Below are 67,769 nucleotides of genomic sequence, written 5' to 3'. Positions count from 1 at the left end.
CACAACCTTCGCGGGCGGCGTAGGGATGAGACGGAGCTCCGGGAGTGGGGTGGGGAGCGGCGGGCAGCGTCCAGGGGGAGCAAGCGGCCGCCGGCGTCGGTGGAGCGGGAGGGCGTCCTGGGGCTCCGGGGCCGGCGCGATGGTGACACCCTGTAACAGCTGCCATTAGAGGCATTACAATGACTTTGAGCAATTAGAGGCAATTCCAAAAGAAAAAGAAAAGAAATTGGCAAAAAGATCAAATTCGGTCAAATTTGACCGAAATTTGAATTTCAAATTCGAAATTCAGAAAAATTTGACAAACATGTGGAATACAAGTGTAAGATTATTTGGAACTGAGGGATCAAAAATTCGGAGTTGAAACAGTGCCAAAAATCTCAGAAGAAATTGAAAAGGGAAATGAAAATCTGCCTTTACTGTTCACCGTCCGAAAATAGGATTCAGAGAAAACAGCTTCAAAGTTCAATTTGGAAATTGATTTCTGGAAAAATTTTCAAATAAGTGCACCAAGACAACTACACTATACTGATGTATGAACTTTGAACTACAATATTCATATGTTGTTGGCCAGGAACAGTGAAGGGAAGGGAGTCAAACTCAAGCCCAAAGTCAGCACAAAATCATAGTTAACTGAAACTCTGAAAATGACTAAGTCTGGAACCGACAGTATGAGGTCGATTTTGAATTCAAATTCAGAGCAATGTGGATCAAGAAAGGTAGGCGTTTATGAGCAAAATGGAACATTGGGACATTGTAGAACACATTTAGGAAGAAGTTGGACTGGAAAAACAAGGTTTAGGTCACTGAATTGGGTTACCAAGTGAGATCGACACCACTGTCGATAACTGACGAACTGAATGTCAGTTTCAGTGAATTTCAGAGGAAACCGAGAAACAAATCCAAATTCAATTCTATTTGATGTTTATCTCGAACCAGAACCAAAACAAAAGATGACGAGTTTGAGATTATCTACAACTTCGTTTAAGGCGCTGGAGGCCGTCGGATTGAAGATCGACCACGACTCGGTTCTGAAGGTCACGGGCGGTGACAGAGCACCCAGACGTGTCGCCGCCGCCGTCGTCGGTCGACCGCCAGAGCGACTAGCTAGGCCACCTCCTCACCACGCAAGCCTACGGATAGGCCACGGTGTCGTCCATGCGAGGGGTGAAACGCTTGAATAATTACTGCTCCCGCCGCCGTTTCACCGTCTCCCTTTTTACCGCCGCCCGCTCTCCTCTGGCAAAGCACCGCCGCCGAGCAAATTCCACCGCCACATCTCGCCTCCCGTCAATTCCTCTCACCCACTCCTCCACAGACACCCTAGCTACACCCCAGACCAGTCGTTGTCCCACATCCCTGCCAGAGTAACTGTGTTCGCCGTTGTTTCTGTCCGCCGCCGTCGCGCCGCCCGCTCACAGTGAGAACCACCTTGCGCTGTTTCTCTTCTATCTTGAGTAGTCGTAGTCGAGTCTCTAGGGTCCTAGGATGGAGTAGAGGTAGTTGTTTGAGTCGTTTGTGTCGATGTCGTGAGAAGCCACGGCCGGCCGAGGAAGTCGCCGCCCGTCGCCGTGGAGGGGATGGCTCCGGCCATCTCCCGGGGAGCTGTTGCCGCGCGCGGGGCCGTATAGGTGTGGAGGTGGTGTTGCGACCTAGTCCCGCAGCCGGGAGGGCGCCGGCCGGCGAGCCGCGCCGCCCCCTGTCACGGGCGCGTTTTGGCGGGAGGTAGGAGAAGGCGCTGGGCGCTCGGGCCCACGCGTCAGAGAGAAGAGGGGGGAGAAGGAGAAGGCCGAAGCGGTGCGGCCGGTTGCTGGGCCGCGGTCGTGAGGCCCAGTAATACGCGCGCAGTTCGGCCGAAAAAGAAAAAGGAGGCCGGAGCAGTTCACGGGCCAGCGTCGCGGAGACCCAGGGAGTCACGCGCGAGTCGGCCGGGAAAAGAAGAAGAGGCCGGAGGCCCAGAGCAGTAGCAGGCCGGCCCGCGGGAAAAGAAGAAAAAGAGAAAGTGGGCCAGTGGGCCGCTACTGGGTTGCGAAGTGAAGAAGAAAGGGGAAATCGGCCCGCGAGGCCCGTCGGGGAGAGGAGATAAGGCCGGCGGGTAGAAGGAATAAGAGGAGTGGGGTCCGCGCCGTGGGGCCCAGTGTTCGTGAGAGAGGGTAGAGAGTGGGTGAGTAAGAAAAGTATTCCGGGTGATTTTCGGGAAAAATTAGATTTCCTTTAGCGAAATAATTCGTTTAAATTCGTTTTACACCATTTTAATCACATAAATTTGTAGGAGTGTCCAAAATTAGTGAAACCAATTTTGTTAGGCTTGTTTTATTTTCCTTTATGCATTAAAATTTTTACACCCTAGGAAAATAATAAAAATTCGGGTATTTATTTAATGCCTTCCTTTTAAGGTAATTAAATAAATACTTAATATTTATAAAATGTATAAAATGTGAATAACACTTTATTAATCACAAATAATTCTTAACCCATAGGAAATTAGATTTTCAAGTTAGGAAATAATTACCACTTTTTCAAAAATTAAAAGAAAAAGCTATAAGGAGGGTTAAATAAGAAAAATAAAAGTATAGGTTAATCTTTTTAGATTTTTGTGTGTTGGCTTGCAACTTTATCATGATAAGTCGTATAATCCTTGTTGGCTTACAACTTTATCATGAAGGAAAGTTGTATAGTCTGTTATTCAAAAATTTTGCATTCTAACCCCCTGCATGTATTATGCCGTAGATCCCGAAGCACCGGAAGAAGATTATTGGGAATTCTCAGAAGGACCTTCGGAATCCGAAGAAGTGTTTGAGTTTGTTCCCTGTGAAGCCAATCCGTCAGCTTCTACTAATCTTTTTAGCGAACAAGGCAAGCCCCGGTGCATTTATACCTATCTATTTTGGAGTCGTTATTTCATGTGACTAGTTATAGGTTATTTGCTTATTGCATGCACTAAGTCTAGGAGTTGATTGAAACCTATTCTTGTGTATGATCATGCCTTGATTTAAGGACATCTTTGCCACTTGTTCAAACCTTAGAAACTACCCAAGTCTAAAAATGCTTACTTGCTTACATGCTTGGGTTACCAACCTTAAGGAAAACTCTTAAGTCATACATGTTGCTTATAAAGGATAACTTGGGAAGTGAAAACGGACAGAAGCTAGAGATGTAGTTATATCTGCTAGATTAATCTGGTTAAGGCCCGATTCGTTGTCTTAACTTTTGATCAAGTGATAAACATCTGATCACTTACTGGGTATGGGACCAGTAAAGCCCAGTAGGTTAGTAAACTCTGTGATCAGGAATACTTCGTACCCGCGCTTGACGTGCTGGAGATTGGTAGGGGTGTAGCCTGAAACTCACATGGAGATCGGGCCAGACGTGGGGTCCCATGTGGGGGTGCATCCCTGGGTCCGGGTAGTCGTATTCCTAATCATTGACTTTGCTAATCGAGAGGTTGTTAGATACGACCTGGACAGTCGTATAACGCTGGTGATCAGGGTACTCTCCTGCAGGATGTAATTAGATCCGGATCGCCGCAATTCTCGGTTATGAATGCGCTTGATCACTGTTGAGCATCGTAGTATTAATTCATACAATATGTAATCTCCTGTTATCAATAAATGTATGATTTAACAGATATGATTGCTTTTACTTCCGTTATCATTTAGAATGGTTAGGTAATGACTTAACTCAATTAAAAGATAAAACTAAGGCCTTACTCGTAGTAAGCTTTTCGGCAAAATTTGTGTCAACCAAGCACACCCAAAAGCTGGCACGCATTCCAAAGAAAACTATTATATTGGTTAGTCGGGTAAGACTTGCTGAGTACCCCGTACTCAGGGTTTTCCCCTTGTGGCTGTCTTTCAGAAGCTCCACAGGAGGCTACCGAGGAGGAGACCCCGAAGCCCTAGGGTATTGACCTGAGTCTCACAATACCCTAGAGAAAAGTTTATCTACGCATCTTCTCCTGAACTATTAATCTTAGAACTTGACTAACACGGCACCACTAAGTTTGTTTCAACTTATGTCCTGTAATAACTCGTACCTCTTAATTATGTATGTAAAAATGTAATGTTTGTTGATATTATCCCATCGCGGATATTATCCTGATGTATGGTTATGAGACACGCCGTGGATCCTTCGAGAAGTCCTAGGGACACTTGACGGACTACCAGACTTATGCTGTTTTAGGTGCGTTTCGGATAATTGTCGTTCCGACGGCGATTAGGCGCACTTAAACCAGCTTAAGTTGGGCGGTTCCGCCACACACCCTCCTTTCGGAGCACGGGGCGATGGTCCGCGTCGGAGTCGTAGGCAGCCTCGGAGTCGGATCCGGCCGCGGCTGAGTCCTCCACTGGCGGCGGATCGAGCGGCGGCAAGGATAGGGGCGGCGGGATTAGGGTGAACGGGATGAGGGAGAAAGGGTCTGGCGTGGGGGATGAGGGTGCGGGGGCAGTAGCGGTCCAGAACAACTTTTAGTCGATTTTAGGAGGGGGTGGAGCTCCTAAAGGAATTGGAGCCTCCTAAAACTTTTTAGGAGCTTTTAGGAGATGTGTTTGGTTTTTTAGGCAAGTTTTAGTCACTTTTCAGCTCCTAAAATTTTTAGGAGGTGGAACCAAACAGAATCGAAATTGTCTGGTATGCGTGGGAGCGCGAGCCCGCTGCAGCTTTGGTGTATGTCTCCATCTGTGTCCCTCCACACGTGGAGACCACCTATTGGCTTCCCCTCCTGTCCAGGTCCACTAATTTTCCATCGTTATCCCACGCCACCAGGAAACGGAACCGTCATCTAGTCTGTCACCGCTCCGTCCTCCGTTCTATCCTTTCCCCTTCTCTGCTCCAAGCTGGTCCGCCTAGCTGCTACACAAATCGAAGAGCTTGATCTCAACGGGACTTTACATCCAGTAGCAAGAAGCTCGATTGGTGCAACAACAAGGTAAACCACAGTGGCAGGGAGCTGATTTGGTGTGCGGAATCTCGATTATTGTTGATTTCAATTTGGATGGGCAGGATCTCGATTCCGGCTGCAGGATTTCGATTTGGGTGGCCACAACCTCGATTCCTCCTGCAAGATCTTGATTAGGGCAAGTGAGGATTCTATTTTGCGGTTTCCTCATCGCTGCATCCAATCAGAATCACCATGGTGGGACATTGAGCTAGGAGGGTGATGCATGACTTGCTGACAGCAGGTGCTGTGAAGACAATGGTGATGGTGTATCCTTCAAGGTCCTCTTCTCGGAGGAAAGAATCTTCCTCCTGACAAATTTAGTCTGGTTAGTTGTCTTGTGCCTTCCCCCTTTTTTCTTGAGGAATATGCACTTTACCACTTCAGTGTGATACTTGCAATCGACTAATTAGTTCATGAACAGAAACGAAATTGTATTAATTGTTTCGGTACAAAACACATAAAATGTAGTTCCTAGGTAAGATAAATTGTTCGATACAAAGGATTCGATAGATAGTGCGCAGAACACATCCATTCTCCTAAAAGGATGTAGCTTTCAATAGTTCAATTAAAATGGGAAAACATATAATTGTAGGGATTTGTAACAAATGATTGAGTGGTATTTCCTTGCTGTGTATGTTGACCATGATCAAGGATCCCAAAGAAAGAATCAAAGGATGGATGCATAAAAGCATTTCCAACTAGACAGTAGCCTTAATAGTAGCCTGGTGTCTGTATGTGATGTTGATTTTTACTAGTCCCTAAATGGTCCTGTTCAAAAAAAAAGGGATTTGAATATTACTACTAAATATGTGACTAGTCTTAATAATAGTAATAGTAAATAATGTTGAAATCTGTTGGCGCTAGAAATCGGCTGATCGAATTCCCAGCGTCGGACACACGACCCGGGAGAATCTGCTTAGCTCCTGTTCGGGTGATTGTCCTGGTGCAGTTCGCGCGGCGTGCCAGCCAATCTGACTTGTTGATTGGCAAGGAAAGAAACGTGTCAATTCCCAGGGGTTGCGATCGGCTAAAGTTCCGATCTCGAGAAAGCTAATCAGCAAATCGGCCGATTTACTGTAATAAAGAAATCGGCTATGATGCAGCCGATTACCAGGCAACGTTAATAAAAAAACTGCTAGAATAATCTAAACAACGCTACAGTAACAACACTAGGAACAGATCTAATCGGCTATGCATAAAACAAATAGATTAAACAACGAAGTACAAGAAAAGCTGAAATTACCGATTCCTAGCTGGATAACTGGTGATAAAACTAGAACAATAGGTAAAACCTAGAATTCTAGTAAATATCGATAACTAATGAATAAATCTAAACGAAACAACAGCGATGCGCCCGAAGTTAAAGCTTAGAATTTACTCGATAAACGGAACTTACAAGATCGGCCGGAGGTCAAGTTGATGCAGCCCCGCCAACCCGTACGAACTCGTGAAAGAAGAAAAGTGTTGGCGAAATCGCCTGCTTGAAAGTAAGTACGAGGAAATAGTAGCTTGTTGTATTGAGTTGATGATGATTACAGATCTACAAGGGTGGCTATTTATAGCCCCGTACAAACGACTTCTTATCCGACTAGAACTCTATCCCTAAATTTAAACAGAAAATGAATATTTACAAGTACGATTCGTACTAGGTTAATTATCACGCGCTTTATGGGCTGATTCCCTCTTCATCTTCATAATCCTTTTTAAGCCCACACCGGCCCAATTATTACAACCTCCTAATCGGCCGATCACCTCATCGGCAAAGGGTAACCGATCAGGACCCACATGTCGAGGGCTCAGACTTACTCCGACCCTGGAAACTAAGGTCGGGCGAGGCGGAGATCCTCCTTTGGAGGGTCGGACGCGTCCGATCCCAAACCTTAGGGGTCGGGCGAGGCGGAACTCCAAGGGTCAATCGGCCGATCCTCGACTGTAGCATCAATCGGCCGATCCTCGACTGTAGCACCAATCAACCGATCCTTGACTGTAGCACCAACCAACCGATCCTTGACTGTAGCACCAATCGGCCGATTTCCAATCGTCGCCCTTGTATCTCGCCACATCTTCTAATTTCTTACTCTCCTAACGCCGATTTTACTCGTGTCGAAATCTGGCGTCAACAAAATCTTATACCAATATGGCGTGTGGTTGCAAATGTTGTCACAATATCTGATTCCATTGCTAAGCCAGATGCCTTTGAGTCATTGTTGGTCTTTTTCCTCTTTCATATTGCCTTCTCAAAACCAGATGCAGAACCAGATGTCTTTAGATCATTCTTGTTCCTTTTTCCCTTTTGTGTTGCCTTCTCAAATCCACCAATTGGTGTGTCAGATCCATGGATTGCCTTCTCCTTAACCTTGGCACCTTTTGGTTTTATAGCCTGGTCTTGTTGTAGTGTAGTTGCAAAAGTCATTTTTTAAAAAAATTACAAAACAAATAAATTGTGTGGCATATGTGGGGTTAACACAAGTAGTATTCCAGTGCAAACCTTGCGGCTGAGATGAACTACCCATATCTGTATCACCTCTATTTTTCGGGCTTTTCTCCACATCCTCTGCTAATTTCTCTACATTATTCACAGCAATAGAGTATGTTTTATTGGATTCAGCAGCTCGGTTAGCTAACTGAAGGAACATTCTGCACAACTCTTTTCCGCATTTTGATAGCTTTATTTTGGGATATTCATGTATCTCAGGGTTGCTCTTTATATGAATCACTTTTGCATCAATTGTCCATCTGTTTAGTATGTATTCTTCAGGAATTTTTTTATATTATTAATATCAAGTATCTTCAATGCATGGCAACATAAGATTCCAGCAAATTCGAAATTTTTGCAGTTACACTTCACATGACCTTCTAGTGCAGAAAACTTTACGACATGCTCATTTTTCTTGCCATAAACCTTTATTTTTTACACCTTGTCAGCATCAATATCACCATAATAGAATAGATCACAGTTTAGTGTTTGCATCACTTGTTCTTGTACTAGCTTGAATACTGCTGGGGTATAAATTTTTGCTGCGTGCCTTAGTATTCTCAGGTCTGGTTTCAACTTTGGTGTACTTTGTGTTGCCTTGAAATCATATTTTACCTCTTCATATCTTTTATCTCCCACCAACCTATCAAAGTGCTCAAAAAATGTAAGTATGTCATATTTGACACTAATATACCCTTTCAATTCATTATTCATGCTTTCACTTCTTTGAGTGCTAACCATATCAACAGAAAAAGTATTTCGTAAGGCACATTGCTCCCTTTTATCAAATAATCTTTTGAGCCATTTATTTTCTTGTAGCTTATACTTATCTAGCAAATTGTTCCACACATTTATAAAATCCTCCTTGTTCTCTTGATCATAAATATAGTTTTGGAAATCTATATTGAACTTCTTATATTCTTCCACAACTCCAGAAAGGTTCGTGCATGCATTCTGGTTCATATGCCAAACACAAATCCTGTAATGACTCTTTGGTAGTACTATCTTAATTGCTTTTGCCATTGCTGCATCTTTGTCAGTTAAAATGGTCTTTGACTTTTTGCATGACATGACAGCTAAAAAGGTTTTGAAAAGCCACACAAAACTTTCAACAGTTTCATCATACAAAAGTGCAACACCAAAAATAGTAGTTTTATTATGATTGTTCGCTCCAACTAGCAAACCGAATGGACGCCCATCATTTAGCTTTCTGTATGTTGTGTCAAAGCAAACGACATCACCATAAACTTCATAGTCTGAAACCATTTTAGAATCAGCTCAGAAAATATTCGTTATCAAGTCGTCATCGTCAACCTGAAAGGAATGAAAAAACTTCCCATCTTCTGATGGTTTCTTCTCCAAACATTCCAACACTCCTCCCGTATCTCCTTGTTTTACCTTCAGTGATCTCTTTGAATATAATTTATTTTTCATATCTTCACGCATAAATCCAAGATTCTCATTTCCACCAGCTTCTTTTGCCATGAGATAAAAAGTGACTTTATTTGAAATCCCAACCGCTTTAGCAGCTTCGACACTGGCAATCTATGTTGTAGTTATTCTCCTTTCAGATCTTAAGTGCTGGGCTTGGATGGCAGTAGCAAGAATATGGTTATGCTCAGGCTCAAATTCATAGATATAGTACAACCCATCTGTGAGACTTATCTTCATGCGTGCTTGACACATGCACCTACTATATTTGGAATTTTCTTCTCTTTTATGAGGACCTCGAATACCTATTGATAAATAAAAAATGTGATTAAATTGATGTTCTATCCCAAACCATGAAGAAACTAGTATAAAAAAGATTTAATTTGATACCTGCACGAGAACAACAAAAAGTTCTGTTCTTTATTGTTGTGGTATTTTTAACATTGTGTGAACTACTCCTTTGGATGCTGAAACCCTTATCTCTGGTGTAAGCATTGTAAAAGTTATAGGCTTCTTCCTCAGTGCAGAATTTCATACCAACCTTTGGTATCATGTTTTCTAGAGAATTTTCTACTCGAGTAGCAAAATCAATTTTACTCAGAATCCTGTTTGGGTTTGGAGAGCTTATCATACGTACTAAGTTAGAAAGCATGCAGAATATGCAAACATATTTACATAGGAACTCTATTCTTTTCCGTATGATCATCAGAGAAATTTGACGAGGATGTGGCACCTGCAACCGACGGCATGACCATGCTTGGTACTTATGGAAGTAATGGCGGTGCCAGGTCCAAGTAGTTGTCTTCGTTGACAGGCGTAATATGATTTGACTGAGATACCATTGTTGTTGTGTGGGAGATGAGTAAGATGCAAATCTGATAATTATATTTGTGTTTTTAGTGTTGTTAGCCTGGCCGATAAAAACTGCACACGCTATAATTGGTGCCATTTTTTTCAGAATTAGACAGCTTTTCCCTCCATTAATTATTCCTAACCCTCGTAATTACGTTAGTGGAGCCAAAGAAACAAGCGCGCGTTGGGATGATGGACGGACCATGACTCCGTTTCCTGCCTCAGTTTTCTGTTGGCGTGGGCTGAGGAAATATTAAAGGGGCCAAGGAGTGAACGGATGGCCTCCACGTGTGCAGAGACACGGATGGAGACATGCAAAGGAGACAGAGAAGGCGCCGAGGCCGGACGCGGCGGCGGCCTCACGCCTGCCCGTTCTGGGGCCACCCCAGCACGATGTGCCGCATCGACCTCATCCTCCAAGTCGCCGAGGCGGAATGCGCCGCCTGCGGGGACGGCTACGTCACCGGTCACCGGCGCCCACGCGCTCACGGCGGCGGCCGCCGTCTACGCCGCCTGGGCCGACGCGTGCCGGCTCGCCAACGCGGGCGTCGCGGCCGCGGCCGCCCGCTAGCCGCGCCGGGGCTACGACGAACGGCGCGTGATTAGTTTCAGGCGGTTTCGTTTCCACGCGCAGGTTGGCCCTGCATCCGATTCGGTAGCTAGTCTAGACTAGAATTTTGTCTTTCTGCCGGAACACGGCCCCGAATTGAAGGGCAGGAAGCAACAGGAATGTAACTGTTGTCTTATATCAATACGAAGTTTTTGAGATGAATCCTAGTTTTTCTGCTCCGCTGAGATTTCGTACATGTTGTTGATAAGTGCAGTGCAAATTTGGTTTCCTAAGAGATTAGTACAGTGATTAGTTACTACAACGTATTAGTTTATTATCTTTATTTACAAAGATAAAGGCAGCAACAAACTAGGAGACAGACAGAGACTGAGAAACAGAGCAACAGGTTACTACAACTCTGACAGAAATCCGACAACAGAATGGGAAAACCACTAGAAACAGTGAGGTTCAAGTTCAGCCGTTCATGTTGGGGATCTGACGCAGCAGAACAAAGAACTCGCAAACACTGAAACGGATCAAACCTTTATAACAACATAAAGTTTCATTCCTTTGATGTATCAAGAAAAGGAGAGAAGAAGTTCTGTGCAGAAATGGCATGTAACTATGTAACCAATACCCATGACTTGAACTGAAAGCTAAATTCAACAAACATGGACTCCATTTTTCGATTTATCAGAAGCAAGACACATGCAAAACCAGAAACATCCATCCTCATTATCACCAGAGAGAGGTGAATATGGTAACTGCAACCAATGTTTGCAAAATCGTTCACCATTACTTCCACATAATGCTTTCACCAGTTTGTAAGTTCTGAAACTGAAACACCAATTCAGACCCATCCGGTCAGCGGGACGCATCGAACCTAACTAACAGAAACAGTAAAGTTGCCGAGTTTTCTGAAGCCATCTGAACAAAAGAAGAGCGGGACGCATCGAACCTAACTAACAGAAACAGTAAAGTTGCCGAGTTTTCTGAAGCCATCTGAACAAAAGAAGACAAGCTGATTCTCAAGTCACTGCATCCGAAATTCCGAAGTATTCCGACTTCTGATTTCTGAAGGGATGAACTGTGAGGTTGTTGTCAGAAGTTCTGCTCCCGTGTTCCTCTATGGTCCTTGTGCGTCAGCATCTGGGTAAACTAACGCCTCAGCATCTGAAATCGCAAGGGAATAAGTAAAACAATGAGTTGCAGTTACACTTTTGTGAATAACGAAAGAGAGCAAACAATCAGTTGCAAGATCAAAATTATTGGCTAACAAGTGGAACCACTGAACTTTCTGTAGTGAAGATCAAACTATTGGACAATCGAATTTCTTAAACGAGGATCATGGTAAGAAATGAAAACCCGGCAATTTATAGAACCAGACCAAATTTAGGATCTGCCAAAGGACTGCTAAATCCCACAAGGCACTCTCAATACGAGACCTGAGATTGTTTCCATTCAAATGCTTCTGCTTAATCTAAATTCTAAAGAATGTTTCAGATTAGTCCAGACCAAAGAAAGTAAACAATTTCCTCAAGCACGAAATCTGCAACCTTGGCGAAAATAAAAACCCAAGAAACTACATATAGAAACCATTCTTTTAGAAAAAAAAAATGCAGAAGTACTACTCTGAACATATAAGCTACGTTCATGTTGTGCAAGTTAAATTTTCTGTTGTCATCAGCATGGTATTTCATCAGATTAGTTTACTGATTTATTTGCACATCAAATTTAGAACTACAGAACTACTGTGAGGCACATTTCTATTCTCATCAGTACTCATCCATTGAGCATGTCATCACAAGACCACTTTGAAAACTTTCTAACTCTCACCTGCTGAAACCGTAACAAGCAGAAGTGCTACACAGACCACTGGAAAACTGCAAAGTTCTCACCTGGTGCCCCGGCGGTGTAGACGACGATGTTCATGGGCTCCTCGCTGTGATGCAGGTCGGTGACCAGAGGGGTCAGCCGCCCATACAAGCCGGCCTGCACGCACATTCTGGTGCCGAAGACCTCCCCTTCGTTCGCACGGATCCCCACCTGGGTCCTCAGGTTGAGCACGGAGCGGCCGTAGAAGCAGAATGCGGGCAAATTGGCTTGGCCGAAGTTCAGCGGCTGGTCCGAACGCAGGTACCGGATTCTCCGCCGCCGAGACGCCTCGGGCTCCTCCTTGTTGCACCGCCAGAACAGGATACTGCAGCCTCCTAGATTCTGTTGCAACGCAACACTTGTGTTTAGAAAAAACAAATAACTAGACAACACCGGTGACTGGATGAACAAGCATATCTGAATAAACATTGTAATGAGAACGAAATGTTCAGACCAAGCTAACTAGTACTCACTGTGATCTAGCAATATTTTCCAAGACCGACGACGGTGACAAATAGCTAAGATTTTCCAAGTACACATCAAATTATTCTGGTGACTCGCATATGGCATACGAGAACAGCAGGCAGGTCACTAACTAAGAATCCAGTGCTTTCAACACATCTTACTCGATGCAGGTAACGAATGACAGAGTTTCATAAAGCAACCATAATCTACAATAGACACCAACTTCTGGATAAATGATAGGAAATGGGGACGTGAACAGAATTAATGTGAATCAAACAAATCAGAGGAACAAGAACTCAAGAGCGCGGAACTACAGCTAGCGGGATTCAGATCTAGAACTTTTTTATTGACAGAAGTGGTAATCATGGCAAAACAAAAAGTGCCTAGAATTCGATCACCATGAACAACAAATCAGGAAGAATTAAGCAATTAACTGCTTCAGTAAGTGCAGACTTCGGCAGGAACAAACGCAAGAATCAGATTAAGCAGTTCCTGTGGGAATCGACGCAAGGAAGAAATTAAACATCCACGATTGAATGATAGGTTGGCGTTCCCAGCAGACAGCAACCCGTTCACGCAATCGATTAGTTCCACGCACGAATCCCGCTCCGGCCAAATCAAACGCTCGCCAGTGCCGAACAGAACGAAAGGACGGCGAACTCACCGGAGTTGATGGAACCGGAAGTGGTGGCGGGCCCTGTCTCGGCGGGACGACCTCGACCACCCAATGCCTCATGGTGCTCCGGGTGCCGAAGTACTCGTCGATGCTGACGCCGTTGTTCCAGATGCGGAACCTGCCGTTGGCGCGGAGGGTGCCGTTGTAGACGTGGCGCATGAGGACGTAGTCGCCGCGGCCGCCGTCGGTCCTGGCGGGCCTCCACATGACGGCGTCCTGCTCCGGGTCGTCGTAGCCGCGCTGGACGGCGCGCCTGCCGCGGCACCACCTGGGGGCCGGCTCGCCGGGCGAGAGCGCGAGGTAGCGGCCGTAGGCGGCGCCGTGGAGGAGCACGTAGTCGATGCCGTGGCGCTGGACCCGGTGCACCCGCCACACCCCCGCCAGGGGCGGGTCGTAGCCACGCGGGCGCAGGGAGACACCGATGCCGTCGTCGTCGGCGTGGAGGTACGTGCCGTGCACGCGGCTCCGCAGCCGCACGTGGATCCCGTCGGCGAAGAGGTCCATCGCCGTCGCCGCGCGGCGGGGGAGGGCGGGGGTGGGGGGTGGGGTCTTCTCCGGGTTGGTGGTGGCGGCGGTGCGGCGGCGAGCGCGTGGGGCTTCTCCGGGCTGCTTGGAGCGGACGGGGTGGGGTGGGGGAGGGAGGCGAGACGAGAGCCGAGCAGGTGTTTGTTGCGGGGCGGTTACGTTTGGGCGTCTGGGCGGGGGGATTTGAAGGCGATGGTAGGTCGGTGGCGGCGCGGCACCTTCACTGACTGGTGGGGCCGCTCGCCGCCAGGGCAGCCGGCCAGCGTTGCAGCCAGGGACATGTGGGCCCATGTCGAGCGCCAGTTCGGCGCCAGGGTGGCAAAGGTCACCGAGGGGCGAGGGCCTCGGGCTGGACCCCTGCGTCTGCGTGAGGGCGTGAGGCGAGCAATGCCACGCCACCAGCGCCGACCCTGCTGGTGGACCCCGCTGATGCGTACTATTTCCTGCCGTTGCATTATTTGTCATTTTAACTTTTTTAGTGCATAATTATTATTATGCATATATACAATTTAGTGCATAATCTTTTTACAGCCTATGAAGGAAGAACTCGGCTGTTGTATGTACAAAGAAATTCACGGAATAGCCGTTTTCATCCAATGTACGAGAAATTAGCTGGAGGCAAGGAAGCAATGCTCTCAGTCCACTATACAAGAAGTTTTCCCTGTGAATAACCTCTTCCTAATTGACAGATCATGGGACTTGAAATTCGCGTTGTTAATGGTTGGAGATGCAATGAGAAAAGTTGTTAATGGTTGGAGATGCAATGAGAAAAGGTACTTCAATTTCAGGCGGTGTGAAGAAGGGAGAGACTACAGGTTATCTAGAATTATTTGAGGATGATGTCACTAATATAATTTATTATTACGACAGCTACAATTCTATAGGGATTAAACTAAAATACAGTCATCGACTAAGGTCCTGTTTGTTTGCCCCTAGATTATATAAGCTGGATTATGGTTCAAGAGTAATAGGATAAATAACTATCTTAGGACCGCTTGGAACTACAAATAATCTGAAATAAGCTGCTCAAAAATAGCTTATTTGAGATTATTTGTGGTCCTATAGTGGCCCTCAAGTGTTCTTTTACCATAATACCCATGAACCATAATCTAGATTATATAATTTATAAGGATTATAATCTGAAATAAATAGGTCCTAAAACTCTACAAACAATGCTGATGGAGGAGAGGGCATTGCTGGCTTGCTGCTTGTGTGCCGCCCGGGCTCCATCGGAGACCGCTCCATGGAGAGATCGGTCATCATGGAGGCTCGGCAGTGGATCATCATGGAGGCTCGGCAGTGGAGGCTCACGTCATCGACCTCAAGTAATGTACGAAATAGCGAGCTACACTGAGATTATAGCGACGCTATAGCTAGCTGCCGCTACAACAGTGTTTATTAATTAACGGGCTATAGCGATTGAGCACATCTCTACGCTAAATCTTATAACCCGTTATTTTGTACATTGAGGTCCTCAACAACTAACCGGCAACCTCACTTATGTGCATGACATTCTTCTACCGAATACATGCTTACCATCTAAAAAAATTAAAACATGCTTCTAATCTGACGCGTACATAACATGTCCATTTCCTAAAATCTGAACTCATCAAGCAACAAAAACACATAAAACCACAAATCCTGGACGCAGGCAGACCATGCACACGCTCAGATAAACTAGTGCCACACCCAAATTGAATTGTGCCCAGACTAGCACAAACGTGACGACCTCCAACAGCATGTAATAAAATCTTTTAAACTTGTCTCTATTCTATCCCCTCCTACAAGCTTCTAAACTATAATTAAGAAGCTGACAAAAAATACAATGGAACAAGAGCCCACATTTGGTCATCGGCAGCACCTCATCTCACAAATAACCCCCCACCCACCCCACCATCATCTCATCACCCAACATGCTCAGTGGAACAAAAAAAGAAGCTTCTTCCAGCTTAACCTTACACGCTCACCGCTCATGATCCAATACATGTCTGCATCAACATTCCTACAGAAGGAGACATAGGGAGACCTATTGCCTGTGTTGATCAGTGCCACGGTGCCAGAATCATTTAGCTGGTCTCCATTGCTGCTGCGTGGTACTTGTCCAAGTCCGCATCCAGATCTTCAGCAGAAACTTTCTCACTGCCACGCCCTCCTCCCCTCCCTCGCCCACGGCTGGCAGGCCCTCGTCCGCGCCCACCGAATCCACCTCTACCCTGAGGCCATCCTCCACCACCACCTCTTCTGGGACCGCTGCAAAGTCAGTACTGATTTGTTACTCCATATCTTAAAAAGAATAAACTAGGTTGCGATAAAACATAGTTGAAATTGTTCAATCACATCACAATACAATCTTAAAATTAGCAACCGATAGCTAAGACTCAGCTCCACTTTCATTTGTGCTTTGATGTACACTTGCAGCACGGGTGGTGTAGCTATAGATCATTCTTGTTTATTCTTTGGATGCTGTAGTTGAAAAGCTGTAATTTCATTACTGGTTAAGTAATGAAGTAGATAAAAGGAACCGAAGACTAAGACTCGGCTCCACTTTCATCTTGTGTTTGACAGATTTGACACACACTACATAAGTATCATGTTGAGGCAACATTGATGAATTATGAGCTCTACTTTCCAGGTGATTCTAAAATGTCAAGAAAAGCTTGGTATGAGAAACGAGTGTGTCATACATATACTTCTATCACTATTCTGGCTTGAATGCATTTACTCCCCACAGGGCAAAAAATATATATGTTTCCTTTTTTTCGTTCCTGCAAGAGTTTCAATATGAGTACTCAAAAGTCACATAATCCCTGGCGTGCTTGTAGTACAAGCACACTTAATAAACTGTAGAAACCATGCAGAATTGAAATTCTAACAGGCATTAATGGCTACTTCCTATCTGTGGAGATGCTAATGAAACAATACGGTAACGGCTGGCAAGAAGCACAGTAGTTTTAGAAAGCAATGTTCTGCCTTCGTTATTTCATCAAGACAGGCATAATGGCCAAGAATGATGCTACTAACCTTGTGAAAGGCACCTTGAAGTTTCCAGCTGGTGGGTTGAAGGCGAAGGTAGGGGTTGGCGGCGCCTCAATATTTGTCCCAATGATCTCAATTTTCATAGGTTTGCCATCAAGCTGCACATTGTTGTACCTCTTAACAGCAGCTAGAGCATCAGACCTTCTTGAGAAGACAACCTCTGCAGTTCCCTGTCGAAGTTGAGGCACACATTAATGAGCACTTGAACGAAGGAAATAAAAGGAAGGGGCAGACGGGAAGAGTGTGGGCATCAGAAGAACCTTTGATCTCCCGCTCCTGTCATAGTTGATGGAGTAACGCTTGATATCACCAACATCAGAAAATAGTTCCTGAGCAGAGTAGGATCAGCAATTGAGCATAGTGTTTGGGTGGGTACAATGGCGCAGCAGAGCAAAACAAAGAAAAGATGGAACCGTTCGTTTTGTCTCCTAATAAGCAAGAGTAGGTGCTCAATCGATGAATCAGATGTAAGCAGCGAGGCAGGGAAAGGCATGATGTAGCACTAGGTTTAGGGCAGGAGAAAGAGACCTTGATGTCGTCGTTGGAGACGGCATAGTCGAGGTTGGAGATGTAGAGCCTGGTGGGCTCTTCGAGGACGCCCGCCATCGGCGCGGCCTGGAGGCGACCGGCTCCGTATCCAGCATAAGCCATGGGCCGCCGCGCCTGCGCCTGCGATTTAGTTAGGAGGACGAGCACAGCAGGAAATCTCGATTTGGGGAGAACGGGAGGTCCCTCACCTGGAAAGGGGAAGTGGTGCCGCGGTGGTACGGGGCTGCAGCAGCGCGGGCGTTGAAGCGGCGGCGCGGCGCCGTGGGTGCGGGGCCTCCGCCTCCGGAGGTAGGGCCTCGGCCGCTGGGGCGTGGTTGCTTGTTCTTGTTCTTGGAGATGAGGTCGTCGAGGGACATGTCGAGGGCGTCGGCCATCCTCCCTATTCTCCCTCGCGGCGGCGGCAGCAGCAGGGGGGCCCGGACCGGGAGCGGCGGCGGCGGCGGCGGCGGCGAGGGTTCAGGGGAGAAGAGGGAGGAGGAGAGGCAGGCGACGCGACGACGACAAGCAACGAGTTTTCGATGGGCTGAAGTTTCTGGTAGGTATAGTTGTGGGGTGTTGGGCCCCCATGACCTCAATTGGGCTGATATGGATTTCTCCCACTACTATCCCGAACCGGACAGCCCAGCACGGCAACCACCACTTTGCCGTCCGTCTTCCGGACTCTTCTTCCTTCCTCTTCTCCAGTTCTCCTTCCGACCTTCCTTCCTCCTCCCGCAGCTGCGTCGGCCGTTTGGGGGAGGGCAAATTTCGTCGAAGGGAAGGAAGCAATCGACGATTCGATCCGATTTGATTCGCCATGAAACCCTTCAAGCAGGAATTCACCTTCGGTCAGTAGCTCTCAGTACACATCTACCTCTGTATTTCACTCGATCGAATGAATTCCTGATGCATGCTGGGGGTGCAGATGAGAGGGTCCAGGAATCCGCCGCCATGATCGCCAACTACCCCGCCAGGATCCCCGTATGTGAAGCTTCTCTGTTCCTTTTTTTTATTTGATTTGATGAGGAGGAGAGGGGACTTCCCTTTCCTTCTCTGTTCCAGGCTTGCAGCCCAAACCCTAGGAAAGCAGGGCCTGCCCCTTCGTGTCCACAACTGACATCACTAGCCGGCCGATTAGTGGTTGATACTGCTCTATGCCAGTGCCATCAGGTGCTGCTTATTACGTTTTCCACTTCCGCTCTCATTAATCAAGTCATCACGTTTGTGGATGTGGACGGAACCAAACGGCACAGTGGATTTTAGGATTCACTTCAGAATTCCTTTGTTGCTTCACACAATTTCTTGCCTTTCGGAACCCTGAAAGAAATTTCTCATGCTGGGGCCTGGGGTTTCGTTCAGGGTTTAGTCATATTTTGTTTATGCTGTGCCGATTGAATCAGTTCCCTGTCTTCCCAGTTATGCCCACCATGCTCCTGCAAAATGCAAATCAATTTTCTGATGCTCATGGATTCTTACATGCATGCATTAAGGTCTTGACATGTTGCAAATTCTAGCTTAAACCACGCACTCTGAATTTCTACTGAAACTGAACAAACTCTAGCCTCTATTTTGTTCTGCATTCCCCTTTTGCCCCCAATCTCGGACAGTTTGTGGCATCTCTTGCTTGATGAACATGGAACTCCTTGTATTTGGCTATTTGCAGGTCATCGTTGAAAGGTTTTCAAGGAGTAATTTACCACAAATGGAGAAGAGGAAGTTAGTTGCTACTCTCTTTGTGCCCATTACATTGCTAGAGATGGATGGGGTGTTTGATTGTCAATGATCCCATGCCGTGCCATGATTGATGTCTTACAGTAATACCATTGATCATTCATTTCAAAGATTCAAATGCAGTAAGACAACTTTATTTATGGTGCAGGTACCTGGTTCCCTGTGACATGCCCGTTGGGCAGTTCATTTTCATACTACGGTCCAGGTTACACCTATCTCCAGGAACAGCGCTATTTGTGTTTGTAAACAACACATTACCCCAAACAGGTGAGACTGCCATTGGTCATATAATGTATTTGTTACTCCGATCCCTTCTGAAGCCTCAGGCATTTTGTTCCTCAGTTGTGTCACGGCCTGTTGTGCTATGTTAGGACCAAGCAATGTTGTAAAAAATACTAGGTTCTAGGCTCGCTCCAAAGCATCCGAATGTCGAAACTTGGACATTTGGGGAAAGTAGAAAGGGGTGTTGTTTTGCATGAATTGGTAGTCTCTCTCTTTTTTGGGGGGCAATAAAACTTGAACTCATTGTGATGATGCAACTTTCATCCGCAGCTAGCCTGATGGGAAGTGTGTATGACGCGTACAAGGACAAGGACGGCTTCCTCTACATGTGCTACAGCAGCGAGAAGACATTTGGCTGCCTGGCCTGACCTTATAAACGTAGAAGTTTGCTTTGCACAGTCAGATAGCCCGTGCATGTGTAGATGTGTTGCCTTGTGTATAACAACCGTGCTCGTTCTCGATCAACTCTGTACATATAAGATCGTGCTACTCGGTATGTTATTATTATTATTATTATTATTATTATTATTATTATTATTATTATTATTATTATTATTATTATTATTATTATTATTATTATTATTATTATTATTATTATTATTATTATAAAAGAAGTACGCATCTCATTGTCGTGTCGTGTGGTTTTAAGACAGGCAAGACACGTGAAACATGATGTACTATTGGTCTAGCTATAAATAAAGTAAGGTGATATTCTACCTGCTACTTCCAGCACCGTATGTCCGTATGTGGGTGTGATTCGGGTAGAAACACACGCCGCATCTGATGAATATGGGCTCTCAGCCACAGACGGTGCTGGGCCTTGTAGTTGTAGATGTGACTGATGCTGAGATTGACGAATGATTAACTAAACAAAGCAGAGCATCCATGCTTAGCCGAAGACTTAAATCGGTTTTAACTCAAACGTGATCCACCTGTTTAAATTAAACGAAGCCTTCGACGCGAATCAATACCCCACTCTGTACACCACGGCACTCCGATCAATCCCCCACTTAATTACTCGCATAAACGGAAAAAAGGCTGCCGATATGGCGCCCACTTGAACACGCATTAACAGGAACCGGTTGGGCGATGAGGCCCCGCGCATGTTTAACCATCATTTCTCTGCGGAAATTGTATCTGTTTTGCAGATCACTCATCACAAGCGGCACCTCGCAAAAGATGGAAGGAAACAATACTCAAGTGGCAGGGATTATTCTTCAACATCCAAAACGACCCAGATCGGAGTGTTCTTTCCAGTCTGGTGTGTGCATGATGCTTTGGGTGGCATATTGGCCTTCCTGCTGGGCGCTTGATGCGCCTGATCCGACCAGAATTTTATACATGTCAACATGTGTGCCATTTGATCATTGTCACTACCCGTGGCTGGTAGCTCAGGTGCTAGCCTTTTTTAGATGATGAGCTAAAGTGGTAGCTGTAGCAGACACCACAGTCCAATTGTCGCTGGATCGATTATAGACTCATACCTGGTTTTCTTTTTTTCGCGACCGTGCCTTTTTCATTAAGAGGAAAAGAAGTAGCAGGTTACATGGTTGAACAGTATCATTTAGGAACGATGACCTGCTTTAAAAAAAACTTGTTAAGAAAAGTTTACATTACCATCATTTTGCGACCCAACTACCAGGTTAGTGCCCGTATCATGAGTTTGAGGAAATGTAGTGAAAGATGATAGGCAGTGGAAACGAGCTGCTACCCAAGCATACGCGTCTTCGAGGATCCTTTGTACAAGCATCGTCGCCATCTTGTCCATTCTATTGAAGGTTCGTGTGTTACGTTCAAGACAAATGGATCAAGAAATCAGGATCAACAATGAGTCAAAAGATTTACTGTCCATTTTGTCCACTCGTTTCCTTACCACCATCCACCAGTCGACGAGAGAGAGAGAGCGCTCTGAAGCAGATGGTGTGAGGGCCTACCAGTTCGCTCTTGACAGGATCAAGTGCCAAACTTTCCTGGCATAGGAGCAGTTTATCATTAGATGATTGATGGTTTCTGATTCCTGACTGCAAAAGATGCGAGTATCATCATCCTGAAGATTGTGCTTCTTGCATCTTGATGTTGTCCAGCAGCGTCTATGAAGAATAAGCCACATAAAGAATTTGCATTTAGCAGGTGCTCGTGTCTTGCAAAGGATCCTTGCCCCAGATATTTCATGATGTACAATGAAAAAGGCCCTATATGCTGACGTCGTGAAGAAGCTAGGTCCTATGTCCATTTCCATAGCACCCTGTTCGAGGTGGCATCATCCAGCGTGATCATCTCCAATTTGTTCCAGATGTTTAGGTAGTCAAGCAAAACCTGAACCGTTAGAGCACCTGTGATATCCCTGACCCATTTTCTGTCCTGTATGCCTTCATGAATTGTTCTTTTCTTACAAATTCTAGGACCAACTGCCTGAAGTAGGCACGGGGCGATTTCAGCAATGGAGCAACCTTCAATCCACCTGTCTGTCTAGAAAAGTGTATGCTTGCCATCACCCACTTGTACCGAAGTGGAGTAAAAGAACATTTGAGCGACCAGGGGATCCACTGAGTCAAGCAAATTATACCATGCTCGCGAGGTGTCTGTTTTCTTCAACCACAACCAGCTCATCTGAAGTGCATAGCCCATGATACGTAAATTTGTGACCCCAAGACCTCCAAGAATAGATGGTCGGCAGACTTTTGTCCAGGCTAGTAAGCAGTGACCCCCAAAGACCATCTCTGTTCCTTTCCATAAGAAAGCTATTCTACATTTGTCAATTTTTCTGATGGTCCATGGAGAGATGGCGATCGCGACAGCTGTGTGATGGGGACGGGCGACATCTTAACTTTGACCGGAACTGCTCAACCTGTCTTACTCACTAATTTTGCCTTCCATGTTGGTAAGCCATCACTAATCTTATCCATGAGAGGCATTAAGTCATTTCATCGCAGCCTTTTAGTAGATAGTGGAATCCCCAGATACTTGCATGGGAGAGGTTCTAGGCACCCTGGAAAGAATTGTAGCAACCTAACCGTGTGTTACAGGTCACATTGGATTGGTGAAATGAGGCATTCTGAAGCCCAGATGCCAACCCAAAGAGGTCTAGAATGACTCCAGTAGCAACTAGGTCCCTTTGCATTGGTGACAAGAACAGCACTACATCATCTGCATAAACATAAGCACATTCTTGCATGACACTATCACCTAGAGGCATTAGAAGACCTTCTCTGTCTGCCAACCTGATCATGGAGTTCGGAGCTTCTATTGCTAGGACAAATAGCATTGGTGACAAAGATCACCTTGCTTGAGACCCCTAGCATGGCAGATTCTCCTACCTGGGCACCCATTCAAGATTATCTTGGTGCTTGCCGTGGATAGGAGCATACTAATCCAATTGATCCACCTTCTTGTGAAACCTATGTGCAGTAGCAAACGTAGCAGGAAAATCCAGTCGACCGAATCAAAAGCTTTGGAAATGTCTAACTTGAGCAGTGCACATGGTGATTTTCTTCGATGAAGGAACTTTGCTAACAACCAAACCATCATGAAATTATCATGCAGAAGGCGACCTTGTATGAAAGCACTCTGGTTGTGATGAATCAGATTGTGCAATTCCTGGGCTAGTCTATTGGCAAGCACCTTTGTGAAGAGCTTAGAGAAGCTATGAATGAGACTAATTGGGCGGTAGTCTCCAATTCTAGTTGCATCAGGTTTCTTGTGAAGTAGCACCATGTAGGCTTGATTGACTAGGTACAGGCTGCGACTATCAAGGTTCCATAAAGCGTTGAAGGCTCGCATGATGTCATCTTTGATAACCGGCCAAGCAGTCTTGTAGAAAAGGCCCGTGAATCCATCAGGGCCAAGAGCCTTGTCTGGTGGTAACTCTAGTATTGTTTTCCAAACCTCCTCCTTGGAGAAGCAGTAATATGTCGAAGAGAAATTAGCAGATAGATTGCCTCAGCTTTAGCTTCTTCATGCATGACATCTAGTTGATCGACCTTAAGTGAGTGTATATGATTCTTCCTGCTACGATGGCATGCCTGAAGATGAAAGAACTTCGTGTTGGTGTCTCCCTCCGCTAAGAAAGTGATGTGTGATCTCTAACGCATGATGGTCCGGAGTAAGGATGCAAGGCCAAGGCATCTGAGTTTCATCTTATTGCGTAGGCTCTGTTCATGATGAGCTAGCGTTCTACTTTTCTGTGCCTCATCGAATCTAAGCACCAACTCCTTAGCTATTTCCAATTGGAGCTGAACACCATCAACATGCTTGGCACTCCATCTTTTTAACGCGACTGTCGTATTTCGAAGCTTGTAGTCTAAAGTGCGAAATGCATCTGCATGTTGCCATGGATAGGTCCATGCTTGCTCCACGGTCTGCAAACCATCATATTTGGGCCAGATGTTTTTGAACTTGAAGCGCTTGAATGAAGACAAAGCACAGCCGGTTTGTAAAAGCAGTGGAGCATGGTCTGAGCATTGGGATGACAACGCTCATAGTTTATGATCTAGGAAGACCGACATCCACTCCTCAGAGGCAAACACCCTATCAATGCATTCCAAAGTTGGATCTAACCACTCATTGCTCCAAGTGAACAAGCGACCATTCAGATGTAACTCCTGAATCTCTAGATCATCAATAAAGCGTCTGAAATGACCCATCATTCATCGATCTAGCCGCGAATTATTCTTGTCATCTGCCTTATATATGAGATTGAAATCTCTGCATACCATCCATGGACCAGTGCGCCCATTCCTAAAATCTCATAGTTCAGTTAAGAACCGTATTTTTTCAGTCTCTGACTGGGGACCATACACGCATGTTACCCACCAATCCTCATCATTTGTCAGTAGCTTGATCTTAGCAGTCACTGAAAACTCACCAAACACTGGGCTAGATGCTGCCCACGTGTCTGCACCATGCCAAAATAATACCACCACATGTATGCGTCGCAGGCAACGTCAAGTAATCGAAGTCATCACCTAGCAACTCCCTAATTATCAAGTCATTACAGGCATCAAGTTTGGTCTCGTGTAACATCACGAGTGACACACGTTCTTGAGCGACCAAATCATGCACAACATATCGCCTAGCTCTAGCATTAAGCCCTTAAACATTCCACACGAGTATGTTTTCAGCAATCATAGGTATAGAGTTTTGCGACCCAAGGGTGTTAGGACAGGTAGGGAGGAGCTTATGGCTCAATCTCCGCTACCGCTGCACTGAACAACGGCCGACCATCAGGGATGAGCTCGTCGAGGGCTTCACATTGAGAAATGGGCATAGTCGTCGTGAAAACCTCCCAGAAACGCTGGAAGGCCACAATGTCCAGAGGCCCGGCAAACGATGAAATGCCCAGCTTCTTCATAAGCACATTCTGTGCTTGAAGCACCGGCTTTGTCGCTCGATGTCGCGATTTCTTGGCTAGCCTCTCGCTCCTCCTGATCACCGGTGTTGAAGATGGAGGAGTGCGGGCCTTGCACCTAGGTGGTGCTCATTGCAAGACGGCCGGTGACCTCACCCTGCAAATGGAGTTTGCGAAGTCAGCCACAACGTTCTTAATCGGCGTAGAAGTCTCTGGTGGGAAATGGAACGATAATGTTTGTTTGGAGCCCCTGGTAAGGGTCACGAAATTGTTCTGAGCCGTAGTGTCAATGCCAGAAGCTGGAGCATCATCAAAGCATACCACTTCAAGGTTGATTGCCACGTGATCAGAATCAGCATGGGAGCACGTGGATGCTTGTGTGCAAGCGACCAGGGCAGGGACATCCGAGCTAGCCCCCAATGGTGGAGCCTGCAGGACAGCTCCTCCATCCTGGGCGGCCTCAGTTGTGGGTGGCCCCTCTTCCAGCACCAGTGGCTGCACTCCCACTGTACCTGTTACCTTTGGCTGGCCCAGCCTATCAGAACGAATTGCATTGGACAGGATTGATAGCTCTGCTTCCTGCCTCATTGGGTCATGTTCAAACATTGACCTCCCTCGCAGCGACCTAGATGAGGCATTATCTTCCTGATGATGATGCACTAGAGTGTTATCTTCCAAAAGATGTCTCTTTGGGAATCCAAGACCACTTCCGTGATCATTGGGTCAAATGCCTACACATTTGCACTGTCACCCGGCGCATAGCAGTTAATGATGGCGTCTTGGGCGTTTTCCACCTTGCCTCCACTTGAAGGTGTAGCATCCAGGTGCGTTGCCCCTACCGTTGGACCCTCTTTAGGCACTCCATGCGCCCAGCGACCAAACCGTAGAGGCATGGGTAGCGACCAGGTCAGTTGCTGCAAGCCCGCCCTCGCCATCATTGTCGCCTTGGAGAATGGTGGCCCCCATCTAGGACCCAAGGAAGGTCCACCACCCGAGCTCCCTGCCTCATGTGTGAACCGTGTCCTCTTTGACCATGGATGTTTCCTACTCCGTTGTGAGAAGCCAGGATAATCCTCATCTTTCATGCTGTCATAGTTATCTGGCGGAGTGTCATCATTTGATGAATCGCAACCTCGATGATTCTTATGTGTACCCTATACCACAACCCATCATGTTTGGAGTGAATCAGTTCATGAGGTTTCAAGAAAAGGCCGCATTCCACGTATAGTGTCGGCGGCTCGGGGATGAAGATCAACCTCTCATTTAGAACAAGATCCGGGTGAGTGCACCAGCCAGCCAGGTACCAAATTGCGTTGTTATCTCCAGCAAGCTGTGGTGGGGCTTCAACCAGGTCAGAACAAGCTGAAGCTAGAACAATTTGCGCAGTCTCTAAGTTATGGGCGTGTGTCGGGATTCCTCGAAGCTGAACCAACACTCTGAACCGCATTGAGGCCAGGCTAGCCATGGATTGACACCAGCCACCTTCTCCAAATCAGCTGGAATGGCGCTTCTGACGGTAGGTAAGATCCGTTCCACTATTGCCGGTGTACTAAATTGAACCAGGAAATCATCTGGCTCAGACCTCTATACGGCAGACTCCTCTGGAATGAGATTAAGAAATTCCTCAAGGAGTCGTCCAACCTGCAAGACAGAAATCTTTGGACGCGCACCTCCAATTATCGCTACCAGGGCTCAAGATGAAAGATTTGATTCTTGAGTATCCATCTTCTGTGACCTTGGCACCACACACATTTCAGTTTCTAGGCGACAAGCAGAGTGACCATATGGCCTGGGTGTTGCTGGCAGCGAGGAAAGGGACATGTCCTCAGGCCCAGACGATGGCAGCGCACAAACTGCTGGAGGAGAACCAATATGTCCAGTAGAGTGGGAGTGTGCTGACCTTGTGGCGCCGGAGGAAAACGAACGACCACGTGCAGCCGAAGCTTGTGCCGGTGCAACCATCTGGGGCTGATGGGAGGGTGGAGGCGGAGGGCGGCGGATGGGCTGTGTTGGGGAGCGATCTCGCTTGCATTGGCGCGACCGATGGCCCTCCCGTCTGCAGCGGAGATAGCGGGGATAGGTTTCTGCAGGCAGCGGCGATGTGGTCCGTAGCGAAGCAGTTGAAGCAGCGACCTACCAAGTTCACCGGAACCGGGCGGGGTGTGACGCGGACCAGCTTGCTCACCGTGACGCCCACGGTGGCGACACACCTCTACACAACCCTCATCCGACGGCCCCTCATCGCTGACATTGGGAATCCGCAGATGGCGACCTTGAGCGACCGGGGGTACACGCTCCGGCCGTCCCTGGGCCCTGGAACGGTCGGCCTGAGCCCTGGATGTTGGTCCCCTCCTCCGAGCATCCGCCATGAAGCCACCAGGGGATGGGGCAGAAGGATGGGTGGTCGGTGAGATGTCCATTGCCACCGCCTTCCCCTTCCCTTTCCTATGGGTGGTGGACAGTGATCTTGTTTGCGATTCATCCAAGGAAGACGAAGAAGAAGCACTATATCTCAGCCAATCTAGGGTCCCTCCTGGCAGCCCCTCAGCTCGCCACTCGAATGGAGGGGCTAGGGGGTTGAGGGATGGCGACCGAGGCGACCGCATTGCTAGGGACGTCGCTGCCGACGGGTCCACAATGTCTGCTGTTGGGGGGGAAGGGGTGGATCTAGATCTTCCTCATCTCCTCTTCCATCGTCAGATCTGGGACGGAGCTAGGATTTGAGAATAGGGGGGTTGTTTAAGCCGACAACAATAAATCATACATGATGAAATATATATACAACGAGAGTGTAGATAATAACCAAAAATGTTTATTCTACAATACAAAAGAAGGCCAAAAACCAGGGAAAAAAATTTAATTACACCTTGGTGTCTAACCTCCACCGGTCAACCTAATTCTAGGATAAAAAAGAATCACGGTAATAATAAATGAAATGAGAAGACAAAAGGAAGAATAATCCTCAATAAAATAAATGTCGTTAAGATAAATGCGGAGGGAGAATAAACAAGCATAGCACTAACTATATTTATTAACTAACTATATTTATTAACTAGTAAATTATTAGTGATTATCTAGCTAATGGAGGAGGTACTGTGGGGGCACCAGATGTTGGGGGTGTGAGGACCCCCTCAGCCCCTCCCTCCCTCTGCCACTGGATCCGGCGGTGCCCATGCGTGTGCCTGATGCGACTCGCGGGATGAGGATGGACGCCGGGGCTAGGAGCGGCAGCTGGTGGGTTGGTGGATGCTAGGGCCGAAGTGCTCGTCAGCGGGGTGCAGGAGCTAGAGAGAGACCCGGAGGACAATTCGGGTTTCGTCTTCCAAAACTGTTCCCTCACCGCCGACGAAGGTGTCAATCTCACCGGCGTCAAGACCTTATAACTGGTTTTCTTTTTCACACTTCTATATTTTGTGATTGAATTTTATTTCCAATCCATTGCCCATAAATGGAGTCGTGCACCTACAACCAGGAGCGACGTCAAGGGGGCCCTGGCCCCCTATGCAGGTGTACCTATGCAGTATGCACCAGTTTTTGCCATGCTAAGCAATGGTGGTGGTATGGGTGGAGGCATGCAGGGATTGGTAGATGATGCAGAGCATATAAAATAGAGCAAAGTTGGACAAAGGGAGAGAATATGTGTATATTCTTTGCTTCCAAATAGTTGATGATGAGAACAACAATTGTTAAAAAAAACAGAGAAGAGGATAGGCGATCGAGGTACATTTATTTTTCCTTAAATTTCCGTAAACAAATTGGCAAACTCAGGACTTTTTCATATACAACGCTTCGAACTAGAATAGTCGTCACAAGCATTATGATCCAGGCTTCAGAATACGGTCCTACCAGACATCACCGGTAAATGCGCATACCATTCGATTTTCTACTCAAATGAAATTCGTTCCAATTTTCAAATTTTCTCAAAAATTTAAAAATTCCAGCCTATCGGTCGTACTGGTTCTTCGTTCTGAAATTTTGACCGGATCTGGTAGAGTGAACATTGGTATGTGAACTACTGCTTGCCAACCTCTTTTGCAGACTGTTCACACATATAGTGCTACCATGCTGAAGTGGGTGGTTCGAAAGCCATACCGGTCGAGAAATCTGCAGAAGAAGAACGTGTGGAAAATGAAAGGATGAGACATGGCGATGGTGCCTATGAACGGACGTCCAAACGAGACATGCATGTGAAAAATGAAACCTCCACAGTTCAAATCAAAAGCGTTACACCACCAACTTAAATAACTTTATTCCTTCATTTCTTTCAATGAAATCGATCGAGTAACCATATAAAATCATCGTTCATAGTAGTATATATTGCCGCCGGTTATCCAATTGCCAAGCAACAACCAGCAGCTAGCTTCTCTATCTCGTAACTCGTAAGTGACAGTGATCAGTAGGGAGTGCCGCTAGGCCACAAGGACTAGCAATGGCGGCCTCCGATCATCAGGACACCAGCCGGCATGGGACGCCGCTGGTGTTCGACGAGGTCCGGTGGGTGGTCCAGATCCGGGAGTCCCTGGAGGAGGACGCCACCGGCGGCGACGACGACGACACCGGCATCCCGGTGTCCGTCTTCAACGTGCCCAGGGCGCTGCAGGTGCACAAGCCGGAGGCCTACACGCCCCAGTTCATCGCGCTCGGGCCCTACCACCACTGGCGGCCGGAGCTGTACGAGATGGAACGCTACAAGCTCGCGGCGGCGCGGCGCGCGCAGAAGCGGCTCTGCCCGGCCGGGCTCAAGCTCGACGGCCTCGTCGACCAGTTCAAGCGGCTCGAGCGCAGGGTCCGCGCCCACTACCACCGCTACCTCGACTTCAGCGGCGAGACGCTGGCGTGGATGATGCTCGTCGACGGCGCGTTCCTGCTCGAGTTCCTGCAGATATACGCCGTTGCCGCGGCCAACGACGGGGATGTCGCCGCCGGCGATGGCAAGGCGCTGCGACGGGTGTCGTCGAGGATGCAGCACCTCGTCGACTTCACCGGGAGGAAGTCGGCGCACAACCTCATCCTCCGCGACATGCTCATGCTCGAGAACCAGATCCCGCTCTTCCTCCTCCGCAGGATCCTCGAGCCGCAGTGCGCGTCGACCGACGAGTCCGGCGAGCTGCTCGCGCGGATGGTCACTGGGCTCATGAGGGAGCTCTGCCCGTTCAAGATGATGGAGAAATTCCCAGCGATCGACGCCGGCAAGCACGCGCACCTGCTCGAGGTGCTCTACTACCTGCTCGTGCCGAAGCCGGCGGCCGAGGACCACGCGGCGGAGGCCGACGCCGCCCACGCCAACCACCAGGACGACGGGTACGACATCGAGGAGCAGCCGGTGGACGGCGGCGACGCCGAGGACGAGGAGCAGAAACCAGCCGCCGGCTGGGAATACATCAAGCAGCTGCTCGTCACCATCGGGGGCATGGCGTCGGGTGGCCGGATGCGCTACGTGACGAAGCCGATCGCGTTCGTCGTCAAGGCGCCGTGGAAGATGCTCACCGTCGTGCCGGGGTTCTCGGCGATGAAGCAGCCCGTGGAGGCCTTCTTCATGTCCGGCGCCGACGGTAGCGTCCGCCCCCGCGACCCGAACGGCGCGGGGTACCTGACCCGGCCGCCGCTGATCGAGGAGATCATGGTCCCCTCGGTGTCCGAGCTGGCCAACGTCGGCATCCAGTTCTCCCCGACCGCCGGCGACCTGACGACCATCGCCTTCGAACCCAAGACATTGACCTTCCACCTCCCCGTGGTGACCCTGGACTCCAACACGGAGGTGTTGCTCCGGAACCTGGTCGCCTACGAGGCGTCGGCGGCGTCCGGCCCGCTGGTGCTGGCCCGGTACACGGAGCTGATGAACGGGATCATCGACACCGACGAGGACGTGGCGGTGCTGCGGCGGCGCGGGGTGGTGCTGAACCGGATGAAGAGCGACGGCGAGGTCGCCAAGCTGTGGAACGGCATGGCGCGGTCGGTGCGGCTCACCAAGGTGGCGTTCGTGGACAGGGCGGTCGAGGAGGTGAACCGCTACTACAACTCGCGGTGGCGCGTGAAGACGAAGCGGTTCATGCGCAAGTACGTGTTCAGCTCGTGGCAGGTGCTCACCTTCCTCGCCGCCATCATGATGCTCCTGCTCACCACGCTGCAAGCTTTCTGCTCCGTCTACACATGCTCGAGGTGGTTCGGCGCCGTCACCGTCGCGACGGCGGATTGATATTACTGGACGGATTTGGGAGCCTTCCTTGATCTGGCTACGCGACATGATTTTGCATGGGTTTGGTTTTGGCTGGAAATGGCACCAGTATACAGTTGTTGGATAATGTGGTTGGGCATGCATTTTCTTTTCTTTTGGTGGTGGTTGTTCTGATGTGTAAAGTACTGAAGTGATTGGTTGTGATTTGTACGTGAGATTAATAAGACCTGCGCATCTCGCGCCATTGGTTTGACATTGTAATTTATCTCCATGTAAATCTTATCTTATGATAATCCAAGTTAACATCTTCTAATTCATTATAATTTACCGGTAAAATCTTCCATGTAAATCAGGATATGGACGCATTAATTATCATATATGCTTAATACTTCGAAATTTTCATCCATACCATCAAACCAACCTTTGCAACTTAAACATTCAAGGTGTCTTAAATTTTGAAACTCTATATCATAAATTAATTTGTCAAAAATCAACATATTATTGTTCATAGACCTGCTTTTATGAAATCTATCTCACTTTAATGTTCATAACTTTAGATCAAATGTCCGGTCAGAAATAATGAAGCCAACCTGACAATAGGAAACAAATTGCTTGCTTGTGATGATCGATTTGAAATTAATAATTCAAGATGCTTCGCTAGCTAGTAGTTCATCATGACATAAACATTTTTATCAGAGGAAATGGCTGCAGAGCTGTGCCCTTGTGTCCCCAAAGGAAGTGCTGAGCACTTAACCCAAAAGACGTGAGACGATAATGCTCCTCACCGAGTCGCCCACTCTGTGAAGTAGCAACAGGGATGTTTTCTAATTACTACTCATTCTCTTTATGGAACTTGAATGTTAAGAAGGAATCCTATCAATTTTTTTGTTGCATATAAAGGCCATGCTTTGGATGTATAAAAACGCAAACCGGAACATGAACAACCCATGAATCATGATGCTTGCTGTAGAAGGAAATGTGGCATGAAAAAGGGAACTCTGCATTGTTTGAACAGGGTAGCAGATGCTGTTCCCGCCCGCCCACTTGCAACAAGAATGTTAGGATAGATAGTCTACTTTCCAATCATCTTCCTCACCCACTCAACGAATCCATGTGAGCGAGAATTGGGCCATCTAATCGAGGCCTTATTAAGCGATCCTAATGGCGACGATAGTGCTTGGGCTGGTTCGGGTTGAAAGCAGGCGTGCGCTCATGGAGAAGTTATAAGCCCTCTAGGAGGAGGTTGAGGGCACAAGGTATCTTGGAGCTCCACCTGCAATGGAAAGTGCTACAGCATCAAAACAGCGAATTGGCAGAATATTTGAGGTGGGTGATGACTGCAAAGTACGGATTTGGTTACTGCAAAGATGATTTTACCCATCGCTCTGTTTTTGATGTGCCAAGTATATGTTTGCAGATTAAATAGAATCCTAAGTATTTGGTTGGCTACCACAATTTGTCAAAAATTTTACCACCTTTTTTTTGTGGTAATTGTTCGGTCCTCATCACAGCTATGGCGTGCCAGAATTTGGTTATTACATCTCACTTGTCATAGACTCAACATTTGACCAAACTTTGCCTAGGGTGTTGCTTACAAATTGTTAGCCACCTTAGTTAAGATTTGGCAAGGAGGACGGGCAAAGTGTGGATGAGAACCAAACACGCATGCCTAATTTCAGGGGCGGAGCTGCAGCCATCCATCAGGATCCGGCGGTAAATCCCCTTGCATCGCTGTTGTTTCGTATGAAATGACCCCATAAAAAAACATGGTTACTCTATCCTGACCCCGGTGCCTAAAACTTCTGGCTTCGCCCCTGCCTAATTTCCTTGTGAAAATCGCATGGTCCACGTCAAGCTAATTTACACATTAAGCATCGATTAATCAAAGAGATAATGACTAAAAGGTCAGTAGCTTAGAAAAGTATATGTGTCGTCTTTTATTATACCGTCTTTAACGCTTAAAGAGACTAAAAGAGTGTACTTTGGCGTGGAACACTGCAGCATATCCGGCAATGCTCATCCATTCGTGGCACCGACGCACCTAAGCTGCGCATACATTGTTGGAGTAGGCACACGAGAACCACCCTACTGTTCTGTAGCACCATTATGCTGGCGAAATTAGTGAACAGCTATCCTTTTCCCCTTTTTCCCCAAATACTCAGTATAATTGTGTATCTTTGCATTCAGAAAACTGCTAAAAAAAAACTCAGTGAACCACATCCACTGGCGTGTTGCAAATACACCCCTGTTGAACATAGTAATGCCGCGGGTGGAACTCGGAACCCCGGTTGCAGTTTCTTGAGTAATCCTGGAATTTTAGTTTCTTGATTGATTTTTTCTTCAAGAAGTTAGTACATCAGTGGTGTTTCTTCCCCCTCTTCCAACAGGTTGCAAAATGAAAAGGGGAGAATAAATGAATTACATCTTGGATGTTCCTATATCTACAGTAGTAGACTCCTCATCAAGTGATGTGCTCACTAGTTCAAGCAGGTTTCATCTAGAAAAGGAGAAAAAAATAATGGAAAAGATCAAGAAATATTTTGCTCAGTGGTGTCTAGACTTGTGCCCCCTCGGACCATAGTAATCCACATGGATCTCTGGTAGCCTGTGGCCAACTCTATCTTTCTCTTCAGAAATGCTTTCCTCCATCTTTTCACCTGATGGCTCATTGTCAGTGTTCTTCACTGCCATTTCCCCAGATTTCTGCAATAACCAAATAATGCACATCGGTTAGCATCTTCAGGAAGATCCATAGCACAATGTGTACCAAAATGCGCATGTGAATAGCCGTTACTTACATGAACCATCTGATTGCTGAATGCTTCATGGCTCTCTGAATCCAGCCGGATACCCTCTACCCTTGCCATCACCAGGAGCAGGACAATGACAGCAGCCACCAACGGCAAGGAGGTCTTCATCTGATCTCTGTGTAAGGATCTAGATATTGGAACAGTTCGGTAGTGAAGCTTAGATGGAATAATGAAGACTGAAGAGCTGTCGTCTTTGTTGCTTGGACTTGAGCCATTTGACCCTGAGATGATATATATACATCTTTGCTCTGGAACACAACTCTGGCCCCATCCAGTGATTGGTGTACTCATGTCTGCAGTGGAGGGGTTACCGGAAGTACCAATGCAAGGTGTGGCCGTAGTTTGTGTTATCTTTGCCAGCCTTTGGAGAGGTATGTCTGCTCAAATTAGGGGCCTTGGTTAGGCCATTGGTCCCTGGATTAGGTGCTAATGCCACACTTGAAAATACCAAAGCGAATTAAGAATTTTGGCAAGTACAATAGCTGGTCTCAGGCACCACATACAGCTGCCCCTAGAAGCTTGTGTGCGTGTCTGTAAAGAAATGTACACGAGTGCGTATATTTGTTCGTGCATTCCTCCAATAAGTACAAAAAAGCTTGCTAATTCTGTTATTTTACTGGCATAACGAAAAGGAACTATTTTGACCTTGCTGCAAACAGACAACACTAGTCAGACTGAAAGGACCGGAGTTTGTGCAATCTAGCCTTTTTGCTAACAATTGTTCTGAACTGTATTCAGCTCCATAATTTTTGTATTCTGAGGCCACACAAGTGAACATCATCTGAGCCTCTGACATATTTCAAGCAGTCAGTAAGACGAAACGTTCGTTACATGATGAAAGGTCAATTGCACGGCTAGGCAGTGACATTTTTATTTACAGAAAAAAAAACGGGTAAACATTACACAGTGAGCTGGGAGCTCGCAACTTGCAAGTCACAACTTCTTTCCCAGGTTTAGTTTCACCAACTTAATCCTCAGAAGTTGGAGCTCAAATTTGTTGGTTCAATTACCAACAAGAATAATAATGAGTTTGTTGGTTCAATTACCAACAAGAATAATAACCCGTGTAATGGGTAACAACAAACAACAATGAGGCACCGAGATGACTACGTACAATTACATCCCGGCAATGCAACAAAGCACCTATTCACTGACAAGAATGTGGTTATTGCCTTCCCAGGAGTATCCTGAGGCTATTGAGCCCGTCAGCTGATATGCTCCGCGCCACCCTACCGGGGCGGTCCACTTTGATCTGAGGAGGGGGCTCCAGGTGGAACGAAACCAACACTGCGGTTAAGTTGTCAATGGCCCCTCGCCTTATTGCCTCCTCAACGATTTCCTTGCAGCATAGTTTCACATCATTGTGCTCTTGGAGACGCTTCCGTGCAAAGTCCACGGAGTTTTGGTTTGAGAAGACATCCCAAATTCCATCACTGCCAATTATCAAGAACTCGTCGTCCTTTGTCAGTGTAATCATCTTGAGCTCTGGTTCAGCAATCAGGGGACCTCCTGGCTCACCAACCTCTTTCATACCCTCAAGATGCCAGTCACCAAGAGCTCTAGTGACTCCTAACAAACCATTCAGATAGCCATCATCCACATAGCCACCAAGCGATTCTATGCGTAATTTTTCAGTGAGGCTACAGGGCCTGTGGTCCATGGACATTTCGATTGCAGTGCCACACCGGGAAAGAACTGCTCTACAATCACCAGCATTAGCGACCAGAAGAGACCTGCACGAGTCGTGGAAATTTTTAGCATGGAGCATATGGGCTAAACAGATAACAACTACAGTAAAATTTAAATGTATAAATATAGTAGAAAGTTAGAGAGCGATACATCACACAGAGAGTGTGCCTTGGACTTCTCTTATAAATGAGATTACAAATTTGAAACGAAAGTAGTAAATATCGGGTAGCTGCCAATCTGTACCAACCTACAAGGATCCTTCGATGGTTTAAACCATGGTCCCTTAAGCTTCTAAGTCCCAAATTCTCATTGAAGGGAAACATGATAGAAGGTTGTCAAAGAGAATAGACCGTGATTTGTATTGAGAACAATCAGTTCAATTTCTATATGGACAGACAGCTATGGGTATCTAATAAGCAATTTCACCTTTCCAGGTTCACAAAGATTAACTCGCCTACTATTATCTACTTTGCTTAAATATTCACAGGCTTTCTCTAAAAGAGTAAGCACATCCCATGCCAGGTTGGAGAACTTTACAACTTGATTTAGAATTGCGTCATTAGGGACAAATACAAGATAATATCCAATTCTTGTGGTAAAGATTAAAATGTTAAAGACTAGACCTAGTACAGCACAGCTGCTGAACAGCCATGGTACTAGCTCCATCCAACTTTAAAATGCAAACCTTTTTTCTCTCTCTCTACAATTCAAAAGGAAAACTTAACAAGTTAACATGCAATGAAACACGTACGAACATGGCTGAACACTGTAGCATTAGTTCTACAAGATTCAAGGTACATTTTTGTCAGATCTCCATAAAAATATTTCTTGTGTAAATTTCCATCTGGTGGATGTTGAACGATAAGGCTTTCTGAGAAAACCAATTATATTACAGAAACAGGCATACATCTCATGGTACTGATGAAAGAACAATAAATATACTGTCTAAAGCTGGGCATCATCATTCCATATGACAGGAAAGTACCTTCCAAAAATCATTGCTGTAAGTGCAGTTGTGCCGGAGGACAGTGCTCTATGGTGAGAGCATGTCTCAGCAAACTGGCAATCAATCTGCATAAAGGACCTCCTGACAACTTTTTCAAGCTGAAGAGGGAAATCTGAATCTTCCACAATTACCCTTGGTAAATTATCACGAACGAAATGGGCAGCGTCTTTTCCACCGTGACCATCAAAGACCTGATTATTGAAATGGAGAAAATACATAACCAAGAGAAACATCAAAATTTCAAGATTCATATGTATGCAGAACAACTAGCATGCTTATATAGGTTATAACTGACGAAGAGCAAGCAAAGCTATGATTCAAAGTAATTATTGAGGGTGCAGAACTGATCACTAGCTGTGCATACATAAAATAACTATGCTAAGACTTCTATTAAACTTACATAACTGACTGAGAAAAACAACTGCGTATGAACTGTTTATACGAGGTATTCTAGTGAACGTAGTCAGGATATACCATCAGCATAGACTGCTTGTAGATTTGCATGTGTGCAATACAATTTTGTCTGTCAAACTAGAAAAAAGGTAAAATGGAGTGGGCAACACAGCAGTAGTTACCCCATAGAAGGAAACGACTTCACTATTTAATGATGGGAAACCGAAGTTCTTAGCTAGGTCCGGAATGCACACATGGGCATCTTCCATGTATTGGCGACCTCCAATATCAGACCAATCTCCTGAACGGACCACTGGAATAAAATTGCTTAACTTATTCTGCCTGAAATCAGCAGAAGTTGTGTTTTCACAAACTCTCTCCATCTGCGTGTAAAAAGAAAGGTTCAGTGCACAAGAACGCAGTACAGGAAGCACTGAATGTGAATCTATAGATAAGCTAGCTAATTTAAATTACATGTGATCACAAAGTCAAGTTAGTAGCATTGCCACATTTATCTTGAGCATACTAATATAACCAAACTATGATACTTTAATTATAAACTTGTATCTAAAATGCCCATCAAGTCTACTTGAGTGTCAAACAAATTAAAAAATTCCCTGTCAGGTAGGATCATATTAAGTTATATCAAATATTAACTCATCTATTTTACCGAATAAATTTTCAGTTTAGTTGGAACAGTAAGAAGTTTTACAAATGATTGCCTTTCTTATGCAGAGCATTAGTGGCCAATGTTGTACAACAACCAGAGCCTACAGATAACAAGTTCATAAGTTGGTAAAAATCATCTTTACAATCTACATCAGAAATGATTGGACAGTTTGACAAAAACTAATGCCGAGAGCACTATTCACTTATTCCATGACAAAAACTAATGCTGGAAAGTACCAACATTAACAGTCAAAAACAAATCTGAAATTACAAGCTTCAGTACTATTTGCCTATTCCGTGGCACAAATTAATGCTGGCGACCGACATTACCAGTCTAAAAGGACAATCCACCCATGACAACAAAACCTAAATCAAACTGCAGTACCTCAAAAGCCATGGGCTACAAAAATCTAGCAGTTCCTATCACCATGTGGGTATAAAGCCCATCAAAGTCAGTAATCACATGGACCACTTAGGAAAGTGATGTCCTTCACAGGTAGCAGCACGAAAAAAGCACGTTGTTTCATTTCATTTTAGTCTGGGAGGGAAATCAAGTACATGTGCACTTGGCAAGTAGTTAGATTTCTGAAGCAATTTCTGACTTTTCCGGCTCGCTAGGTACAATGCTCAGAAACTAGTAGTACCTCTCTGCCACAGCACATTTCACCATGAACAAGCAATGATTGGACAGTTTGACAAGTTCAGCGTTCAGTACAAAATTGACACGCTGATGAACAATGAAAAGCATTGGCAAGCTGCAAACAACCACCAGAAAACACCTACCGACATTATACAGCTACAATGCAAGGAACATTTTTAGTTGTACAATTCAGGCAATTTTAACTGTCATGCTGAACAGTGTTAATCGCCTTATAAGTCACACCTTCATTAGGATCAACTGAACACAAAATCACCCACTGTAGATTCTTGCATATACAAGAAAAAGAGCAAAATGGGCCGTCAGCGGCGTGTACGCAAAGCAAAGACAGTAATTGCTTTGCACTCAATCATCCTTCACTCCATGATCAAGCACTCAAGTGAACCGATAGAAAAAGGCATATCAGATTCGCAGATGCATCGAAAGTTCCATCTACGAAACCAAATAGCCACCCGAAAATCGAATCTTTATTTTGCAAAGAGCAGTGGGCACCCACCTGACCCAGGGGAAATTCGGCGGCCTCCTCGATCCCTTCCTCTCGAAAGCCAAGCCCTTCCGTGTCCTCCGGCTCCTCCGCGCACATGACGCCGCCGGCCGGACAGCCCCACCTCCGGCGTTCTTCTTGGCACGAGGCGCAAGCGCGCAGCTGGTGCTCCGCTGGTAGGAGGAAGAAACACGAGGGGCCGGGGGAGAGGACAGGGAGAACAGAGAAGCAAAGCAAGTCAGTAGGGAGAAGAATAATTGGAGCGTGAGGGGAGGAGGGGGGAGGAATCCGAGGAGGAGAGCAACACATAAGATTCTTTGGGAATATCTGTGGGGAAAGAAAGAAATCCTCCGGTGAAAGGGAGATGGTGTGTGGGGGAAGGCGAGGTGGGGATGGAGATTGCGGTGGTTGTTTGTTGGAGCTCGGATTTTTTTTATGGGGGCAGTGGGGTGGGGACTGTGGCCTGTGGGTGCAGCCGTGCAGGAGCAGGACAGGTAAAGGGCGACGAGGAAGAAAAGCACGTGGTAACTGTGGCCTGTGGTGAGCAGGCGTCAGATGTGACGTCTCTAGGGAGTTTGATGCACGCCCTGCATTTGTTCAATTGTTTGGCTAACTGAAATGATCCTATTTCTACTAGTAAAATGTAGTAACAGTGATACTGTAAATGTCACGCATTCTGGCTAAAATCGCAATACCACTTGAATTTCCTTCGCTGCTTGTTTTAGTTCCTCCTTTCAAGGCTTTTTTTTTATAGAGACTATGTATCACCATTTAACTATTTAACTAAACACTCGTACAACTCGGATAGACAAGAACGATGTAGAGTAGCCAGAGTGACAAATCCAATGACATATAGTGCCGGCTAGGCTATGCGACCAATTTTCAGAATGGACTGTTGCATTGGTTGAAATCAAGGGTTTTCAAATTATTTTTTTCCATCGCATCACGGCTATTCTTATTATTGCCACCTACATGTTTATTAAGGAAAGACAAATAAGGGTAGGTGTCGCGGTTGTCTCGTCACTATAGCGGTCACTATAGCGCGTGCGTTCTTTGTTGTCGTCATGGCATCTGCTCTTATGAACATTCCATGTCATTCATCGCATCGAGTTGATTCTCATCGATCGCATCTCCCTCTCATGGTGCTTGCCGACCTGAGTTTGAACCTAGTGTGACCATCCAAATAGGGCAACGCGATATGAATATGATAAGTGTATATCTATTCAATTTTCCTAGGCTTTCCATGAAAATGATTTTTTTTAATTGCATTGATTTTTCCATATGACATTATGGATGGTCCAGCACAATGGCTTTTCCGTGGGTGGTGGAGCTAGGAACATATTTTTAGGCTGAATTATCTCGATCCTTCTATCAGCCTGGCTCAAACCTAGCCTATCACTGATGTAATATATGAATGTCAAACTCCAAGTGACTTGTTGGGGGAGGGGAGTTATAAAATTTTACCAAAGTTCTTTTTAATGCATGGGTGCCGTGCTAGTGCCGTGCTAGACTCGCTAGACGTGGTGCCAAGTGACTTTTGATCAATGCCACGTATATAGAGTAACAATGCAACATAACCATATTTTGCACCCACAAATCAAATTTAATGACTTGTATAAGCAATTTTCACTTGTATGAATTACCTTTGCTTAGATAATGAGTTGTATGAATTACTTGCACCCACCACAAAGTTGTACTCTCAGTGCAACACTTTACTACTCTTCCAACCAAATTAATCTCGTTGAATGTGGATACTACTTTAGTATGCAAATGTGTTCCATTTTTCTCACCAAGCATTTATTTTATTTTCCATCTATAAGTTAATAAGTAACCATATACACTTAGGCATGTAGGAGATGAAAAAAAAAACAAGTAGGGTTGGGACATATGCCTCTTACTTGCATCACTCATATGTTTGTCCCACTGATATCTGTGACTTACAAGATCCTTTTATTTCCTTTTATTTATTGTTTTTTCTAGTTATATTACTTACCGTGAAAGAAAAGATACATGGTTCATGTGGCAGTGACAAAAAGGGAAGCCTAGTCTATCTATGAAGATGGCTGTCTTGTAAACCAACATGTCCATAAGTTGCATTATGCGTCTATGAGCAAGATGACAAATCTAGTTGTGGTTAGTCGAGGAACATTCTAAACTCAGTGATTTGATGAGAAACAATTCTCCATTTTTTTTCTCGAGGTGACTCAAGAAACTTTTTTAATGTGATGTTTACTCTAACCTTGATTGCTATCTTTGTAAGTTTGACCTAACACTTAAATGAATTAGTAAATGTTTGTATGCATGCAACATTGGCTTAAAACCATGGAGCTATACACAATGTAAGAGTTGTGGAGTGAGGCAAAAGCCTGAACAGCAAATGTATTGATCTTGGAGAGGAGTAGACCCAAAAGAATCAGCTATCTACTAACAAAGATTTAATCCATCCATTTCAAATTGTAGTGGTTCGTAGATATTTATATGAATCTATGAATCTAGAAAAGCCAAAATGACCTACAATTTGGGACGGAGGAGCAGTCTTTAAGGAGTGGTGGAGAATATACTCATCGGGGTTGTTTTGCTCCGCTAAGAGCAACTCCAGCGATCTCCCTTTTCCCAATCCAACCGTCATATTGGGAGAGTTGAAAAGAAAATAGTGCTCAAGCAACCTCCCGTTACCTTTTTCTTTTTCCAATAATTATTAGGACAACCCAATAATTCTCCACAACTCTCCCTAAATAAAGGAGGAGTTGTGACTCTCTCAACACGGTAGTTACATTGGGATGAGATTATTGGGAGATATCAAAAGCAACTCTCCCAATAATAGTGAAAGCGATATTAAGACATCACTATTAAGTAACTAGTTATTGAAAAATATATTGCAAGATTGTTGGAGATGCTCTGTACACACAAGTCAACACAACAAGAAGTTGTGTAGCCGTGTGATCCGCCGGCTCGTCGGTGCGACGGTCGTGTGTGGTTTGCGTTGGCTTCGTTCGCGGCGTGCTTTGCGTTGAGAGGAAAAATCCGAAGGGCTTCTTCATCGCTCCGGTGCAATTCAAAAGCCTACCAGGGCCCATCAACATCAAGCCCAACAGCAATGCAAGTAACAGAGCCTGCGTAATTCCTATTTTTCGCTTTAAGATTCCAGATTTTTTTTTCGCCCAAGACTTTCGAAAATCTCGGCCGCTAGAATTTCTGACGCTCATCCCTCGTTCCATGGGCGGCCATGGGACGGAAACGCTCGCGGTCGCGGCAACCATCTGCTCCGCCGGCCATGCGCCGGCGTCGGAGGCCGACGTCGCGTTCCGGCCTAGGGAGACACCGGTCACCGGAGATATCGTCCCTGCATCCTGCTGCTGTCCGGACGACGGGTCCGCCGCCTTCCAAGCCTAATAAGGAAACACGGGTCCTGTGCAAGGTAAGATTATTCGGCAAAAAGATCATGTCAGACGCGAAGTTTTTAGTTCGAGGACCGAAACATCTTCAGGTTTCTATCTGCTCTTGTAGCTGCGAGACGCGGCGGGGCGGAAGCGGCCACGATCTCGGTCGCGTGAGCCACCTGCACAGCCGGCGGCCGGGGCCCTTGGCCAACGGAGAGATGGCCCATTCGAGCTAAGGCTTGTCAGGATTCGGGGTAGTGGTATCCTGCGCGGCCAGGCCGTGCGGTGGTCGGTCTGGTCGCCGGTGGCCCCGCGGCCCGGGACGCCGCCGCCGCCGTCCGAGAAGCGGGCCGCGTTCCGGGCGAGCCCGTCGCCGGAGCCGGCCGAGGAGGAACACGCTGCTGCCACGCCGCGGGTGGAGCGACGCTGCGACGGCGGCGGGCGGAACGGGAGAAAGCACTTTACCTCGTCATGCAGGAGCAACTCCACGGCCACGGAGTTGCCTCCGGCTACGCCGTGCACCGCGTCGCCCTGGCGGGGTCTCGGCACGGCGTCTCGGTCTCCGTCGAAGAGCTTGAGGAGCCACCCGTCGCGCGCTTCAAGGCGGCTCCGGGCATGGCCTTCTGCAAGGCGGGGTCGAAGAAGATCGTGGGCGTCACTGGCAAGGACGCCGGCGTCGTGGACGCCGAGAGCGTCGTCATCGACGCCGGCACGTGGGAAGTGTCCACCGGCCCGCCGCCGTCGTCCACCGAGTACAGCCTCGTCGAGGTCTCCGGCAAGGTCTACGCCGCCGACATGCTCACCAAGGACCCGCGGTGCGAGGTGCTTCGCTCGGTGACCGCCGGCTGGTCACCCCTACCGCGGCCTCCGTTCCGCGACCGCATCCTCACGCTCGCCGCGTACCCGCCGTGCCGCGGCCTCCTGGTCTCGACGGACAAGGGCGAGACCTACCTCTTAGACCGCCGTCGCCGCCGCCGCCGGGGGGGCGGATCGGCCTGGGTGGCTCTGCCTGGCTCGGCGCCGATGCCGTTTGAACAGCGCGCCGTGTACGCCAAGGACCACGGCCTGTGGTTCGAGGTGTCGCCGACCGACGGCCGCCTCCGCGCGCACGGCCTCGACGTCGTCCGTGGCGCGCGTGCTCCCAAACTGGAGCACACCACGCACCGGGTGTCGGACCCCATACCGGTGATCACGCCGAGCGCGCGTGGCGGGAGGACGCCGGGCGCCAAGCTAATCTACCTCGGGAGCGGCAACTTCTGCGCCGTGCAAGCCGCCGGCGCCGAGCGTGACGGCGGCTGCCCTGTCACCGTGACGGTGTTCAGGGTGATCGACTCCGGGATGCCGGTGACGCTGGCGGAGAGGAGGCGCCGGCGCCGGGAGCGCCGGATGAACGCGAGATGGGTGGCCGCCGAGCTGGAGCGCGCGTGCGCGGAAAAGGCCTCCACGTCTGGTCGGAGGCGGCGGAAGCTGTGCCGGGTGAACCTGTGGAGCCGCACTTACATTGTGGGTGGCGCCGCCGGCCATGGTCCATCTCTTGCTGGGGTGCTTTGGATGTGGCGCGTCAGAGTTGAACGTTTGGAACACTGATTTCATCGGTAGAATTTGTGCACACGAAATTTGGAAGAGTGAAGTTTGCATTGGATTTTGAAGAATTTAATTCAGTTAGATGGAATCATACTTCTTTTCTTATACCGACAATTTTAGGTTTAAAACCATTTTTGTCGCAATTCCATTTTTATATTGATTGATCGACGATTCAACGGAGTTCGTCGGTCAGGATGAAAATTTTAAATATCATTGGCACTTGAGTAGTACTACATCCATCCAAATTATATATTATTTTGACTTATTTAGATTTTGTATATATACTATGTTTAGATGCATAATAATATCTATGAATATAGAAAATTTAAAATAATTTATAATTTGGAATGGAGAGAGTAATATATAAGAATTATATTTCAGGTTCTACGAGAATAGGTATGTTTGTCTCGCAAATCGTAATTATTTGGCTTCGGTTCCGGGCCTCAGTTACAACTAAATAAACGGATGGCAAAAAGGTCCGTTCCCAATAACACATGCGGCAGCCCAGGCAAAGCGACGAGCCTGCTGGGCCATCTTTTTTGTTTTTTACTCTTTTTTTTTTGGAAAGATTCTCACAAATATATCCCTATCGGAACCAATTCCAAAAATGGACTCGCGCCAAGCTACAATGTCTCGGCGTCAGCGTGGATGGCGCCAAGCTAAGGATCCATTTTTGGAATTGGTTCCACCAGGAGCCTATTTGTGAAAATTTTTCCCGAAAAGGGCTAAAATAAAAAAAAGTCGGCCTGCTGGGCTACCGCGAAGAAACGAGAGATGCAGCAAGGAGGCCGGCCCGTTTCCTGAAAAACAAAGAGGCCCGTTGGCCCAATAACACATTCAGGCAGCCCAGGCGAGCCCGGCTACTGAATCCTCCCTCCCCAACACACACCGCCGCCGAACCCTAACCCCATCGCTGCCACAAAGAGAGCAGAGCAACAGCCCCTTCGCCTCGAACTCTCTCGCGCCTGCCTCCACACGCCAGGCCGCCCTCCCACCTCGCCGCCGCAGCCATGGCGATCACCGCGACGACGCCCGACATCCTCGGCGAGCGCCAGTCCGGACAGGACGTGCGCACCCAGAATGGTAACCGCCGCCGCCCCCAGTTACTTGCCACCGCCGTTGGGGGCGCTCTTTTTAATTACTTTGTGTTTTTCTTGTTTGATCGCAGTGATGGCGTGCGGGGCAGTGGCCAACATCGTCAAATCCTCGCTCGGTCCCGTCGGTCTCGACAAGGTATGTGTGCCCTTCCTCTTTGATCTATCTGGAGTTTACATCACGCCTGCAGCCTTTGGTGGATCCAAACTCTAGGTTTGTAAATCACAACATGATCTATATAACTAGAAGTCTATAATGGTATTTCTGCTCGTCTGAATGCTGCATTGTGCTGAGGAAGCTGTTGATTCGAAAACCTAGCTTGCAGGATTATATCTGACAACACATTGGCTGCTAATATATGTAGATTGGGTTCAGTGTCGTCACGATTTGAATAATTTTTCTAACAAATCAGAACGATCGCCCATACATACAACTTAGAAACTTGAGTCTATGGTGTGTGTTCTGTACTCTAAGAAGGAGAAGCGAGCACTAATTCAGTGCATTCTGCATACAGATGCTAGTGGATGACATTGGTGATGTTACAATCACTAATGATGGAGCAACCATACTGAAGATGTTGGAAGTTGAGCACCCAGCTGCTAAGGTGATTCCTAGCAGCAAAATCTGAAAGTGAAGTCTCATGTTTTGATTGCTTCTTTGTGTTTATGTTTTTTTTTTGGTTTCTATCAATTGCTAGGTTCTTGTTGAGTTGGCTGAGCTCCAAGACCGTGAGGTAGGAGATGGGACAACTTCAGTTGTCATCATAGCAGCAGAGTTGCTCAAGGTAATAGATATTTTCCCTTTTCCTTTTCCCACGTTGTCAATTTCCCAACCAGTTTTCAGATACACTCACACTGTTCTGTTTCAGAGAGGCAATGATCTTGTGAAGAATAAGATCCATCCAACCTCTATAATCAGTGGCTACAGGGTGAGTTTTCGATTCTACAAGCTGTAGTAGCATTTGAATGTTCAATGGTCATTTCAGTGGCAAGATTACTGTAGTTGACATTTTGGAATGTTTTCCTTCACATTTTACCAGCTTGCTATGCGTGAAGCCTGCAAATATGTTGAGGAAAAGTTGTCAGTCAAGGTAAGAAAATGTTGTCTCCTAAGCAAATTTCAGAAGAATGCTGTCTCATCCCATGCCTATTGTCATACCGATTCGAATATTTATCTAAATTTTCAGGTTGATAAACTTGGAAAAGACTCCCTTATCAATTCTGCAAAAACTAGCATGTCTTCAAAATTGATCACTACTGACAGTGATTTCTTTGCTGCTATGGTAAGTTCCTACAGTCATTTAGCATTTAGTTTAGGGGATTCTTTTGTTGGTTCATTTTTCCTTGTTGGTATTGCTTTAATTTTGTGTGTGTGAATACTAACTGTAAAATCCTTTAGTCATAGGACTGTTTTAGTTGTATTTATTTAACATAAAGTAAGTACATGCCTTTAGTGGTTATCTGCATTTTTGCTCTTATAATTCTCTTGAGATCAGTAATAATGTGCTGTTATGGTTTCTGCCTCACAGAATTTATCCCAGTAGCTAACTGCTATGGTTTCACTGTCTTTCTATTGGCATTGCTTTGAACTATTTGATGTAAGTCATCCTGACTTTTATTTCTTAGGTTGTTGAGGCAGTTCAAGGTGTGAAGATTACAAATGCCAAGGGAGAAGTGAAGTATCCAATCAAGGTCAGTCAATGACGTTTGGTTACAACACTGCTCCACTAAATCTATTCTATCATATGGATTTGTTATGTTGTGAATATGACATCTCTGGAATATCCTTTTGATCCATTTACTTTTCCACTGCTTACAACTCTGTAGTGGTACTTGTTGCCATATTATTGTCTGGACAATTTGCTCTACCAAAACATTTAATTAGGATGTTTGATGTTTAACTATAGCATGAACTGCTTTGGACCACCTAGGTGGTCCTTCTGCCCATGCTGGGTCAAAGACCTTGATGATTGGTTGCTTAGTAGTGCATGGACAGCAACTTTTAAACATGTATTATTGTTCTCTTTAATCTCCCAGGTTTGGTGTTAATTGTTCTTATTGTTGAGTTCTTTCATAAATTTAGCTTGTAACTATGGGTTTTATCTGATCTTCAGAGCATCAATATTTTGAAAGCTCATGGTAAAAGTGCCAAGGATAGTTACCTGCTGAATGGGTATGCACTAAACACAGGCCGTGCAGCTCAAGGAATGCCTACTAGAGTGACTCCTGCTAGAATTGCTTGTCTTGATTTTAACCTTCAGAAGACAAAAATGCAACTTGGTGTCCAAGTTCTTGTAACTGATCCAAGGGAACTTGAGAAGATTCGTCAAAGGTATTTGCATTATGTGTAATACTTAACGATTCCTTAGTCTATTCTGATTGAATCAGCAGTAAACATGCTCTCTTTAATACCTCTTTGCATATTGCCAATTTCTAATTTATTTAAGCAGACATCACTGCCATTTTCTATTGATTGGCTAGCAATTCATAGATTCAGTGGATTTTTATGGTATCAAATTGCAATCTTGTAAAATACTCTTTTTCGCAGAGAATCTGACATAACAAAGGAGCGAATTGAGAAAATTCTCAAGGCTGGAGCTAATGTTGTATTGACCACCAAGGGAATTGATGATATGTCCTTGAAGGTATGTTTTTCATTATTCAGGCAGTAGTGGTTCTGTTGTTTTTCCTGATACTTTGTGTCTATAGTTGTCCAGCACCAAATCATTTGGTTTGTTTGGTTGTCTGGTCAATTTGGCAACAGAATGGCAAAGTTGCTTTTGCACTAGTATTTTTCATTGTTGTCCTTTTTTTATTACACTTAAGGTAGTACTCCCTAGCCCCTCTTCCAAAATGTAAGTTGGTTTTTTTTGTCCTAAGTCAAACTTATATAACTTGACCAAGTTTATAGAAAAATGCACCAACATCTATAACATCAATTTAGTTTCTTTAAACCCACCATGAGATGTCTTGTAGGTGCATTTATATGGTTGTAGATGTTGACATATTTTTCTATAAACTTGGTCATGTTACAAATAGAGGAGGAAGAAACAGATGAAATGCTTGTAATGTTGTATTGACCAGCCCCAAAAGGGGCTATATATACAGTACATGGGATCACCCAAACGCTAGAATAGGAGATTACACAAATACCCTTGACACATTGACACTTATACCCTTAATAAGTCAAAGTTGGAGAAGTATGACTTAAGACAAACCTAAAACGACTTACATTGATGGTTTTTCATTGAAACAGCTATTAGGATCTTTTGATGTTTGCATGCTAATGTTTGTACAGACACCTCATCATGATTGTCATTGAGTTTCTGTGTCATGGAACATATTTCAGTACTTTGTTGAGGCTGGAGCAATTGCAGTAAGGCGCGTGCGCAAGGAAGATTTGCGCCATGTTGCCAAAGCCACTGGTGCAACTATGGTATGCTTACATAACAATTTTTTTTGAAAAATATTGGCAGGATTTTTGTTCATAGTCTTGTCTAGAAATGAGGCAGAAGATTAAATTCAACTAAGTGATAATCTTACATGCTGTATTATCGTGCGCTATTTATAGGTGGCTTAATTATTGAACCTTGCAGGTTACTACTTTTGCGGACATGGAAGGCGAAGAAACATTTGATCCATCATTTCTTGGACATGCGGATGAAGTTGTGGAGGAAAGAATTGCTGACGATGATGTTATTCTGGTGAAAGGCACTAAGAACACCAGCGCGGTTTGTACTTTTTCCTTACAAAACTTAAGCTGGTTTGCTATTACAGGAACATCACTATTTTGAAGATAATGGCATAATGTTTGGTTTTCTATTGTGCAGGTGTCCATAATACTTAGAGGTGCAAATGACTTCATGCTTGATGAGATTGAGCGGTCCTTACATGATGCCTTGTGCATTGTGAAGAGAACCCTGGAGTCAAATATGGTAATCCTTTTTGCTGCCATTCCTTTATGTGTTGGTCACCTGCGACTGAATAAGTGAACGTAGTGACAATTTTCACTGTTTCTTTATTGGTGGCAATTTTGTGGCTCTTGTTGGGTTTCAACTCTAGCCTACCCCAACTTGCTTGGGACTGAAAGGCTATGTTGTTGTTGTTGTCTTTATTGTGGCCATGTCCTGAAGCCTTAATAGCTACAATCCTGGTTATCGTGGACTATTCACATGCCTGAAAGAACCAAACAGTTCAAAATGCACCTACTTTTATTTCCGAGTAGGCTAATACTATTTGTTATCATTGGTCATGCTAGTGTCTTGAACATGTTTGTATTGGCTGTGCAGGTTGTTGCTGGTGGCGGTGCAGTTGAAGCTGCGTTGTCAGTTTACTTGGAGAACCTTGCAACAACCCTGGGATCTCGGGAACAATTGGCGATTGCTGAATTCGCTGAATCTTTGTTAATCATACCTAAGGTTTTAACCTGATCCATTTTGCTTACATTTTAAACCAATCAACGTGGTATATTAATTGGTAGGATGACTTTGCACTGACAGGTACTATCTGTTAATGCTGCGAAAGATGCAACTGAGCTTGTAGCAAAACTTAGGGCATATCATCATACTGCTCAAACAAAGGCTGACAAGCAACATTTCTCAAGGTAATTATAGAACTTATCTTTTTTAGTTATTCGATTAAATGGGCCCTGGTTACTCTTTTCATTTTTAAAGTGCTCTTGATATATATTTCTTTCTGTTGCTTGGAAAGTTCTTGAGGTTTTCTATTATACACTAGTTAGCCAGTTGTAAGGAAATGTACTGGCTCACTAAGTGTGACTAAGGGATATCATCTCAGTATCTTGTACTGTGCCACAAGCTCTGTAATGTAATAGTGAGCTTTGATTTATAGTTACGAACAACACACCACCTTGTTGCAATTTCACCTGCACCTAGATGAATCTTAGTGGCCTCATAATTCGGTATCCATAAATGGTTCCAGATGCAATTTTACTTCTGCAATTTGTGCTGTGCTTGCCATTGAAGGGTCTAGATGCAATTTCCATAAAGTTTGCTTCCTTGTTTGTGCAGCATGGGTCTTGACTTGTCTAAGGGCATCATTCGCAACAACCTTGAGTATGGTGTGATAGAACCGGCGATGAGCAAAGTAAAAATTATTCAGGTTGGTCCTCTTGTTACTCTGTCATCAACTCATAGTCTTTGTACTGCCTGAGATCTCTTCCATCATCTGTTGTGTTCTTGTTGCAGTTTGCGACTGAGGCAGCCATTACTATCCTCAGGATTGACGACATGATCAAGCTTACCAAGGATGAGGGTAACGAAGAGGAGTAACCTGCTCACCAGTAGGGTTAGCTGGCTGTTTCGTGATGGTTGTCATGGCATGTAATATTTGTTTTCCCCTTTTTGTTTAGCTCTTGCTAGGTGTGGACATTCGAGTAGGGTGTTGTACGAAAACTGCAAATGGATGTGTATCCCAGTGAGTTGACGTTATTTGGATGTGTATCTGCCAAAATGGAAGTTCAGTTCATGGTGAGGTGCCTTGGTTGGTTGTGCACTGTAAACTGGGAATAGGATTGGTGTAGCATAAACTGGAATCTGATGAGTTTTTACCCCCGCCGAATCATGCTGCTGAAACTGTTTGTGCTGATTCACGCGCTGGCAAATGTCCAACAAGAATATCACACGGTTTACAACATGCCATCATATATCGGTTTACATCATCACATCAGATATCCTAGCAAACAGAGTTCATATGTTTGATCAAAGAGCAGACAAGCCACAGAGGCAGAGCATTACCAGCTTGTTGTGCCCCACACATCTTTCTTTTTCTAAAAAAGAGGCTTACAACTCTTATTTACTCTAATCTGAGCCAACAGGTGTGACTCTGAACGTATCAGCAGTTACTAAACAGTTCAGATTCCGGAAAGCTCAATCGGTGCTATGGAACCTTTTCATCAGTATAGCAATTCTAACCATCAGAAGATCGGTGAACCTGTCCACAGCTAAAAACAGCGCCCATCGCCAGCTTCTCTTGAAGTAAAGCACAGCCAAGGACGTCCAGAACCCAATTGCGTAGAACAACGCTGAAGAGCCAAACAATATTAGATCACCAATTCTATCATGATGGTCATCCACTTCAGGCAGAGGAATCGATGGCGGCGTGATGGAGCAGATCTTCAGTAGAGGTGGGCCGCAGAGGCCAGGGTTACCCTCGTAGCTCCTCTGATCAAATGTGATGAACTGTCCCTTGGTACCCAGTGTAGGACCTGACAGGTTGTTGTATGCCACCGAGAAGACCTCCAGTGATTGTAGCGCTGCTAGCTCCTGTGGTATTTGGCCTGTCAAGCTATTCTGTGATAGATCCAAGCTCTCAAGGTTGGTTAAGTTGGATAAGGACTTTGGTATTGGTCCAATCAATGAATTGTTCGAAAAATTTAGTGCCCGTAACCATTGCATGCCACCTATACCTTCAGGAATGGATCCTTCCAACTGGTTTGAAGAGAAGTCTAATCCAGACATGAAGTTGAGAATGTTACCCTTGTAATAATCTTGCCTACTTTTTGTCGTGAATTCCTCCTGGTCCGTTTCCAATAAAGAAGCATTGAACTCTGTGGAATAACCAAGTTGGAATATCTGGTATAGGATGCTGTTGGGTATTTCAACAGAGCTATTGGTATGAATGGTATCACTGTATTGGAAGGAATATAAATCTCCAAATAAACCCATACTGCTCAAGCATGAAGGTATCTGCTCCAATAGCATATTATTAGACAGGTCTAGCAGCCGCAAATACTTCAAACGACATATTTGGTATGGAATCATCCCTTCAAACATGTTTCCTTTCAGCAGTAACACTCTTAGCTCCGGAAAAGCCTCAGCTATACTGCTTGGGATTGCACCACCCAATTGGTTATATCGAAGATCAATTGTCTTCAGATAAGAATTGAATGACAAGGGCAACGGAAATGTTCCATTGAAATTATTCTCACTTAGATGTAGATATGTCAAATTGGGCAAAGAGGGTATCTGACCAGAAAGAAGGTTTTTCGAGAGATCAAGAAACTGAAGTTGTCGAAGGTTGCATATATCTGATGGGATTGATCCAGAAAGTTGGTTCCCTCTTAGATTAAGGATATAAAGGTTTTCGATTTGACATATACAATTTGGGACAGACCCGGTCAGTTTGTTATTGCTAAAATCAACCGCACCAAGATTTGCGTTTCCACAAATACTAGTGGGAATCTCTCCGGATATGCTATTATTACTTAGAACTAAAGATTGCATGGATGTCAAGTTCAAGACTTCAGGGAGTGGGCCATGGAAGCTGTTGCTGGATAAAAATAAAGCAGTGAGGCCTGATTGAGTTCCAATGAAACTAGCTGCTATGTGATCTGAAATATTGTTGTAAGAAATGTCTAAAATTGAGAGATTCTTCATGTAACTAAAAGCTGAAGAGTGTGGACCTTGAAAATAATTTCTTGATAAGTTTAAGTGGTCAAGATTTGGCAACGTGATGTTGATGTCCATAGGAATTTCTTTGTTTAACATGTTGCAAGATGCGTCTAACCAAGATAAGTTCTTATTTACTTTGGATGGTAGAACTAGTGGACCAACAAACAAGTTATTTTGCAAATTCAAGTATGACAGCTTTGTATTGTTCTCTATCAACCACATAGGGAAATGACCGCTTAGATAATTGTTTGACAGATCAATCAAGTACAATTCATGCTGATGCAACAACAAACTTGGTACACCAGAATTTTCATTTAGATTGCAGTTAGATAGTTCAAGAACCTGAAGCTGAACTGATATATTTGCAGCTGGAGTCTCGGTTCGTAATTGAAAGTTAGTACTATCGCTTGAAAGTCCCAAGTATTTCAGTCGAATATATTTTGAGAAGGAACTAAGGAGTAGCATTCCTTCAAGCTGATTATGAGAAAGGGATAGATGCACGAGTGAGGACATATTTGCTAAGTTAAGAGAGGGAAACCTAACTGTTAAAAGATTGTGTGAAACATCAAGAACTCTAAGGGAAGTAAGGTTTGTAATGCATGGCGGAAGCTCCCCAAAGAAAAAATTTCCATTCAGATGTAGCTCTTGAAGATTTGTCATATTGCAAATCTCTGCAAATGAAAAGAACTAATATGTTAATAATTGGTTCTGGGAATACTTTTGGTTTTTGGACCATGTTTCTATGCAATCACTGATGACAGACACAATAATAACTCACAGTATAAATGGAATTAAAACACGAAGTTCCATAGCAGTAAATTGCAAGATACATCCACACGGAGTATGCAGTCAAGGGATTATTGTTCCAAATCATAAAAAAGACCTAAACATGTTGTGGTCTACAGTTACTGTAATCACTTAAAACCACAAATACTTTTATTATCTTACAACTTAAATTTGAGGTCATAAATGTCAATTGCAAAAGTTGAGCATACACTACTGCTTAGTAATTTCAATCCATACCTCTTGATATGTTGCCGACAATTATATTCCAGCTTAGATCAATAACATCCATCTTTCTTTTGCTCAATCCTGTAACAAAAAAGTAAGTAAACCTAAGTACCTAATTAAGAGTTGATGTACACATAAAAGCCTGTGTAAAAGGGACAAGATACCATGAATATAAAATCATCAAATAACTAAATAAATCACAAAGATATTCATATAAGTCAAAAGATATCCAATAAATTTGGAAACTATATGCTTACTTTTGATAATTTGTGCACTGGTGATAATGTTGCCACTAAGGAATAGGGACCGCAGTGATGGAAGACCAAGCAAGGATGATATAGTACTATCATTCATCTGATTTCCAGATAGGTCAAGAATTTCTAATTTGCGTAAATTAGACCACACATCAAAACCTGTGTAAAAGGGAAAAGATGCCATGAATATAAAATCATCAATAACTAAATAAATCCACAAAGATATTCAGATAAGTCAAAAGATATCAAATAAATTTGGAAGCTAGGATAGAAATGGCAAAAATAAATTGTTGAAGAAGTTATCATGATACCATCGATGTGTTACAGTGTTAATGACATGTTGCCAAAATTTTTTTTGTCAAAGAGAGTAATAAATCTATGGTAGTGAAAAATTTTTAACACCGCGTGAGAAACAGGCAGATAACAGATAACTGGTTAATCTATCCAGAAAAAATATAAGGAAAAAAGAATCTAAGAACCATGGTAATACAAGGAAGATGTTCTAATAAATCCTTCACAATTTCAAACAGAGTGGGGGCAAGAATGGGAATACCTGCACCAGGTACACATCCCTGTATATCAAGGTTACTCAAGGACAGATTCTGCAGTTCCTGGAAGGGAAGGAACATAGTAGTGTTGAGTTGTAATTGTAGGAACAACCCAGCTCCTGCAAGGTCGAGGGCCTTGACACGGCCTGTTCCCGGGTCGCAGGTCACCCTCTCCCAGGAGCAGCAGTTTTCACCATTCCAGTTCAGTGTAGGCCACCCCGGCATTGAGAACTCATTAGCAATGTCCAGAAGCGCGCTTCTCTCCTCGTGCAAACACCCGTCACAGACCACGCAGAGACACACGAGAATCCAACACCAGCTCCAGGGGTTCCCCATGGCCCTTCGCCCCTTTCAGCTCAGCTCCCACTATGCTCTTGGAAATGTTCTGCGCAGAGCCATCTAGACTGGCTAGCAGTTTAGTGCACTACTGTGGAAGATGATTACTGCCGTCTTTTCCCGTCCAAACACACTTACTGTCGAAGACTTGCCGCCACGAAGACTTGCTTGTAGTGGCCAGCTAGTGTCAACAGAGAGTGACATGGAGAGGAGAATCATTCAACTAGGAACCCAATTTCAAGCTGCCCGGACGCGACCATAAACGGCATGTGTTGACTCATCTTGCGTTGGCCCAAGACGGAAAAAATATACCATAGTCGAATGAGCCGTGCTCTTGAAGAAAAAGAAAATATAAGAAGCACCGGAGCAGGATCTCTCGAATGAGCAGTTTCTTGAGCAGGGTCGACGGGTCGTCTGTCTACTTGGGATTGGGATGGGGATCGTGGGTTCGGCGGCGTCAGTGGACAACTAGCGCGTCGGCCCCGCTGACTCCCGCGCACTTTCCTTGCCGTGTCGGCGGCGGCGGTGGCGTTGCCGTGGCTGATGGGCAACTATCTGCTTCTTCCTCCCTCCTCACTCAGTCAGTGGCTCAGTGCCCAGCATGCCTAGACGGTTTGGCCCATGCAAGGGGGCCCATGCAGGGGGCCAGTATGAAAGCTCAAATATATATATATATATATATATATTGAGAATAATATCATTTATTGTGATCAATGTAACATGTTTTCTTCATAGGAATCCGGTTAATATTTTTCTTTATTCCAAAAAAATTCTAAATTACATACGTGAAAGTTTTGAGTGCTTCTTATTCTACTCACCAATATTCATTTTATCGAAATATTTAATCTTCAGTAGATAGAGAATGCAACTACTATTTTCCAACTCCTTTTGCTTGCTACAGTCACGGGCAAAATTGTATTCCTCTTTCTGGGGGTGTATAGTTTCACATTGTACAAGTGTATGGCAACAAACAACCATTCTAAATACATGTTGCAAGAAATGGCCTAACTAAGCTCCTGCTGAAGTACCTACAGCCTGAAGTCTGAACTCTGAAGCATCACCAATTAAACATATACTACTCTTTAACTTCTTGTGCCAAGCTTGGCTACTATCTCATCCCTTGCCAGCCGTATCAAAAACAAGATGGCAAGTGAGATGGAAACAATCAACATGAAAAATACACTGTTCCATCCTCTAGTTGAGATGTAACCCGTAAGCAAGGGCCCCAATGCCGCACCAACAGAGCCAGTGCCGTCGATTATGGCAGAAACTGTCGCCAGTGCTCGCGAATTCCCTTTGATCGCATCTTGGGTGCCAAGATCAGTTGCTACTGCCGTGGTGATGAGGGAGTATGGACCATTCACGAAGTAGCCGGAGAGGAACATGAGGCCAATGTTGTGGTGCATGGATATGCTTCCATATGTCCGGTACACGATGAGTGCAGGGATTGAGAGGAAGAGGAACAGAACTGATGTTACTGCACGGGCACCTATGGCATCTGAGAGGAAACCAGCTGAAATCCCTCCTAAAACCCCTCCTATGTCAAATACAATCGATAAAATTCCAGAAGCCTTGTGTGACAAGAGCTGGCCTGCTATGGCTGCAAATAAAAAATAGGTTGGTATCAAGCACAAGTAAGAAAACTTGAGAATGATTAATACTCCAGAATGAAAATTCTATTGTAACAATGCTTCCAAGAAGTAAAACAATCCTCCAATTTCTGAGCTCATAATTCTCATGGTTTCACCTTACCATGGAAGGAGAGGTATTTTACATTAATGAGCTAGATTTTTGAGTTATTTGTGTCGAATCCTACCATATAAACAAAGAAAAATCGGTAGGAAAAATAACATATGCACATCAGTACAAGTCAATTGATATGTCAATCAACAACTAAAACAGTTCCACATGTGAGCAAAATAATATTATGAACAATTAGGTAGGCACCTTATCAGAAACTTGAGTGCAAGCTAAAACTGGTGCGTATTATCAACAATTTCGGTATGCTTGTGTTGCATCTGGTCCAACTATCACACTATAGAACAATGTTTCAGAGAACTAAAAGTTTCAGACTCTTTGGTGACTGTTAAACCTATTCAACTGATTTAAACCACACTAGGAAGCAATCAACTATTTAGCCTGAAATGTAAAACTGGGAACTACCGCACTGAGCAAATTCTAATGAGTGACATTTTAGCAACCAAATTAGAGTTCATGTCACAAACAAGTTAAAACTAACCTTCAGCGTATAGTTGTAGATTTGCTCACTGAGAAAACTAATGGACAAGTATCAAGCTCATACTCTACCACTGTTAATGTGAGATCAAACAGTATAATGTCAATTGACTACATACCATTGTTCCTGATATAGAATGGCAACCAGTAGAGGAAGGTATAAGCCACGAGCTTGGAGAAGAAGAGACAGAATGCAAACGGCGCAACGCCAGGCAGTCTCCAAGCCTCCAAGAACCCAATCGCCCTCGGCAATTGCGATCCCATCTCCAGCTCCAACTCGTCATCCTCATTCCCTTGGGCCTCTTTCTTATCCTGCCCAAGCAGCCCCACCTCCTCCCCACCATCCCCATTCATCTCAACCTCCATCGCCTGCACCTCCAACCCGGCCTCACTCGGGTGTGCGACCAAGAACACCAGCACGACGACCCCGAGCGCGGCGATGACGAACGCTGGCACCAAGAACGACCACCCCCATCCGAACTCGAGTACGGTGGCGGCGAGGACGGAGCCGGCGATGTTGCCCACGGACGTGTGCGAGTTCCACACCCCCATGATGGTGCCGCGCTTAGACGAGTGTCCGAACCAGTTCCCCACGATGGCGACGACGCAGGGCCAGCCGGCGGACTGGACGACGCCGCTGGCGACCTGAGCTGCCGCGAAGAAGGCGAGCGCGTGGACGTCGAGGAAGTACGCGGCGCCGAGCGCCGCGCAGGCCGCTCCCGACGCGAGCATGGCGGCGCCGAGGAGGCGGCGGAGGTCGGCGCGGTCGGCGAGGTGGCCCGCGGCGAACATGGCGAGCGCGTAGGCGGAGAGGAAGGCGACGTCGAGCTCGCCGAGGCGGTGCGTGCCGCGGGCGCCCGAGAAGGGCGCCCACCCCGCGGAGAGCACCGCCTTGACGATGCTCGGCGGCTTGCGGGAGGCGTGGAACGACGCGTAGGACGCGAAGGTGAGCGCCAGCACCGCGTACTCGTGCCGCCCGAGGCCCCGCGCGGGCGCGCCCCCGTGGGGCGGCCGCGCGGCTTCCATCGGAGGGGCGGGGCGGATGCTAGAGAGGGGAGAGGCTTGAGGGCATGGGGCGCAGGGGGAAGGTGAGATCTGGCATCGGGGGAGACGAAGACGACGACCCCTGGGACAGGGAGGACTGGACTGACAAGAGGGGAAGTTTGGCCCGTTTGCCTTCTTTTTCTCAAACCTGAATTTTTCCTGCCCATTTCTTTTTCAGAGAAAGCAAGCTGAAGTCTGAAGAACAGGTTGTTCAGAGTTCAGACTACAGAGTTCCAAACTTCTCCAATCCAAGAGCATTGTTTCTGCAGCTGGACTCGGATCAGATGAACTTTACAGAAAATATATCTATGTGGCTTCTTGTTTATGCCAACCAAATACTAGACAAATTCTCAACAGATAGCAGTCTCACAAAAGTGTGCGTGTGTTTGACGTGTGCAGTGTCAGAGCTCAACGAGCTGCATAAGCGTCCCAGTTCGGTATGCTGGCTGTTGCTTCATTGACCATCTTCACAAGTGTAACCTGTGTGCAACACGAGATTCCATAACATGGGTTAATAAGAGTAAGAAGGGTATAGCAAGAACGAGGACCGGGAACAAGCAAAGAATCATATATGTATGTGTGTCTATGTATTCTGAATTACTGAAATATCTCAACAACAGAAGAAAATCGTTGGGGTTTCTAATGCTTTTTTAACTGTTGGGGGCGCTCTTTTTTAATTACTTTGTGTTTTTCTTGTTTGATCGCAGTGATGGCGTGCGGGGCAGTGGCCAACATCGTCAAATCCTCGCTCGGTCCCGTCGGTCTCGACAAGGTATGTGTGCCCTTCCTCTTTGATCTATCTGGAGTTTACATCACGCCTGCAGCCTTTGGTGGATCCAACCTCTAGGTTTGTAAATCACAACATGATCTGTATAACTAGAATTCTATAAGCTGTTTATATCCTTGGAATTGAATTTCATTCTAATAATCATAATTTAGATACAAATTAATTAAACTAACATAGTTGTATATGGAATATATTTGTATATTATTGTTAGCCATATGGGAGAGATGCTTATGTGCTGCACTTCTGCTACAGGGAAGCGAGTCGAAGAGCGTGCTATAAGTTGCATATTAGATACATAGGATGAGGATTTATAGAATCAATTTCCATCTTCCACCCCTCATGAATTTAAGATAGGCTTATATCTAAACTTTGGAAAGTTGTGGAATGCCACACTCCAAGATAAATAGCCTACTCTATTAAGTAGATTCCAATTCCTTCAAAATGAAGGGATCCAAACGGGGTCTAATGGTATTTCTGCTCATCTGAATGCTGCATTGTGCTGAGAAAGCTGTTGATTCGAAAACCTAGCTTGCAGGATTATATCTAACAACACATTGGCTGCTAATATATGTAGATTGGGTTCAGTGTCGTCACGATTTGAATATTTTTTCTAACAAATCAGAAAGATCGCCCATACATACAACTTAGAAGCTTGAGTCTATGGTGTGTGTTCTGTACTCTAATAAGGAGAAGCGAGCACTAATTCAGTGCATTCTGCTTACAGATGCTAGTGGATGACATTGGTGATGTTACAATCACTAATGATGGAGCAACCATACTGAAGATGTTGGAAGTTGAGCACCCAGCTGCTAAGGTGATTCCTAGCAGCAAAATCTGAAAGTGAAGTCTCATGTTTTGATTGCTTCTTTGTGTTTATGTTTTTTTTTGGTTTCTATCAATTGCTAGGTTCTTGTTGAGTTGGCTGAGCTCCAAGACCGTGAGGTAGGAGATGGAACAACTTCAGTTGTCATCATAGCAGCAGAGTTGCTCAAGGTAATAGATGTTTTCCTTTTTCCTTTTCCCACTCTTGTCAATTTCCCAACCAGTTTTCAGATACACTCACACTGTTCTGTTTCAGAGAGGCAATGATCTTGTGAAGAATAAGATCCATCCAACCTCTATAATCAGTGGCTACAGGGTGAGTTTTCGATTCTACAAGCTGTAGTAGCATTTGAATGTTCAATGGTCATTTCAGTGGCAAGATTACTGTAGTTGACATTTTGGAATGTTTTCCTTCACATTCTACCAGCTTGCTATGCGTGAAGCCTGCAAATTTCACATTCTGAAATTTGCTTAGGAGACAACATTTTCTTACCTTGACTGCCAACTTTTCCCCTACGGTCATTTAGCATTTAGTTTAGGGGATTCTTTGGTTCATTTTTCCTTGTTGGTACATATGCTAGAAAAAACGCCACCTCCGCCGCCCACCCGCCCTCGGTGGAGTGCGTGTATCCATATACCTCCTACTCTCTTCGAACACAAATAAAGTACATTTTCACATGTTAATATATATGAAACCGTAGCAAAGTTGCATTGGTGTCATTTTTAATATCCAAACTTGATATCAATTTGGGACCACTTACATTAAAAAGTACACAACTCAAAAACATCACTTACTTAATTATTTGTAATCGGTGCTAGCATTAAATTAATATTGGGGCTAGTTAATGCTTTTTTGAAAATGAATATAAGAAGCACCTTTTTATGTAGGCATGACACTACATAGCTACACTTATAGGAATTGGACAGATGACATACAGATGCAAATACTTCATACATGACCTTATCACGCATCTTCTTCTATTCTCTCCCAACATTTTTTTATCTCATATACATCTACAATATTGTGTCACTTTCCTCTCCCATGTTTTCGTGTGATGGATGTAGCCTTAGAGCTTAGGGGGTATGCATTGTTTGTAGCAGGGGCGAAGCTAGCTCCAAAACTAGGAGCATACAAAAATATATGGCAGTATATGGTAAATATGAGTATGACTAGTGGTAAAAAAATTTCTTTTCCAGGTGCATGTACTTATAGAAAGTTAAGAGGAAGACGAGACAGCGGAGGGCGCCATCGGTAAGAAGTGGTAGCAGGCCGGTGAGCATGGTCAAAGCTACACTAGAGCAGGTTAGAAAAGCTGAGCTGATGAGCATATTAGCGAGATGTGTTATTGGTAGCGGGAGGTGTGGGCATATGGTCAGAGACAGAGCTCTACGCCGAAGTGGTTTAAAAAGCTAGAAAGATACGACAACAGCAAGGTGTCTCGCCAATGTAGCAATATGCCACCAACCGGATTAGCGGGTTGGAGTGGTGTGGCGGGTGATTAGGTAGCTAGATGGATGCTGCTCTTGATCTAGTGGCCTCCTAATTTTTTTAAAAAAGATTAATTGCACTGATTTCCAGTGGTAATATATGAGAAATTATACATGAAATAAATAAGCAATAAGCACTTTCTATTTTAATTACTCGTTTGTAGAAAAACAATTAATTGAATTTATACACAGCGAGAGGTACAGCGGTGCTGTAAGGGATGTACACCCAAGACTCCAAATCACACACGTGAGTCGTGACACGTTCGTACGTATATGTCGAGAGAAGCATGGAACAGTGAACTGTGAAGCACGTGCCAGCCCCAGATAAGCGGCCAGCCGGAGCCGGCCAGGGGCAACGGAAGGGAAGAAGCAGCAATCAACCCGCGGCATCACACCCACGGCGGCGGTGGCACGGGCATCGTCGTCGGCCTGTTCCACAGCGGCGCCGGCGGCGACCACGGCGACCTGAAGCCCAAAGAGCGCCGCCTGCTCCAGACCTCTCTCCGCCCACGGGAGGCCCCGCCGCTGCCGGCCGCGACCCATGCCTGATCTCCCCTCGCATCCCCATCACTCGCAGCTGCATTGGATTATTGCATACGATACGACGTCAGTTAGCGTCGCCCAGATCGAAATCCCAAAAGAAAAACCACCACGCCAGTCGTCATCGTCGTTGAGATCGATGATATACCGAGGGGGCGGGAGGAGCAGACTGCTGGGGCAGCCGATGAACACACGAGGAAGACGACCACGAGCAGCCAAGCGAAGAGCTTGCGATCCATGGCGCGCGATTGGAACTCTGAGTAAGTGTCCCAGATCCCGATGCGAGCCCGGAGCCTCGCCAGCTCGTGTTGTTTATGTACCAGCTCGATCGCCGATGGGATCGATGACGCGAGGGGCTCGAGCGAACTGCCGAGGATCGATGCCGATCTGGAGCTCGAGCTAATGAATTAATCTAATGATCAGGCTGGCTAGTAGGTGGTGGCTGCCTGCTGATACCTGTCACCTGTGGCTGGTGCAACGTATTAGTGCAATAATTGCAGCTCGTGCGCGGGCTTTAAAATTGAGGTTGGCTAATGGTCTTGGATTCATCAGTTGACCTCTGGGCTTTGTTTTTTTTTTTTGATGAAACTGGGCTTTGTTTTATCTGGCCTGGGATGCCCACGGCAGTCCGGCCAAAATTCCGGTAGTTCAACGTACGTGGACGAGGGCGCCGTTTTGACGGCAGCAGCCGCGATTTGGCACGCTCCGGCGCAGCCCGGTACTCCGGCTCCGGCGGCTCCCGTGCCCACGCTGCAGTCTATTTTCGTGCCCACGCGCGGCCGTCTCGTGGGCACGGCAACGCTTTGGCAGCATAGACGCAGGCAACAAGCAACATCGTCCAAAACTCCAGAAACACCCCAAGTTCAAAATGGCCCGAAATGGTCACAAGAACGACAAAATAAAAGGACTGTTTGGAATGAGGGATTTTACCGGGATTTTAAGAGTCAGTGCATGTATCCTTGAGCTTGTTGCCATCGAGTTGAGCGGTGCGTCATATTCACATCCCAATCCAACCGGTCACGAGTTGTCGTAGAGTTGAGTGGTGTTACAGCGTCCAACCGGCTGAGTTTTTTTTATTGTCTAGTTTTCTTTTCTTTTCCTGACTATGGTTTTTCAAGATTATGGTCTTATCTTTTTGTGCTATATTAATAAAAACTTGCACTGTGTTGTACGGTTCTTTCACAAAAAAATATTTTGATTACACACAATGTCAGTGGATGAACAGTTTGTAGCATGTCAATTTTAGCCCCTTTTTCTTCTTAAATCCAGCGACTTCTTAGACTATGCACTTGAAAAGTTAACTAATATTATATGCTTGGGTCTTTTTTTTTTTGCTTTGCTTTCTGATGGCACGTGAGATTAGTAGTATCTAACATGGGTGGAATGGCCGTATATTACATCACATACCGTGACAAATTCATGGAAAGCTACGTAGCATCCGTCGTCTGTTCATAACGTACGCTGACAAAGTGCACGTTTATATAAGACAAGTGATAAATCATGATGGTGTGTACATAGTGGACTTTGCTGGATGATGATCATGCACTGCTGGCATCCGTTCGTGATCTAAAAATATAATATTATATCACTCAAGAAAAATTATTTAAAAGATGTACCAAACCAAGTCTCAATGGAGATTTTAGAGAAGTTTCATGAGCATTAAATTAAATAACACATCAGCAATCTTGTTAAGTTGGTAATATCATTATGAGGAGGGAGGAGGGTGGAGTTTCATTAGATTAGAGAGAAGTTTCTATCTATGACACCTATCAACTCAGTTACCAACTCAGTAACAGTATCAGAAAACTATGCACTAAGACTGGCCTAATAACTAATAACCCGGTGTATCTTGAGCTGTGTTGTCTCCTCCGACCATGCAAACGCATTTGCAAGCAGGGTGGAAGAGTTCAATTCTCACGAAAATGGGTAAAAAATTAAAGAGTTTCAACTTTCAAATGAAGGCTAAACAAGCAAGAATAATATGGAAGAAGGTTAGCAAATATATGGATGAATAAATGTGTTGAAATATAAGTGAATTGTCCATTTCTTTCGCTCGCTTTATACTTTTGGAGTTAATTTGTCAATGCATCTAGCTTATATGGTACCATGCATGGTAGACTCTTGACTTCGAGTCCAGGCTGACATAATTTAAATAAAGAAATTGCACACGGCTCATATTCCATATTTGTGATTGGAGGAAGCATCCTACACAAAATTTACAACCACATAGCAACAAATACACGTGCACAAGAAAATGTACATATTTACATTAATATGTTGAAATATGAGTGAATTACACCTATCCTGATCAATCTAGACTTTTGTGATCAAGTAGTCGGTGCATACAACTTAACAAAATGGATGGTAATAGGAGTCTTGATCGTTGCAGTTTAAGTACAACTTTTTTAAAAAACCAACTTATGCTCCACATTTGAGGCAGGAAGGCGCCCACACGATATACGAAATGTTGAAGTATAAATCACTTGTCTCTTCACATCAGTTCAGGTTTTCGAGACTGACTAACCAATGCATATAGCTCAAAAAAAATGGATGGTAACATAAGCTGGGGTTAAGAAATAAGAATTGTAAGTTGTAACCCACTCCTATTCCATGTTTGCGTTAATTCTCAGAGCTCAGCATGGTAAGAGTAGCTAGTGTGGAAGTAGCCACCTCTCTTCACATCATCATAGATTTTGAAGTCAACTAGCTAGTTGAAGCATGTAGCACAATGAAATGCCCAATAACACTAGCTAATAAATTAGTAGTAATTGTATCCAAATACCACATGTTGATAGTAGTAAAAGACACACACACAAACGTCCAAATCAAATGTAGGACTTGGAGCAACGTGAGGGGAAGCGTTAAGTGTCAGTGAACTGACCATCCGTTTTCATTTGTATAGACTTTTAAAATCAATTTGCCACACATGCATACAACTCAATAAAATAAATAGTAACGCTAGTAGCGTTATCACGTAGCGACCGTTACATAGGCACACGCCGCGCGCCGCTGCAGAGCAGGCACGCCCAGGGAATGCTAAGGCGCACGAGAGGAACACAGCAGTAGACAGGTCGTCAGATGACCGGCGGCGGGGGCGTGGGCATCGCCGTGGCCCTCATCTTGTTGGGCAGCGGCGGCGGCGGCAGCCACGTCGTCCTCGACCCCAACAGCCGCCTGTTGTGAACAGGCGGCGTCCTGCTGCGGGGAACCACGCGGCGGCTCACCGTCGCGAAGCCGGCGGCAGCTGCAGGTACCCTCCTCGCGCTCGCGTCCCCGGCCGCCGCAGCAGCTGCATTGATCAACAAGTTAGGTCGCCGCGCGCGTCGATCTCAGAATGATATTTCGAGCAAGAATTATTCATTCGTCAGGCTAATAATCGACGCTCGAACCGGACGTACCGAGAGGGCGCGAGGCGCAGGCGGGGGCAGCGCAAGAACACGCGAGGAAGACGACGACGAGGAGCAGCCAAGCGACGACCCTGCGATTCATGGCGACCGCCGGCAAGCTTGCTGCTCGATTGGCAGTCTGTGGACTGAACGATGACTGGAGGAGGAGGAAGGTGGGGAATAGAGTCTACAGCTTGGAATTAGCCTCGTCAGCCTCTGCTGTTTATATACACGCCGCGATCGCGTCAAGAAACCGCCGGTGCCAGTCTGTGATTTCGCAGGCTATTAGGTGGCGTATTACTATACTACTACTAAACTAATCCCCTGCTTGCTAAACCGGCTGGTTCAAATAATGTCGTACTAATACTGGTGGTTAATGGTAGCTCGTGCACATTTTTTTTATGATGATGTTTAGATTCAGCGTATGATATCAACTAACCATTATGGAACACTAGGACGAACACGGGAACCGAAAGAATGAATGGGCCTGTTTTTCGTAAAATTTAAATGAGTTTCATGGTATGAAGAACATTCCTATGCATGTCTTATTCCTCTTTCAAAATACATTTGTCCCCCATTTTTAAACTGGACCCCTCTCTCTCTGCCATGGCCGCGCAAGCGGCGGCAGGTTCATGGAAAGCTACATGGCATCCATCAGCTAGCAGTTAACATATATCAGCTCGATCGATGCGGAATTGCGGATAAAAATAACCGCTGTTTATTAGTGGTGATGGTGGACTTTGCTTAATGATGATGAGGAAGAGACATTATTATTCCAGAGAATTCCCTATTTGACACCGGAAAAATGACCCGTTCCTTTCTTGCCCTCAGAAAATTTTCGTTACCTATTTGACACCAAGTTCAATTTTCATTCCTTATATGACATCCTGTTCGATTTTCCATCCGTCAAGTGCCCTATGAAAAGATGATTTTGCCCCTGTGAGCACCACCACCCTTCTCCCTCTGCTCCACACTGGCCTGCTGGCTGTCGTGCCCCCGCGGGAGGCCGAACCCCGTCAGCCGCCGGGCCCCTTGGGAGGCCGCGCGCCATCGTGGGAGGCTGGGCGCCGCCGGCCGCCGTGCTCCTCTTCACACTGCTCCTGCTGCCGTTCCTGCCTTCCGCGGCGGCGGCGACCGGGATGACAATGCGGGCGCCGGCAGGACCAAGGTCTGGTCAGATCCGCCCGATGGTCATCCACTTGGCACATCGGGTAGCTTGCGCCTCTGTTTGCAGCCCCAGCGTCTCTTGATGCGCCTCAGCCACCTTCACGGACGCGGACGCCACCGGCTGTTGCTGCTGCTTCTAGTGCTGGCCCTGCGTGCCACCGCTGAGTCGGAGTGCGTTAGAGGACGGCCTCGCGGTTAGCGTGCGGCTGTCCCAGTCCCACATCTTGGCTTCCAGTTCCCCTCCCAGCCGCAGCCGCCATCACGGTGGCTGGCCACGGGTGGCCACGCTTCTTTGCCGCGGCGGCATTGGGAGGCAGCGGCTGGATCAAGGGGGGCCTGCTCCTACTGCCGTTCCTGCCCTCCGTGGTGCGGCGCGGCGGCCTGACGCCCTGGGCTGGAGGTGGTGGCGGAGGAGGGGAGGAGGCCTGACGCCCTGGGCTGGAGGCGGCGGCAGCGACACGGAGTCCTCTGGCATGGCTTCGGTGTCGGCGGCGGCCAAGGGTGACCGCAGGATGTGTCTCTGGAGAAGAGGGAGAAGGGTGGTGGGGCCCACAAGGCAAAATCGTCTTTTCACAGGGTACTTAACGGTTCACGGATGGAAAATCCAACATAATGTCATATAAGAATAAAAGTTGAACTTGGTCTCAAATAGGGAACGAAATTTTTTTAGGACCAACAAAGAAACAGGTCATTATTTCTCCGGTGTTAAATAAGGAATTTTCTCTTATTATTCGGGTCAGTTCATGATCCGTACTAAATTTGCTTCGTGAACGGGCATTAAAGATGTGCTAATTCGCGGATCTCGAGCGGTGACGTCTCCTACTACCGAGCCATGAGCAACGGCAGGCGGGCAGAGCAAATGCGGATGCAGAGTCGCAGTAGGTGCTGGCGTGCTGCATCGCTAGCACAAGGGATAGCACAAGGGATAATTAGCAAGATGGCCCGCGCTATTAGCGCGGGTAGCTAGCCTTTTTATACCAATATATGAATGCTTTATTTTAAAATAAATAGACTATTTAGTCGTGTCGTGAGAACAGCCAATATATTATCATATATTTTATTGCTATATTTTATGTTGTATCTTTTTTAACATGAATTAAAGAGGAAAAGGTAATACCTTAGATATAATTTTTTTTGGTATTTCCTGAAACAACATAAAGATTTATACATTTTCACATGAATAAATTTTTTAGATTTTTTATTTGTGATGTACATTTTTTATTTGTAAGTTTTTGCTACCATTACCAAAAAAACTCCTTTTATTTTAGTAGAATGTTCAATATATACTACAAAAGTAATAATTAGAATTTATTTTTTGAGTTTGACTTGTTTAATTGTTACTATATCCAAATCCCCTTTCCTTTTTTCTAATTTATTCTCCGATCATTGGTTGCTACAACCCCATAGATGTACCTTTTCTCATTATAAACTCTACCTTGGGTCAATAAATACATTATTGCAGCTACCAAGCTATATTCTTAGTCTTTGTACTCATCACCTCTCTTTCTTGCTTCTGCTCTAAGGAGCGTTGTGTGCTACGTTGTGGTCACCAAAGACACGTCCTTGTGACTACTGTTCCCTTTCGATGGACATTTCATGCAGCATGCTATGACGCACATGCCAAACTATTAATATGATTATTTTGAAATTGTCGCATTGTGGTTGGTGTTGACCCTCAAGTTGCTCCACTAGATCATCCACTATGCTAGTGGATCCAACTACTATTCCACAAATCGACAGCCTCTCTATCTCCTGCTACCATCCTATCACCCAATCGTAGGCAACAACTACAATGGACCGGTGAGTTTTGGGACGGGGGACATACATGTTGGTTGTATTTTTTTCTCATTAGCTACTTACGACCATTAGCCTAGCCCTACTCACCAGTGACGGCTAAGGTTGGCAGCTAACAATAGTACACTATTTCATATATAGTTCATCCTCTCTTGCGCTCTCGTAGCACATGAAAAAATTTAACCCATCACAGGGTGATTGTTGTGCTAGTCAAGGTAATCCTTCCTCGATGTGGACGCATGTCAATGGAGCTGACTGCAGTGATGATGGTCATTGATTACTACTATAGATAG

General features: G+C 45.6%; 9 protein-coding genes and 2 long non-coding RNA genes across 12 annotated transcripts; 4 read left to right on the top strand and 7 right to left on the bottom strand.

The window, feature by feature from the left end:
• Positions 1 to 10,906: 10,906 nt before the first annotated feature.
• Positions 10,907 to 13,783, bottom strand: LOC117854059 (uncharacterized). The gene is made up of 3 exons (XM_034736337.2): positions 13,250 to 13,783; positions 12,144 to 12,462; positions 10,907 to 11,418 (listed from the first exon to the last, which is right to left on the bottom strand). Exons 1-3 carry the CDS (start codon positions 13,763 to 13,765, stop codon positions 11,372 to 11,374), a joined length of 882 nt encoding a protein of 293 aa, XP_034592228.1. The 5' UTR covers positions 13,766 to 13,783; the 3' UTR covers positions 10,907 to 11,371.
• A 1,676-nt stretch (positions 13,784 to 15,459) lies between these two features.
• LOC117853152 (THO complex subunit 4A) lies at positions 15,460 to 17,891 on the bottom strand. Of its 2 annotated transcripts, none has more exons than XM_034735525.2 (5): positions 17,560 to 17,891; positions 17,351 to 17,485; positions 17,083 to 17,151; positions 16,808 to 16,992; positions 15,460 to 16,036 (listed from the first exon to the last, which is right to left on the bottom strand). In XM_034735525.2, the coding sequence occupies exons 1-5, from the start codon at positions 17,743 to 17,745 to the stop codon at positions 15,853 to 15,855; spliced, it is 759 nt and encodes a 252-aa protein (XP_034591416.1). In that variant the 5' UTR covers positions 17,746 to 17,891; the 3' UTR covers positions 15,460 to 15,852. The 2 variants fall into 2 exon arrangements, with proteins under 2 accessions (XP_034591416.1, XP_034591415.1); XM_034735524.2 differs by having other exon boundaries at positions 17,351 to 17,491; positions 17,560 to 17,890.
• Positions 17,892 to 18,017: 126 nt separating this feature from the next.
• On the top strand, positions 18,018 to 19,909 carry LOC117853153 (autophagy-related protein 8D). Its single transcript, XM_034735527.2, has 5 exons — positions 18,018 to 18,198; positions 18,276 to 18,331; positions 19,014 to 19,066; positions 19,230 to 19,348; positions 19,634 to 19,909. Exons 1-5 carry the CDS (start codon positions 18,168 to 18,170, stop codon positions 19,729 to 19,731), a joined length of 357 nt encoding a protein of 118 aa, XP_034591418.1. The 5' UTR covers positions 18,018 to 18,167; the 3' UTR covers positions 19,732 to 19,909.
• Positions 19,910 to 29,017: 9,108 nt separating this feature from the next.
• LOC117852489 (putative UPF0481 protein At3g02645) lies at positions 29,018 to 31,212 on the top strand. Its single transcript, XM_034734597.2, has one exon. The coding sequence runs from the start codon at positions 29,140 to 29,142 to the stop codon at positions 30,904 to 30,906; it is 1,767 nt and encodes a 588-aa protein (XP_034590488.1). The 5' UTR covers positions 29,018 to 29,139; the 3' UTR covers positions 30,907 to 31,212.
• Positions 31,213 to 34,530: 3,318 nt separating this feature from the next.
• LOC117853023 (probable protein phosphatase 2C 54) lies at positions 34,531 to 39,063 on the bottom strand. Its single transcript, XM_034735367.2, has 4 exons — positions 38,607 to 39,063; positions 36,966 to 37,166; positions 36,370 to 36,581; positions 34,531 to 35,428 (listed from the first exon to the last, which is right to left on the bottom strand). Exons 1-4 carry the CDS (start codon positions 38,901 to 38,903, stop codon positions 34,861 to 34,863), a joined length of 1,278 nt encoding a protein of 425 aa, XP_034591258.1. The 5' UTR covers positions 38,904 to 39,063; the 3' UTR covers positions 34,531 to 34,860.
• Positions 39,064 to 44,458: 5,395 nt separating this feature from the next.
• On the top strand, positions 44,459 to 50,232 carry LOC117852337 (T-complex protein 1 subunit alpha). Its single transcript, XM_034734383.2, has 17 exons — positions 44,459 to 44,641; positions 44,727 to 44,791; positions 45,168 to 45,257; positions 45,351 to 45,437; positions 45,522 to 45,581; positions 45,693 to 45,743; positions 45,840 to 45,935; positions 46,279 to 46,344; positions 46,767 to 46,984; positions 47,201 to 47,297; positions 48,002 to 48,088; positions 48,249 to 48,383; positions 48,483 to 48,587; positions 48,942 to 49,070; positions 49,152 to 49,255; positions 49,683 to 49,773; positions 49,860 to 50,232. Exons 1-17 carry the CDS (start codon positions 44,569 to 44,571, stop codon positions 49,941 to 49,943), a joined length of 1,638 nt encoding a protein of 545 aa, XP_034590274.1. The 5' UTR covers positions 44,459 to 44,568; the 3' UTR covers positions 49,944 to 50,232.
• A 75-nt stretch (positions 50,233 to 50,307) lies between these two features.
• LOC117852336 (uncharacterized) lies at positions 50,308 to 54,739 on the bottom strand. The gene is made up of 4 exons (XM_034734382.2): positions 53,883 to 54,739; positions 53,333 to 53,488; positions 53,088 to 53,156; positions 50,308 to 52,735 (listed from the first exon to the last, which is right to left on the bottom strand). The coding sequence occupies exons 1-4, from the start codon at positions 54,211 to 54,213 to the stop codon at positions 50,541 to 50,543; spliced, it is 2,751 nt and encodes a 916-aa protein (XP_034590273.1). The 5' UTR covers positions 54,214 to 54,739; the 3' UTR covers positions 50,308 to 50,540.
• A 380-nt stretch (positions 54,740 to 55,119) lies between these two features.
• LOC117852338 (putative glycerol-3-phosphate transporter 5) lies at positions 55,120 to 57,602 on the bottom strand. Its single transcript, XM_034734384.2, has 2 exons — positions 56,568 to 57,602; positions 55,120 to 55,813 (listed from the first exon to the last, which is right to left on the bottom strand). Exons 1-2 carry the CDS (start codon positions 57,472 to 57,474, stop codon positions 55,296 to 55,298), a joined length of 1,425 nt encoding a protein of 474 aa, XP_034590275.1. The 5' UTR covers positions 57,475 to 57,602; the 3' UTR covers positions 55,120 to 55,295.
• Positions 57,603 to 58,190: 588 nt separating this feature from the next.
• On the top strand, positions 58,191 to 59,576 carry LOC117852486 (T-complex protein 1 subunit alpha-like). The gene is made up of 5 exons (XM_034734593.2): positions 58,191 to 58,264; positions 59,004 to 59,093; positions 59,186 to 59,272; positions 59,358 to 59,417; positions 59,529 to 59,576. Exons 1-5 carry the CDS (start codon positions 58,202 to 58,204, stop codon positions 59,574 to 59,576), a joined length of 348 nt encoding a protein of 115 aa, XP_034590484.1. The 5' UTR covers positions 58,191 to 58,201.
• Positions 59,577 to 60,713: 1,137 nt separating this feature from the next.
• On the bottom strand, positions 60,714 to 61,595 carry LOC117854254 (uncharacterized). The gene is made up of 2 exons (XR_004640208.2): positions 61,278 to 61,595; positions 60,714 to 61,166 (listed from the first exon to the last, which is right to left on the bottom strand). It is a non-coding gene; the product is annotated as an uncharacterized lncRNA (long non-coding RNA).
• Positions 61,596 to 63,995: 2,400 nt separating this feature from the next.
• LOC117854172 (uncharacterized) lies at positions 63,996 to 64,834 on the bottom strand. Its single transcript, XR_004640191.2, has 2 exons — positions 64,528 to 64,834; positions 63,996 to 64,418 (listed from the first exon to the last, which is right to left on the bottom strand). It is a non-coding gene; the product is annotated as an uncharacterized lncRNA (long non-coding RNA).
• Positions 64,835 to 67,769: the final 2,935 nt, after the last annotated feature.

Source organism: Setaria viridis, chromosome 4 (assembly GCF_005286985.2).
Source record: "Setaria viridis chromosome 4, Setaria_viridis_v4.0, whole genome shotgun sequence".
Taxonomy (NCBI): Eukaryota; Viridiplantae; Streptophyta; class Magnoliopsida; order Poales; family Poaceae; genus Setaria; species Setaria viridis.
This window is presented reverse-complemented; position numbering and strand designations above follow the sequence as displayed.

Bases quoted from the DNA above. Each gene is read 5' to 3' on its own strand.
- LOC117852338 (XM_034734384.2), bottom strand. From the start codon at position 57,474: ATGGAAGCCGCGCGGCCGCCCCACGGGGGCGCGCCCGCGCGGGGCCTC. The intron at 55,814-56,567 runs GTATGTAGTCAA...TTTTATTTGCAG, and splicing joins ATTCTATATCAGGAACAATG to CCATAGCAGGCCAGCTCTTG.
- LOC117853152 (XM_034735524.2), bottom strand. From the start codon at position 17,745: ATGGCCGACGCCCTCGACATGTCCCTCGACGACCTCATCTCCAAGAAC. The intron at 17,492-17,559 runs GTGAGGGACCTC...ACTAAATCGCAG, and splicing joins GCACCACTTCCCCTTTCCAG to GCGCAGGCGCGGCGGCCCAT. The intron at 16,037-16,807 runs GTTAGTAGCATC...CTGACTTTGCAG, and splicing joins TTCAAGGTGCCTTTCACAAG to CGGTCCCAGAAGAGGTGGTG.
- LOC117852336 (XM_034734382.2), bottom strand. From the start codon at position 54,213: ATGGGGAACCCCTGGAGCTGGTGTTGGATTCTCGTGTGTCTCTGCGTG. The intron at 53,157-53,332 runs GTAAGCATATAG...TTTTTGTTACAG, and splicing joins CAGTGCACAAATTATCAAAA to GATTGAGCAAAAGAAAGATG. The intron at 52,736-53,087 runs GTATGGATTGAA...TTTCATTTGCAG, and splicing joins TGTCGGCAACATATCAAGAG to AGATTTGCAATATGACAAAT.
- LOC117852489 (XM_034734597.2), top strand. From the start codon at position 29,140: ATGGCGGCCTCCGATCATCAGGACACCAGCCGGCATGGGACGCCGCTG.
- LOC117852486 (XM_034734593.2), top strand. From the start codon at position 58,202: ATGGCGTGCGGGGCAGTGGCCAACATCGTCAAATCCTCGCTCGGTCCC. The intron at 59,094-59,185 runs GTGATTCCTAGC...ATCAATTGCTAG, and splicing joins TTGAGCACCCAGCTGCTAAG to GTTCTTGTTGAGTTGGCTGA. The intron at 59,418-59,528 runs GTGAGTTTTCGA...ACATTCTACCAG, and splicing joins CTATAATCAGTGGCTACAGG to CTTGCTATGCGTGAAGCCTG.
- LOC117852337 (XM_034734383.2), top strand. From the start codon at position 44,569: ATGGCGATCACCGCGACGACGCCCGACATCCTCGGCGAGCGCCAGTCC. The intron at 45,258-45,350 runs GTGATTCCTAGC...ATCAATTGCTAG, and splicing joins TTGAGCACCCAGCTGCTAAG to GTTCTTGTTGAGTTGGCTGA. The intron at 48,089-48,248 runs GTATGCTTACAT...TGAACCTTGCAG, and splicing joins AAGCCACTGGTGCAACTATG to GTTACTACTTTTGCGGACAT.
- LOC117854059 (XM_034736337.2), bottom strand. From the start codon at position 13,765: ATGGACCTCTTCGCCGACGGGATCCACGTGCGGCTGCGGAGCCGCGTG. The intron at 12,463-13,249 runs GTGAGTTCGCCG...GCGTTGCAACAG, and splicing joins TTCCGGTTCCATCAACTCCG to AATCTAGGAGGCTGCAGTAT. The intron at 11,419-12,143 runs GTGAGAACTTTG...TTGCGATTTCAG, and splicing joins CTACACCGCCGGGGCACCAG to ATGCTGAGGCGTTAGTTTAC.
- LOC117853153 (XM_034735527.2), top strand. From the start codon at position 18,168: ATGAAACCCTTCAAGCAGGAATTCACCTTCG. The intron at 19,067-19,229 runs GTTAGTTGCTAC...TTTATGGTGCAG, and splicing joins CCACAAATGGAGAAGAGGAA to GTACCTGGTTCCCTGTGACA. The intron at 19,349-19,633 runs GTGAGACTGCCA...TTTCATCCGCAG, and splicing joins CAACACATTACCCCAAACAG to CTAGCCTGATGGGAAGTGTG.
- LOC117853023 (XM_034735367.2), bottom strand. From the start codon at position 38,903: ATGTGTTGCTCTCCTCCTCGGATTCCTCCCCCCTCCTCCCCTCACGCT. The intron at 37,167-38,606 runs GTGGGTGCCCAC...TTTTACACGCAG, and splicing joins CCGAATTTCCCCTGGGTCAG to ATGGAGAGAGTTTGTGAAAA. The intron at 35,429-36,369 runs GTACTTTCCTGT...CGACTCGTGCAG, and splicing joins ACAGCAATGATTTTTGGAAG to GTCTCTTCTGGTCGCTAATG.